This window comes from Peromyscus maniculatus, chromosome 4 (genome assembly GCF_049852395.1).
Source record: "Peromyscus maniculatus bairdii isolate BWxNUB_F1_BW_parent chromosome 4, HU_Pman_BW_mat_3.1, whole genome shotgun sequence".
Classification (NCBI taxonomy): Eukaryota; Metazoa; Chordata; class Mammalia; order Rodentia; family Cricetidae; genus Peromyscus; species Peromyscus maniculatus.
In genome coordinates, this window is record NC_134855.1 from 64,640,348 (window position 1) to 64,712,436 (window position 72,089).

General features: G+C 37.2%; 5 protein-coding genes and 1 pseudogene across 5 annotated transcripts; 1 reads left to right on the forward strand and 5 right to left on the reverse strand.

The window, feature by feature from the left end:
• The first annotated feature begins 521 nt into the window (after window positions 1–521).
• On the forward strand, window positions 522–1,469 carry LOC102915402 (olfactory receptor 5W2-like). Its single transcript, XM_006989749.3, has one exon. The coding sequence runs from the start codon at window positions 537–539 to the stop codon at window positions 1,467–1,469; it is 933 nt and encodes a 310-aa protein (XP_006989811.2). The 5' UTR covers window positions 522–536.
• Window positions 1,470–10,927: 9,458 nt separating this feature from the next.
• Window positions 10,928–11,860, reverse strand: LOC102915713 (olfactory receptor 5I1-like). The gene has a single exon (XM_006989750.3). The coding sequence runs from the start codon at window positions 11,858–11,860 to the stop codon at window positions 10,928–10,930; it is 933 nt and encodes a 310-aa protein (XP_006989812.2).
• A 14,375-nt stretch (window positions 11,861–26,235) lies between these two features.
• LOC102916023 (olfactory receptor 5D16-like) lies at window positions 26,236–27,180 on the reverse strand. The gene has a single exon (XM_006989751.2). The coding sequence runs from the start codon at window positions 27,178–27,180 to the stop codon at window positions 26,236–26,238; it is 945 nt and encodes a 314-aa protein (XP_006989813.2).
• An 8,002-nt stretch (window positions 27,181–35,182) lies between these two features.
• On the reverse strand, window positions 35,183–36,176 carry LOC102916348 (olfactory receptor 5L2-like). The gene has a single exon (XM_006989752.3). It carries the CDS (start codon window positions 36,140–36,142, stop codon window positions 35,183–35,185), a length of 960 nt encoding a protein of 319 aa, XP_006989814.2. The 5' UTR covers window positions 36,143–36,176.
• Window positions 36,177–44,581: 8,405 nt separating this feature from the next.
• On the reverse strand, window positions 44,582–45,517 carry LOC102916661 (olfactory receptor 5L1-like). The gene has a single exon (XM_006989753.2). It carries the CDS (start codon window positions 45,515–45,517, stop codon window positions 44,582–44,584), a length of 936 nt encoding a protein of 311 aa, XP_006989815.2.
• Window positions 45,518–50,933: 5,416 nt separating this feature from the next.
• On the reverse strand, window positions 50,934–53,240 carry LOC102916971 (RNA-binding protein EWS-like; annotated as a pseudogene).
• Window positions 53,241–72,089: the final 18,849 nt, after the last annotated feature.

Genomic DNA, 72,089 nt, shown 5'->3' on the forward strand with positions numbered 1-72,089 from the left:
TGCAGCCACAATAATAGTGTTAATAGTGTTAAACTCAAATATATTCCTTACAGCAATAAATGTGTTCTTTTTATCAAACAAATGAATTTTGCTGCCTTATATCTTCTGAGGTATCCTTCTTTGTTATATTTTATATCACTTTCAATATGGGGGCAATATGTAATTCATTCAAATATACTACCTAAGAATGGGTAAGAATCGTCAAGATAAATCACTTATCATAAACAGTGTATGAATGATCAACTTACAATAGACTTGTATAATAATTTCTATTTAAACATAATATTTGCCTGTGCTGTTTACTGAGGATAAAAAGAAACAATTTAAAGAAAAAATATCAAACTGTATAGTGGTGGTACACACCTTTAATCTCAGCACGCAGGAAGCAGAGGCAAGGGGATCTTTCTGAGTTTGAGACCAGCCTAGTCTACAGAGTGAATTCTAGGGAAAATATATATATATAATATTTTTGGACTTAAAACAATCCCTAACTTATCTTTTTGATTATTTGTAAACAGTTTACAAAACAAAGAAGAATGGAAGTTGGGAATTGCTCAAAAACTGAGTTTCTTCTTTTGGGAATTACCAATAACCCTGTAATCAAGGTGATTTTATTTACTACTTTTCTAATTGTTTATCTAATTATTCTCATTGAAAATCTTGGAATGATCACATTGATCAGAATGGACCCCCAGCTTCACACACCAATGTACTTTTTCCTCAGCCACCTCTCTTTCTCTGACCTCTGCTATTCAACTGCAGTTGGACCAAAGATGCTGGTAGACCTTGTGGCCAAGAGCAATTCAATTCCATTTGTTGGCTGTTCTCTGCAGTTCTTCATCTTCTGCATTTTTACAGATGCTGAGTGTGTGCTGCTGGCAGTGATGGCTTTTGATCGGTACAAGGCCATCAGCAACCCCTTGCTATATGCAGTAGACATGTCCAGAATGGTGTGCTATCAGCTCCTGGCTGTGGTTTATCTGGTTGGAATGGTAGACGCTTTGACACATACAACCTTGACATTTCGCTTGTGTTTCTGTGGGTCCAGTGAGATCAACCATTTCTTCTGTGATGTCCCTCCTCTCCTATTACTATCTTGCTCAGATACAGAGGTCAATGAACTTGTCATATTCACCTTATTTGGGTTTATTGAACTGAGCACCATCTCCGGAGTCCTTGTCTCCTACTGTTACATCATCGCATCAGTCTTGAAGATCCGCTCTGCTGAGGGGAGATTCAAAGCTTTCTCCACATGCACCTCCCATCTAACTGCTGTTGCAATTTTCCAGGGAACAATGCTCTTCATGTATTTCAGGCCAAGTTCTGCTTATTCCCTGGATCAAGACAAAATAACCTCATTGTTTTATACTCTTGTGATCCCCATGCTCAACCCACTGATTTACAGCATCAGGAACAAAGATGTAAAATCAAGTGCAAAAAAATACCTGAGAGGTAGAGTTTCAGTTTAATTAAATAGATAATTTTCTTATATGCGTATATATTTAATATAAACATGTAAGTTGATATTCTTTTTTCTTCAAATCAGGTGTAATATGAGATAAACCTCAAATAACTTTTTATTATAATATTTATTTTAGTAACTGCTGTGTACAAATCACTTGTAGTTTTAAAAAAATTCTGTATTTCACTATATCAAATATATGTGTGAGTTTTCTTTATAATTTTTTAATACTATGTTTTTGAAAGACAAGAAAAGTAAAGAAAAACTATATATATATATACTCAAGAAGAAAAGACTGAAATATGCACCATAAACTTTACTGAGAAGGAAATAGTAGAGAATTCTGGGTAGGATGATGGTCTTTAGATGCAGAAGCTGGATCCAGAGATGCTGAGTTGGTCAGATAAGTGAAGGTGTACAAGAGATGGGGAGAATAAGCAGCAAAGTGCCTGTAAGTTTCACTCCCTAGGACGTACTGATGCTGAATATTTATACCGTACTTCTGACAATTTTATGTCTTCTACTGAAAACATTTACTTATATATTTTATGTACTCTTTACTCATTTTTTGATTACTTTATGCTTAGTTTTTGTTTGTTCAATATAAAAGGTGAAATAAGCTTGACTTTGTAGTACGAATTTGTATGACTAGACTCAATTATACTATATTGTATAACTCAAAATAAGTAGACATGATTTCTAGCATTGTACCATACAGGAATGATAAATATTTTAGGTAATGAATGCAACAATTGTGATGACTTCATTGTTATATAATGTTCATGTGACTCCTGACATTACATTGTACCACATGAATTTGTATATTACAGAGTCAACTAAAAATAAAACAAGAAAACGATTAAAAAATAAAAAGAAAGGAGCACTGGTACTGTCCAATCTAAGCGAAAAGCTCTCTACTCTGCCACTTCACAGCTTGTCAGTCTCTTTTGCCTTTCCAGCCCTGTTTAAAAACCCATTAGCATAATAATTCTCTCTAAATGACATTGCTCTAATTACATTGTTCTATGTATTTTTAATCTTTCCGCGTCTGTGTAGATTGCCAGTCTCCCTGGCGCAAAAACAGATATGATGTTGATATTTTGAATATCACTTCATTACCTACATTATAGATGAGACATGAGTTAAAAAAAGAAAATAAGAAAATTGCATGATTTCATTGTAACTATAGTGTATCAAAAATTGACTGTTTTCACAGGGGAGAGGTGAGGAGAACAGGAGAATGGGAGGGAGGGAAACAGTGGTTGGTATGTGAAATAAAAAAAAAATTAAGCCAGGCGTGGTGGCACATGCCTTTAATCCCAGCACTCAGGAGGTAGAGGCAGGCAGATCTCTGTGAGTTCGAGGCCAGCCTGGGCTACCAAGTGAGTTCCAGAAAAGGTGCAAAGCTACACAGAAAAACCCTGTGTCAAAAAAACAAATAATAATAATAATAATAATAATAATAATAATAATAATAAAAGAAAATAAAATTTAATGATAACATGTACTTTCAATACGTACTTCGTGGTTTAAGGTCATACATGGAATGATTATAGATTGTAAGACAGTGAATATAAAGAGAATATATCTTAATTCCATAAAAGGTATTCATTTAGTGCCACTTTGGATAAGCCTTAGGAATATACATGATTTTAATGCTTTTGCTTGACCTAGTAATCACATCTAATAAGTGTGAACTGAGACAAGAAGATTTTATTAATAATACATATGGATATTAAGCTGAAATAGATGTCTAAAAATAGGAAATAAAATTGAAAAGACTTTCATGTCTCTGAATTTTAATAGCTAAAAGTTAAAAAAATCAAGTGTTAATATAACTTAGATTTATGATCTACACATAAATTTGATAGAGATACTAATGAACTTTTGATTTATTTTTCATTTTTTAAGAATTGCAATGGGAATATATATCACAAGGTTTTAGTCTACATGGATTGTTCTCTTCAATAACCAGCCTACTCTTTCATTCTATGATTCTCTGCTTTTCATACATGCCCAGGAGAACAAGTAATTGAAAGTAAAATTATATAAATATGATATCATCAGTGACTGTGTAATACATCAACACTATGTGTATGTTTCTACTCTCAATGTTTTTCCTTCAGCTTTGTCATTGAAAACATGAACACTATGTATTTGAAAGTTAAGTTTAGATACTTAGTTATAACAAATAATCACAGAGGCATATAATATTGGTATGTTGTATATCCAATAGCGCTAAATGTGTAAGTGGAAATCCTGTTTTCACATCAGAGGCAAATGCAGAGATTCCTTCCTCTGCAATTATTCTTTGAAGTAGGCATTCAATGTGCCCTAAGTGACTGTGGTATTCAGTCCACCGTTCTTCCTTATTGGATATTTTTTCCCTTCTGTTCAGTGGTGATCCATAGCAAATCACATATGTGGAATCTTCCAGCTGCCATATTTATTCTCAGTGTGTTATGGCTCCTACTATCATGTAATCCCATACTAATCATGGGAAGGTTTGGGAAAAAAAACTGTAGTTATAATAATGTAAAAGAGCTTCCTCTTTGAGCAAAGACTATGATAATTTAATCCTGATTTGGCCTCCAAAGAAACTGATAATGACCTCTTTGTGAGTCTGCTTCTGAAAAAGCCTCACCAGCTGTCCCTCCTATAACACTTAACCTTTGCCATATATCACAGAAGTTGAATAAGGTCAACAAAGTTAACATCTAAGAGCAGTTCTGTGATTCTTCCAAAAAAGAACTAAAGTGAAAAGAAATGACAAAGTTGATTTCAAGTGTTTATTGGGATGGATAGATTTGTTATATATGGCTCTCTATATTGTCATTTAGTAATGAAAGCTGGTATTCATTGGGAAACTATTTGGCAGAATTTGTTAAGATGAGCACATCCTTGTCTTAAGACCCCTCAAAAAATCACATTCCCTCTTTTACACCTCATATAACTAAGTTTATATGTACACCAAATGTATAGAAAATTGATAAGACTACCATTACTTGGGGTTAAATAAATAACATTTGATACAATTGTTATTATGATGCTATTCAATAAGGAAAATGAATGTACCATCAGCAAACATAATAACTTAGATGACAGGAATCTCACAGAACAAAAGGCTAAAAACCAATCATAGTAACTGCATATTGAATGATTCTACTCCATATCATTTTTTTTTAAAGTACACAGAATATCCTAACATAATGTAAACCATTGAAATGATTGCTATATTTTCCTTTCAATTGCGTTTTGGTTGCAGAAGTAGTTTTATTTACATCAATACACTTGTTAATTTATATATATATATATATATATATATATGAAACATAGAAGTTTTTGTTAATGTATAAAACTTGAAAATAATCGTATACATTTATATTTTTTTAATTCAAACACTGCTTGTTAGGATGTAGGATCTCACCTTGGAGTTTAATCTCCTTGAGTTTTGACAAAAATCAATATTGAAGTTATGCTTGTAAAGTTAGAGAAACAATGACTCATAGATACCCTTGGTTGATAGGATGACTAAGTGGGAAAAGGTGGCTGCTCCCAAGCCCTATGACCTGAAATGGGTCACTGGTGCTTTATGGTAGAAGAAGAAAACCAACAGGATGTCTTCTGACATAAACAGCACACCATAGCATGTACTTCTACAAACAGAGACCAATATATCTCAAAGTTCTCTCCAGTGTGGAGACTTGGGGGAGGGGCCCCTGATGCTCCATGTCTAGTGGGGGAGATGATGGAAACTGATGGCTGCTGTGAGTTTTTGAAGAAACCACTCATCTTTGGAATGGTAGCCATTGATAGGTGACCCATATCTCACTGAATAGCCCTTACACATAAATGTATGTTCAGCAAATTTTGATTAAGTGGGTTATTATAAAAAAATGACATAAAACTGTAAGGGAGATGGGACATATGTTACTGGGAATTAGGCAGCTGGAGAGAAGAATGGTGGATGGATGTGACCAAGATGCATTATACCTGTGTATGAGACTAAAAAAACAAAAAAATAAATAAAAATAAACCACTTCAAATATGCCAGGCAGTGAAGCTCTCATAGTATATTTATACTATTGAAACACACTGGTCTTCTCATAGATCAGAGTTGTTCCCAGGCTTCAGACAGAGGTTTTCTTGTGTTCATGTCTAGACATATTATTGACTCTGATTTTCTTTGGTACCAGCAGTATCTTTTGAACTCACTTGACGATAATCATTGACTCAGTGCCAGACAAATAATTTTCTGAAGCAAGGACTTTAAAAGTACATATACTTGATGACTAATATGCTTAGAAGTATAACTGCCTTTAGGAAATCCAATTTTATATAATAAATTTTTAATTTGTATCTACCTTATTTCTTTGTTTCTGATGTCTTAAAATTTTATCTTGTTTTCACCATAGGATTAAGAAGATACATTCTCTATTAAAATTCAAGTATCTCTCAGAAGTTACTTGAACTAATGAGTTCTTTTTTATTATTTTTATTTTATAATTTAATTTAATTTTACATATCAGCCATGGATTTCCCTGTCCCCCCTCATCCCTGACCCCCCCCATCCTCCCCCCAAACCACCCCCCATTTCCATCTCCTTCAGGGTAAGGACTCCCCTGGGGATTCAGCTCAGCCTGGTAGATTCAGTCAATGCAGGTCCAGTCCCCTTCTCCCTTCACCCAGGCTGAGCAAAGTGTCCCAGCATAGGCCCCAGGCTCCAAACAGCCAGCTCATGCATTAAGGACAGGTCCTGGTCCCACTGCCTGGGGGCCTCCCAAACAGTTCAAACTAATTGATGGTCTCACTTATCCAGAAGGCCTGATCCAGTTAGGGGCTCCTCAGCTGTTGGTTCATAGTACATGTATTTCCACTAGATTGGCTATTTGTCCCTGTACTTTTTCCAATCATGGTCTCAACAAATCTCCCTCATACAGTCCCTACTTTCTCACTGAGTGGGCTCCCAGAGCTCCACCAGGGGCCTGGCCATGGATCTCTGGATCTGCTTCTATCAGTCATTGCATGAGAGGTCTAGCACCACAGTTAGGGTGTTTGGCCATTCGATCACCAGAGTAGACCAGTTCAGGCTTTCACTTGACCATTGCCAGTAGTAGTCTATTATGGAGGTATCTTTGTGTATTTCTGGGGACCTCTCTAGCACTTTGCTTCTTCCTATTGCCATGAGGTCTTCATTTATCATGGTCTCTTATTCCTTGTTCTCCCTCTCTGTTCTTGACCCAGCTGGGTTCTTCCGCTGCCCTAAGCTCTCTTACCCTCAACATTTGCCCTTCATTACCCCCGTCACGTCCAGTTTGCTCATGTAGATACCATCCATTTCTCTGTCATTGGGCAATCCCTGTGTCTTTCTTAGGGTCCTCTTTACTAGGTAGCCTCCCTGGAGTTGTGAGTAGCAGTCTATATGGTGCTATATGGTGCTTTCTTAGAAAATTGGGAATCAATCTCCCCTCAAGACCCAGCTATACCACTCTTGGGCATATTCCCAAGGAATGGTCAATCATACCACAAGGGCACATGCTCAACTATGTTCATAGCAGCATTATTTGTAATAGCCAGAACCTGGAAACAACCTAGATACCCTTCAACTGAAGAATGAATAAATAAAATGTGGTGCATATACACAATGGAGTACTACTCAGTGGAGAAAAACAATGACATCATAAGGTTTGCAGGCAAATGGATGGAACTAGAAAGTCATCCCAAGTGAGGTAACCCTGACTCAGAAAGACAAACATGGTATGTACTCACTCATAAGTGGATACTACATGTAAAACTAATCAGTTACTAATCATGTGTTTTTTACCATGCTCGGGCTTAATACAGGCATGGAAGTGGCATGGCATTGCATGGTGAGGTGGCTCCCTAGGATGTTAAGCTTATATGCTGTCAGAGTAGGCTATAACCTGTGGAAGGATGTATCCCTAGAGAAAGGGAAGCATTGAAGAGACGTTTAATAAAATCAAAAGTGTCCCAGGATGACTCCAAACAATCTACACATGCATCAAACAATTAACAAAGCTCTAGGGCAACGTGCTTTAATTGATTAACATGGTTAGAAAATATAGGTAGTTATATCACTTTGAATCTTGCCTTATTATTTCCTAAAAGAATCCATTCAGTATTTTAGTGTCACAATCATCATGCCAAAATATAGTAGATATCATTAAAATTGTCATAGAAATCAATTGCAAGAATACACACAATCAGAGAATGTTGTATTATAAGCATGCTCTCCATTTGTGGAGCTAAAGGACAGCTTCACAACAGCAAAAACATAATAGCCAGAGTCCTAGCAGTGTTTCAGAAGAAACATGAAACTGCCTAGAGTATTATGGTACCTGAATTCTTATGTGCCTTGAACATCCTTTCTTTGACACACATCCTTCATACACAGAATTTATGGCAAATGACACATTAAGACTGACCAGGTGGAGTTAATATACATGATAACTAAGTAGTTTTTAAAACATAAATCAAAATAGACTTCTAATAGTAGTTTTTCATGTCTATTTTGTACCTATATAGTATGGCAATTTATTCATTTTGGCCCCATTTCCCAAACCTTCTTTTGCTGAATGCATTTTAGGAAGACCTTCTTTTTCATGCTTTCCTTTGTAAATATGTGGATATGCATCAGATTTTTATTTTATGCCATTAAAATGTATGCATTTTTCTGAAAATTTTACTCTTGTTAATTAGATATAACAATGGGAACCACTAGAAAAAACAGAGATAGAAATTTTCGTCTGTTGGTAATTAAAGCCATGATTTTGGCCATGTTAAACTGATGCCATAACACTGAGCTATACACCTGAACTAAAAACAATCAACTTTTCTAGAAAAAATAAGTTTTATTTGTTTGTCAAACATCCTACCAGTAGGAAATTCCAGATACTGAATCATATAGTTATAAAGATTTATCCCTGAAAGATTAGTGTATAAGATTCTAAGACTAGGCACAGAGTTGATGATAATCATCATGATTTAGTACAAGTTCTGGGACCTTAGGCAAACAGAACTTCTTCCACGAAGACAACAGTCTTTACATATTGTTAGGATTCACTTTTTTATTGTTAGTTTCATTTGTATTTCAATAAAATGTACATAAAGGAAAAGAACTTGTTTCTTGATACAGATATGGGTTCAAATCTGTATCTGATTATTTACATAGTAGTTTTGTGATCAACTCACATGGATATTAACTCTTAAACAGGGTGCTGATGTGAACACTGTAGAATATAATATGGGAAATTATTTAAGAGACTGTCTACTACCATACTAAGCCATATATGACGGAAGAAAAGATCACATTATTTATATCATCATGTTATGAAATGCAGACTTGAATCTCTAATTCTGTCCTCTTTAGAATATATTCCTCAAGTTGACCATAATCAACTTATGCCTTCTATCCTCAGGACCTGTGTGCAAAATCTAAGCAACATCCACCTATAGAGTAGTTTTCTTTTTGCCACCTTCAGTCCTGGGTAGAGCTGTGCATAGGATTCCATGCAAGCCATCTCCTATCCCTCCTTAGACCAGCTGCTTTAGCTACACTAACATCTAAGTCCTAGGCTCTATATTCCAAAGCACACTTGAGTAATGAAGCCTAAGGAAAAATATTTTACACTGTCCTACAATGTCCTTGCCTACAGGGAAATTTGGAATGCCACACTTACACTTACTTACAAAGAATCATGACTTATCAGGCACTTCAAAGAATATTTCCTCTTGGCTATTAAAGCTGAAATCTTTACTGAATTTAATATTAAGGTGCAAATCTTTCTTCACTTTTTAAAGCTTGTGTTGGTCAGATCTCTATTACATTACATACTTATGGGGAAATTATTGTTTATAAAATATTGCCTACTTCAGTGACTAGAACCCTGGCCTAGAATTAAAATTTAACATACATTTTTTAGTATCATAAGCCTTTCCATTTAATTCATCCCCTCAATTTAAACTCATGTTTGTCTTATTTGGTTTATGTTATTCCTGCAACATTTGCATTTGTCTTACAGAACAGGAAAACAAGCCATCATCTACCACTCATAGGTTTCATTTCCTATCTGTGCCCTCGTTACCACAGATCCCCTTGACAATTTTAAGACCATAATTAGAGATCAAGGGATTTAAAGACCACTCAATCATTGAGAAAATATTTTGCAACCACTGAAAAAATACATTTCAATCAAAAATGAAGTTATACAACATATATAATTTTCATACAACCTGTATGTTATTATTTAAGGAGCCAACTAATTCCATGATATCTTATAAAATACACTTATGTAGAAGTACCTGTAGTTGGAGTTATCTCCAGGCTTGCCTGGGCTGGCAGCCACTCAGACTCAAATAAACACACAGATGCTTATATTATTTAAACTGTTTGCCCTAATGGCTCAGGCTTCTTGTTATCTGGATCTTACACCTTAAATTACCCAATTTCTATAAATCTATACTTTGCCACATGGCTCGTGGCTTACCTGTATCTTTACATCTTACTTCTCATGGTGGTGGCAGCTGGCAGCGCCTCCTGACTCAGACTTCCACTTCCCAGAATTCCCCTCTCTCTTTGTCCTGCCTATACTTCCTGTCTGGCTACTGACTAATCAGCCTTTTATTTATCAAGCAATCATCCACAGCAAGTACCCACTCTTAGGAATTAAGGAAAAACATTACAAGAGAAAAAAATCATGTTTTTTTTAATATTAGAATTACACAAAGTAAACTAAAAGCAATTAATAGTAAACTGATATTTATTTCAATAAAAAAAGCACTTAGCTTGTACATGAAGGAAAACATAGTAATCAACATTGTGGGAATAATTAGTGAATAGGAATGAATAGCTATGGAAGTGGGACAGAACATAATACAACTACAAAGAAAGGTAGAAAAGATAAATTATATGAGTCATCAGAAAACAAATAAAATTACATCCATCATTTGATTGAGATTTAAAATAGAAATTGTCTTTTGGAATTAAAAGTGTATTCAGAAAAAAGTACAGCTTAATATTTGAGGAATTAAAAATTAGTTCTATTTGAACAAGTAAGCCACAAATAAGGTATATATTACTTATGAATCAAAATGACAAAAGAAAACATTTGAATCAAATTTATTTTATTTTATACCAAGGTTCAAAGAGCTAATTAAAGTTGTAGTGATTATTGAGAATTATGGAGATAAGTTAACATAAAAGTCAATGAAATTAAGTGAAAAGTCAAGCTTTCATAAAACAAATACTAAGCATAGCAACTTAAAAAATGATAAAGAAAGCAACAAGGAAGATCCTAGTTTCAACATTAGGCTCTGGACTTTTTTTTCTGATTGGTACCTCATTATTCATACAGTTGTGGAGTTAAAATATTCAACTGACTATTCCAAATGTTAGAATAAAAACTGAAATAAATTACTAAAGCTGTGAGATCTATTTTCACTTGTCTAAGAAAATAATTTTTTACTCATAATTTTTCTAAAGGCAATTTTGACATCTTTGTTTCTGAGACTATATATCAGGGGATTAAGCATGGGTATAATCAATGTATAGAACACAGAGGTCATTTTGTCAATATCCATTGAATGGCCTGTACTAGGACGCAAATAAATGAAAATCAGGGTACCATGATAAATAGTGACCACTGTCAGGTGAGAAGCACAAGTAGAGAAGCCTTTCCTTCTTCCCTCTGCAGAACCTGTTTTGAGGATAGCTGCTATAATACATACATATGAGAGGAGAACAGCAAGAAGACAGATAGCTTCCACCAAACTTGCAAAGACTACCAAAATGATGTCATGTGTGTAGGTATCAAAGCAGGACAGAGAGAAGAGTGGAGAGATATCACAAAAGAAATGGTTAATTTCTTTGGAGCAGAATGATAACTGGAAAGTATTAGTGGTGTGAATTATTGAACTCATAGTTCCACCCATGAATGCTCCAATTGCTAGCTGAGCACACACTCTCTTGGACATAATTACAGTATAAAGCAGGGGGTTACAGATTGCAATATACCTGTCATAAGCCATGGCAGCCAAGAGGAAAGATTCTGTATCAACCAGAGAGCAGAAAAAATATAACTGCGTAGCACAGCCATTGTAAGAAATGGTCTTCTTGTCAGAAACCAGATCCACAAGTAACTTGGGAGCAATGACAGAAGAGTAGCATGCATCTATGGATGACAGCATACAGAGGAAAAAGTACATGGGGATGTGTAAGTTAGAACTGACTGTGATCAATAAGATCATCCCAATATTTCCCATAAGAGTAACAGAGTAGATAGAGAAAAACATAGCAAAGAGAAGACTCTGGAGCTCTGGATGGTCACTGAATCCCAGGAGAAAGAATTCAGTCTTCACAGTGCTGTTCTCCAGTCTCATTATTTGTACGAATTTTGGGTTCTGTAGCCAAGACAGAATAGAAACCGAGAAAAGAAATAAATTTCAAAATCAGTAGCAAAGAGATTTGTAATCTACATCATACTCATAGAGTAAGAAAAATAGCATGTTAGTTAATAAATTTTCAACCTTGATGCCACATGTTGAATTTATAGTATGTCTTCTTCAAGTTTTCCGTACCTCATATTTACTGGCAAACTGGTTGTAGACTCTGAACACGGATGACACTTTACCTTTAATTTCCTTAGCACTCTATTGCCTTGGTCAAAGGGTTACTCTAATCAGTATGTGGTTTTACAACTAGGAATAAATTGGTCTGTTTTCCTGTATGTTTCCCCATTAATTGCTATAGTAGATAAAAGTGTATCAGTTCCAGAAGAAACTTTGCCAACAAAGGAGTAAGAAACTTTTTTACTTTGAGATATGGTTCCCAAGTGAGGAACAAAGGATGTCCTTAGCATTGTTCAGCTGCCATGAATAGCAAAAAAACAAAAACTAGGAATCATTCTTCAGCAAGTCCCAGCTCTATTTTTCATCAGCAAACAAATGTCCAGCAAGACAAACATCCACCATGTTTGAGGTTCATCATCTATAATCAGAATTAGAGCACATTTCTTAATATATACAAATAAATGGGTGTTTCCTTCCCCAACCTCATCATATTCTCAATGGCAAGAAAGTAATTCTGAATGATTTCACAAACTGTTTAAATATAGAATCAAAATGATAAAAACAATTGATCACATTTACAAATTTGTTGCATTCAGTCTTGGTCATAAAATATATCCAGGAGTGCTTTCATGTTCTTAGTATGTTTTTCAAAAACTGAAATATTTGTATTTACCTATCACTCTAATTCATTGACCTTTATATGGCTGTTGATCTATATAGACCATCATTATACACATAAAACCCATTAATGTGGATAGACAAAGTATTGTTCCCTCTCCTACTACATAAAAGAAAAGTTTGCATTTGGATTTAAATAACCAGATGGTTCTATTTCTGTGATTTGGAATATGTCATTTGTATACTGTAGTTTTATTTTCAGATGTGCATTTTTGACATTATAATAGCATTTATCTACAGAACTATGTGGACATGTAATTTCAAAATCACATTTTATGTCCCAAATATTTAGTAAGTATTCATTATCAACAAACTAAAAGTCAAAATAAGTTTGATCTCTTAAGATATCAATATTAACTTATTTCAACCCATGATCCAAATAAATATGTAAAAATTTCATGTATGGGATAAAAGGTTTTTTTAATTTTATAATTTAATTTAATTTTACATATCAGCCACAGATCCCCCTGTCCTCTCACCTCCCCACCTTCCCCCAGCCCACCCCCCATTCCCATCTCCTCCAGGGCAAAGACTCCCCTGGGGATTCAGTTCAACCTGGTTCAACCTAAATAATTTTACTTTAAAAATTAATAGTTGAAGTCAGCTGGAAAAATAAAATACCATTGGAATAGTAGCCAAATATTGTATATCTATAGTCTGAAAATATAAGTAAGTTTCTCACAGGAAATCCCAAATCTCATGGAATTGTAGTCCTTTCTTTCATAACTACACATACTAGACCTGACTAAAGCTGTCACAATGGTAATGGCTCAGAAAGCAAAGGAAAAGCAAAGTACATAGATCATCAAATTAGTGTCCTTCACCCAAGAACCTGCTTCTATGCAGCAGCTTCCTTTATGCTTATCATTTAAAGAACAACACACAAAAAAGGTCAGCATGATCTGCAAAATTAAATGCCATACCGGTCTGAATAGTAATGCAAAATTCTTTTCTTTGCCAATGGGACATTTTACCAGAGACCATCATATCTAATGACTGAATTACAGGTGACAAAAATTCCATTTAATAGGAAAGGATAACTGTGATAGTCTTTCAAGATTGGTGCATGTTTCAAGATGGAAAACATAATGAAGAATAAAAATTTAAACCTGAAACAAAATTGAATATAGGGAAGTAAATGACTCAACACTGTCAAAGTTCAAATGAGTCAGAAAAGAAGGCAAACAAACATGTTCTAGAAAATGGTTCGACAAGAAGAGGGCATTTCTGAAGGAGACCAAAAAAGTCTCCATCTAATTACCCGTATAAATTCTTACACTTCCATCACAGATTTTCTTTGAATGCAATAATCTCTTCTGCAGGATTGTTACATGCTTCTTTATAGGTAATGATATCATGAAGATAGCATAAGAGGAAATCAATGTCTTTTACAAATTACATTCACTTCAATTGCTATCTGAATCGGTTTTTTTTTTTTTTTTTTTTTTCATGTTCCTTTGTTACTTTTGTTTTGAGGCTGAGTCTCCCTATGTAGGCTTTCTTGGCTGAAGCTCACCTCTAGACCAGGCTGGCTTCACCGCTAACTCACAGAAATCCACCTTTGTCAGCCTCCCAAAGTACTAGAATTAAAGGTATGTTCCATTATGTGTGGCTCTATTTAATTTATTAACTAATACTTTACAGAAATAAATGTGTTCCTATTTAGATGTCACCTCAGAGTCTACTAATACAGAGTGATGTCTTAAGAATATCACACTTGAGTGTAGTGGGATTTATTGCTGACTTTTTGGTTGGAATCACCAAAAGTATAAAAGCTTGCAAGGACATGGTTTTGTTCAAAGTCAGTCATCAATCAGCTTTGTAGGTAGTGACTGTGGGAACTGAACCACTCCAATCCCAACCAGTGTCAATATCTGAGGACTGTGATTAGAACCCTTACCAGACAGATGCCTTTTCTTCCATTCACCTTCTCCTTCACTGTTGTGAGCCACAGTTCACTTTCATCCAGACCACATGTGTAACACTTAAACAAAAAATATAAATTGATAGTAGCATTTGTCTAAGTCCATTTTGTACACACCTTCAGTGTTCTTTGAAGAAACTATGCCTCCCTTAAGAAGGCTGTGCTTCCTCGGAAAAGGAGGACATTTTAAGTTTTGCTTTTAGGCCTTTAATCCCATGTGAGCTTCGAAGAGCCAAACACTGGTATCCAAATTCCCATAAGAAAAGAAGTGAGCAATTAAACAGTTTCACCAAGGAATTGATTAAGCACAAAATGGAGTGATGAAACAAATGATTGTCTTGACTTACCAATTTTTTTTTCCTTTTTGGTTTTTTGAGACAGGGTTTCTCTGTGTAGCTTTGTGCCTTTTCAGGATCTCACTCTGTAGACCAAGCTGGACTGGAACTCACAGAGATCCGCTGCCTCTGCCTCCCGAGTGCTGGGATTAAAGGCGTGTGCCACCACTGCCCGGCCCCCAAATTTTTGATTATACAGAAAATTTAATAGTATTTGTTAGCCTTGTGATTTAAATAACCCCAACAGTTTTTCAAATGACACAATATTATACGCAAAAAAAAAAAATAGTGGAATGAATTGGAATAGCATATCTATTTATAGATAAAATAAATACATTTAATGTAATTGTAATAAATAAAATGAATGTAAAGTTTCAAACTTTCCCTGGAGTTGCTACTGTTGTATTAAGACTTCAAAAGTTCAGAGTCTTAACAGTAATCAATGGAGTTCTGATAAGCTATTAATCTAGCTCTAGTAAACACTAACTACTCTTATCATAGTCACAAGCTTAAGATTTTTAAATTTTCTTTGGTTGTCTTCTAAGTGTAAACTTAAAAGTGCTTCTCAGTGTGCTAAAAACATGTCTAATTTATATACACCCAGTCTTCTGGATAGAGAAAGGAGTGTTAATACTTTGAACCCAGAATTAGTTTTGGGGTCCCAAGCTTTTACTATGACTCAAAGGCATTTACAATGTGGATTTCAGTACAGACTATAAACAGTGGTAATGTTAACATATCTAAAACATATCTCTCTTTGTAAACTTAAAAAAAAATCTTGTAAGCCTCGGAAATTGACTTGGATCCATCTTCCACAGGTCAAATTGACTCCAGATAAGTACTGTCAATCAACAGCTTGTTTTCCCACCTGCCTTTTCCTGACGGTGGGATCTCCACCACCTCTCCCTGGTCTTGGGACTCCCCTCCCACAATTACCAGAACCTAAAAAAATTTCCCCTAAACTCTTTAATATTACCTTCTGTCCCTAATATACATCTGTTTAAGCAAATTTCCAATCAATTAAAAACTGCACACTGTTCCAGCTGCTGCCTGCACATCCCTAGACCCAGATGGTCCTGCAGAGCATAGACAATGAGTGAAACAGCATGTTCTTCTTGGACTTGGCCAACATTCCACCTTTTTGGGTCCTCAAAGATGCCCCAATATCAACAGTAAGTAGTCATAGATAATCATGTCACCCTTAGCATTCATTGTTATCAACAAAAAGGTTGGGATGTTAAGTTTCACACTCAAGACAAACAGCTGAGGTGCCTACTTAATCAAAGCAAACCTGCCCACCTTGGAGACCAGGTTCTCCAAGCATCCCTCAGTCTCTACCTGATATAGGGTCTGGCTTGCATGCCCTTCCCCAAGAGGTACTTGTTTATATAATCCAGATATTTTGGTTGCCTTCTCTTTTTGGACCTTTGGCTTCCTAACTGCTGCCCCTTGTTCCCCTCTCCTCTTTCTCTTTTCTCTCTTCCCCTCCCCCTCTTACACATGGCCCAGTTTAGTCTGGTTATTACCAATTTGGACACTTCCAGATATCCCTGCATTTGATTATGCTCTCCCACACATTTACAATAAACTTTCTCTTCTACCATGCCTAGGAACAGTGATGTCCTTTCCTTCCTTTTATATTTTTTCTTTCATTCATTGAACATAGCTCAATTTTTTATAATTAGATTTTGAAAGTCAACCTGTTGATAGAAAGCAAACTATGAATGTAATATATTTATATCTATACTGAATTTAAATTCTAGCTACCCAAGATTACAGTATTTTCTAAAGTCTTCCTTTAGTAAAGTAACCAAAAGAGCTACTTTGTGGGTAAAAAGGGAAAGTTTATTCCACATTGCCACAGCTGTCTCTCAAGGAAGCAAAGAGAAGTGACAGGAAAGACTTCCAGGGTTAAATGGAGCCAGAGAAAAGGGGCTTATGAGCTGGGGTGGGGTGCTGAGGGAGCCCAGAGGATACCTTTCACCTTGACAAGTTAATAGCCACCATAATTATATGTTAATGGAAGAGCAACTGGTCCCTCTTGCCAGAGATAAGGAGAATGACTCCCATTTTTTTCAGAAAAAAAAAAAAGAACTTTCTAAAAGCCCCTGAGGGAATGGTGGCTTTTGTCTCAATGACTGACCTTGGGAAAAGGAATTTCTTGAGGGACTAGACATTCCAACTTTTTGTTGATGATAAATGGGTGATATCGTCTCTTTTTTAGTTACTTCCTGCTGAGAATAGGGCTTCTTCCTCATGGCCCAGGAAGGCTGGAATATTGGTCAAGAGGCAGGGAAGGTAGGTGTTCAGTTGGAACATTCAGCTCACTTCAGCATAGTCTGAGAAGCCCTATTCCTGTCTCTCCAAACCCCACCTGCTCAGAAAGTCTCCAAAGAGAGGAAAGGCACCAAACATCCCAGTTCTACATTCTTGGCAGCTACTGCTGTTTCCTCCCCTGAAGTTGCCCCCCTTCAAATCCTCACCAAAGCACTCAGTTTTTACCATACAAGGTCACAAACAAACCCAGCTTGTGGTGGAAACATCATCACCCCTTGCCACAACTTATATAATCTCCCTGCTCTAGTTTGGGCATGTGGATTCTCTGGCCTGGATCTCTGGGACTGGAGAACCTTATGACATAGTACACCAGGACCCTGAGGGTATCCCACGAGTGCAGGAAAATATGCTGGCACACTGGGTAGATGCAGTGGCAGGCTAGCAGGCAACCCACTCCAGGTGGACGTGGCGGCAGGTAGACATTCACAACCCAGATGCTACATCTGCATGGAAATGTTTTATTATAATAGAGAGATAGAGAGAAGATAGGAAAGTGGGAGAGAAGAGAGAGAGAGAAAAGAAAGAGAGGTTGAGGGATATAAACCTCATGGGAGTGGAGAGAGGGAGAGGGAGAGAGAGAGACAGAGACAGAGAGACGAGAGAGACAGAGACAGAGACGAATGGGCAGGATTTTTCCCTAAGAAGAGGCTTCTATGTCAAAATGCAGGGTAGCCCCAAGGGGTGGGATTTCAAGAGGGCATGTCAGAATATTAACATTCCTCCATTTTGATTATTTTTTTTTAAAGGTGAGTTATGGAAGCAAGTGGAAAACAAGGGTGCTGAGTTCTTGAGGCTTCTTCAAACTGACAAGGGGCAAAGTGGGGAGGGGGGACCTGGGTGTCATGCAAGGCAAAAGATCTCAGGAACATTCCTTGAGGGAGCTGAGAAAGTGACAGAGCTGGGTAGAAAGAGGAAGGTGATGTAGCTGGGCGGAGAGAGGAAGTAAGATGGCGGGCACAGATGGATATATAAGGCATGAGTATACAAGAAGTTGCTCTCTCTTGGGCTAAGGATTTCCTAGCGGTAAGAACTTGTGGCTTGCTTGTTCTATTCCTCTGATCTTTCAGCACTCACCCCAATATCTAGCTCTGGGTGTTTTATTAAAAAAAGCTTTTAAGATTCATGTTACCACCTGAGAACAAAGGAAAGGCAACAAAAAGCCAAGTTCTGCATTTTTGGCAGCTACTGCAACATTATTCCCTGAAGTTGTCAGCTGCTCAAGGGCCTGCCTAAGTGCTCAGCTTTTGACTCTACTTTGGTACAAACCCAGCCTGGGTCAAACATTGTCAGTCCCTGCTGGGGGATGTCTTTCTGTACACTATGAATATATGTTGTTCCCATTGGTTAATAAATAAGCTGCTTTGGCCTATGGCAAGGCAGCTTAGAGGAAGGCAGGAAATCCAAGGAAAGAGACAGGGAAAGAAGAAAGACAGAGGCAGAGAGACATGAGCCTGCTACTGAAGGAGCAATAACATTTCAGCAGACAGGTAACACCATGGCCATGTGGCACCATATAAATTTACAGAAATGGATTAATTTCAGATAAAAGAGCTAGCTGGCAAGTAGGTAAAGCCATGGGCCATACAGCTTGTAAACAATATAAGCTTCTGTGTGTTTACTTAGGTCTGAGTGGCTGCAGGACCATGGGTGAGAGAAATTTGTCTGGACCACGGGGGGGTTGGGTGGGACCCAAGCAACTTCTGGCTATGAGTCATCCCTTGTGTACAACCTAAAAATTCTCCCTGCCTTCTTTTGGTGGTGCAACTCCTCAGTCCAAAATCTCTGTGATTCAAAGACCCAAACGAACATTGCATTTTTCAAATATACCTGTTGTTCTACTTCTTCCGTTTGGCTTGATCTGGCTTACTGTGTCAGTAGAGAAACTTACTATTGTGGTGGGGGCAGAAAATCTGTTAGTTTCACTTTGGAGGAAACTGTGGTACAACACATAGTATTGATGATGTTTGACTTAATCTTTGTAGATTAACTATAGTCAACTTTTAAAAAACATATATCCTTCTTCATTAAAATGCCCTGAACAAATTCAAAAAACTCAGGAAGCAAAAGATAAATTAATTTTTTGAACTTTAAACTTTTTATTAAGAAAATTTTTATTCATTCCACATACCAACCATAGATATCTACTCATCCCTCATCCCACTCTCCCCAAGCCTTCCCCCAGCCCACCCTCCTAACCCCTCCTCTATAAAGATATGGCCTCCCAAGGGGATTCAGCAATGCCCACACATTCATCTGAGGCAGGTACAAGGCCCTCCCCCTGAATTAAGGCTGTGCAAGGTATCCCACCATAGTCAATGGGCTCCAAAAAGCCAGTTCATGCACCAGGGATAGATCTTATTCCCACTGTCAGGTGCCCCTCAAATAGACCAAGTGTCTTGCACATGCAGAGGGCCCAGTCCAGTCCCATGCAGGCTCCACAGCTGTTGGTCCAAAGTTCATGAGTTCCCATTAGCTTGGTTTGGTTGTATCTGTAAGTTTCTCCATTATGGTCTTGATGCCCCTTGCTCATAGAATCACTCTTCCCTCTCTTCAACTGGACTTCTGGATCTCATGCTTGGCCATGGCTCTCTGCATCTGTTTCCATCCGTTAGTGGATGAAGGCTCTATGATGACAGTTAGGGCATTTACCAATCTGATCACTGGGGTAAGCCAGTTCAGGCAGCACCTCCACCACTACTAGTATTCTAAGCTGGAGACATCCTGGAAATTTCCCTCACACCAGGTTTCTCGTTTTCTCCATGATGTCTCCCTCTATCAAGGTATCTCCCTCATTGCTCTCCCACTCCTCCCCTGTTCCAGCTCTACCATCCCATTCCCTATACTCCCATCCCCCATCCCCTACCCTCTATCCCCCCCTTCACCCCCAGTTTACTCAGGAGATCTCATCTATTTCCCCTTTCCAGAGTGATCCATGCATCCCTCTTAGGATCCTCCTTGTTACCTAGCTTCTCTGGAGCTGTGGATTATAGTCTGGTTATCCTTTGTTTTACATCTAGTCTCCACTTATGAGTGAGTACATATCAGGTTTGTCTTTCTGAGTCTGGGTTACCTCACTCATGATGATATTTTCTAGTTCCATCCATTTGCTTGCAAATTTCATGATGTCATTGTTTTTTACTGCTGAGTAGTGCTCTATTGTGTATATGTGCCACATTTTCTTAATCTCTTCTTTGGTTGAGAGGCATCTAGGTTGTTTCCAGGTACTAGCTATTACAAATAATGCTACTATGAATATAGTTGAGCTTGTGTACTTGTGGTATGATTGAGCATCCCTTGGGTATATGTCCAAGAGTGGTATAGTTAGGTCTTGAGGTAGATTGATTTCCAATTTTCTGAGAAACTGCCATTCTTATTTTCAAAGTGGCTGTATAAGTTTGCATTCCCACCAACAGTGGAGTGTTCTTCTTGCTCCATATCCTCTCCAACATAAGAGGTCACCAATGTTTTTGATCTCAGCCATTCTGACAGGAGTAAGATGGTATCTCAGTGTCATTTTGATTTGCATTTCCCTGATGACTAAGGATATTGAGCAATTTCTTAAATGTCTTTCAACCATTTGAGATGCCTCTGTCGATAATTCTTTTTGATTCTGTAGCCCATTTTTTAATTGGATTGTTTGGTATTTTGATGTCTAATTTCTTGAGTTCTTCATATATTTGGAGATCAGCCCTCTGTCACATGTGGGGTTGGTGAAGATCTTTTCCCATTCTGTAGGCTGTCATTTTGCCTTATTTACTATATCCTTTGCCTTATAGAAACTTCTAAGTTTCAGGAGGTCCCATTTATTAATTCTTGCTCTCAATGTCTGTGCTACTGGTGTTATATTTAAGAAGTAGTCTTCGGTGCCAGTGCATTCAAGGCTACTTCCTGCTTTCTCTTCTATCACATTCAGTGCAATTAGATTTTTTTTTTTTTTTTTTTTTTTTTTTTTTTTTTTTTTTTGGTTTTTCGAGACAGGGTTTCTCTGTGTAGCTTTGCGCCTTTCCTGGAACTCACTTGGTAGCCCAGGCTGGCCTCGAACTCACAAAGATCCGCCTGCCTCTGCCTCCCGAGTGCTGGGATTAAAGGCGTGCGCCACCAACGCCCGGCCTCAGTGCAATTAGATTTATGTTGAGGTCTTTGATCCACTTGGACTTGGGTTTTGTGCGTGTAAATAGATATGGATTTTTTATAATCTTCTACATGTTGACATCCAGTTATACCAGCACCATTTGTTGACAATATTTTTTTTCCATTGTATGATCTTGAATTCTTTGTCAAAAATTAGGTATTCATTGGTGTGCAGATTAACGTCAGGGTCTTCAATTTGATTCCATTGGTCCACATGTCAGATTTTCTGTCAATATCAAGCTGTTTTTACTATAGCTCTATAGTAGAGCTTGAGGTCAGGGATCATGATACCTCCAGAGGTTGCTTTATTGTATATGATTGTTTTTGGCTATCCTGAGTTTTTTGTTTTTCCCCATGAAGTTTACTATTGTTCTTTCAAGGTCTGTGAAGAATTGTGTTGGAATTTTCATGGGCCTCAGTTTGATCACTATAAATGTGTATGTGTGCCATATTTCAAAAAACAATTATCAACTTTCCTTCATTACTGATGTCAGGGACAAGGACAGAATCTCTAGTTAGTGGAAAAATACAGACCCCCATAAGACGGGGAACTAGATCATTTTACAGTCAGGTTGCCTAGCAACAGGACATTGAGTCAGAGCCCTTGACCCTTTCACCCTGTAAACATCCTATACAAACATCCTGTTAGCTTGCCCCACCTTATGCAGATGACAGTTTCTTGCTCCTCCCTACCCTGCGGAACTATATAAACCTTTGTGGAAGAGAAATAAAGTGGCACCTTGATCAGAATCCAGACTTGGTGTCTTTTCCTTTGTATCTCCTGTCCCTACATTCCCTCCTTAGGGTGGTCAAGAACCCGATGAAGCCCTGCAGGCGGGGCAACTGAAATAAAGATAAGCTTTTGGAGAACCTGCATGACTCCATTTTGAAAGCAGGAGCCATTATGCTGTATTTTTACCAATAAGTTTCTATTTACTATGAGAGTTGAGCTGCTCTCTGTTTTCTGGAACCTGAAGTTCCCCAATGATGACCTTGGTTTGTTTTTGAGAATACCAAAACCCTCCCTGACCCTTTCTGATCCCTCCCTAGTCACATTGTCACCTCATGATTTTTTTGAAGTTGTTTTGTATTTCCTTTTTGTCCCATTGTCTCCTTTCTGTAAAAATCAAGCTTGTTTCAAATTTGACTCAAATTGTGGTAGCAGTCTTATTCTCACCATTGAGATTAACCCTTTAACACTGGGAATTCTAATTTCTCTAAATTGAGTATTTGTTTCCTCCCTTTGGTTTTGTTGGTCACTTGATACATAACACAACATGAGGTTTAAGATTAGTTAGTACATATTCATGGCAAATAATTTACATTGGAGAGTAATTTTATTGAATTGTCAGAGACACTCAGCATCATAACTAATTTTCTAGTTCATGAATGTAGAACTCTCCATTTTATGAGGCTGCCCTCCTCCCTGGAGGCTCTTCCCTATATAATCCAGCCAGTTTGGTTATACATCCCTTTTGTACCTTTGCCCTCTTGGCTACTGCACCTGGATCCCCTCTCTTCATACTCCAGTCTCATCCTATCTCTGTTCACATGGCTCAGGGACATGACGACTGTAGACTCTCTCAGATGTTTCTACCTCTGGCAATGTTCTCCCTTTTATCTACAAAAAAACTTTCTCCTCAACCAAACCTAGGAGCAGTGTTGTCTTTTCCTTTCCTTTTAAACCTCATGGTGGATCCTCATGGCTGTGGTTGGAGGTGGGGGAATCTGGGAAGGAAAAGTACAGTATCCCATTAAAATAATAATTATTCTTCCTATTGCTTTAATATGCTTTATGGTGAGCATGGCACGTTCATCTCCTACTCCCTCTGAGTTCTCCTCCAACTCCTGACTCTGCCCTTCTCCTTCCCATCATCTTACTTTGGTCTCCTTGCCTATACTTCCTGCCTGGCTGCTTGCCAATCAACATTTTATTAAACCAATTCAAGTGACAATCTTTAAAGAATAGAAGAGGATTATTCCGCAGCAACTAATAAAATGGCACCTTAATAGATACAATTAGGGAATACATTTCAAGATATATATTTATGAGTTTTTAATACTTAACAAAATATTTAATAGAAACAATTCAAAGGACTAGAGTATATTTGATTTCTGAGGCCACATGAGGAAATTAAAGATAGAAAGAGACCAGAGCCTGATCTCAACAGACTGGACTGTTTATTTAAGTTGTGAAGGATGGACATTATTTCACAGGAAAAGGGTTGCCTGTGAAGGAGAAAAGCTGGTTGTGGCTCCTTATGGGGTTGGGGTAATGGAATTGCTTTTATCCACAAGGGGCTAAGGCAGTTCCACAGTTTCTTTTTCCTTGGGTTTAGGATGTAGCCATCGGCTGCCAGGGCAGTTCTGCATTCTTTCCTTGAATTTTCTGCTATAAAGGAGACAGCTGTCTCTGCAAACATTCCTTCTGGGCTGACCAACTGACTGAGCAAGATCATTTTTCAGAATCCTGTCTTCTGACCAATGTATTCTATAAAGGCAATCATGGTTGGATTAGTTATTCTTGTAAGTAGAAATAAGTAAACATCAATTTCCATACAATTTAAGTTTCACAAAAGATATTCAGAGGTTTAACAAAAGAAATAAGCATAGAATTTAAGTATAATTTAAGTGTGAGTCATAGGCAGGAGAAATGTCATGAAATCTCACATCAATTCATTTCAGTTTAATCATGTTGGGCATGAAATTTTTGTGACATAAACTGAAAATTTTGTCTATTTTCAATTTATTTAAGATTTGTTTATTTTTATATTATGTGTATGAGTGTTTGTACTTACACAACATGCATGTTTAGTGCCAGAGGTCTTGAGAAGAGAGCATTGGATACCTTAGTGATGGAGATACAGATGGTTGTGAGTCACCATGTGGGTCCTGAGAATCAAACCAAATTATCTGCAAGACCATTAAGTGCTCTTAACCATTGAGATATCTCTCCAGTTCCATATTGATTCAATTTAAATGTATAAAAATATGAAATAAAAATATAAAACAAACATGTTCACACTTGAAACTGTTTTTAGTATTTTTTCAAATGTAAATATTTTAAGCATCATAGGAATGAAAATTGAATTCACAAGAATAAATCAAGTTCTATATGTTAGCTATTTGCCCTGTCACAGGTTCCTTAAAATTGAAGGTCACAGAATGAAAATATCATTATTTTCATTAAGTGTTTACTAAACATATTTATTTATATAGGCCAATTTCTAAATTGTTATCTTGATTTCAGAAGCTCAAAAATTAAATTATTATTTTAAAAACATTATTTATCAGAGTAAAAGGTTACTTGGCACTATCCTTTTTTAAAGAAAACACAGTCACTATTCATATGGGAAGAAACAACAATTCATTAGTTGAAAGTGGTAATTCATTATTTTATTGATTTTAAGAAAAAATAACATAAAAACCTTCTACTATTTTCTACTCTTGTGGTAGGTAATCAATCAATTGAAAAAGTGAAAAAGCCAGGCATAAAGGCATACACTTTTAATCCCAGAGGCAGGCAGATCTCTGAGCTGCAGGCCAACCTGGTATACAGAACGAGAGAGAGAGAGAGAGAGAGAGAGAGAGAGAGAGAGAGAGAGAGAGAGAGAGAGAAGAAAAGAACTCTCTCAATACTTCTGTGATCCAGACATAGGGAATGTGGACTATGAGACCATTATATTCTATGCAATCCAGCAGAAATGTAGGGCAATCTAATAAAAGATAAATATAAAATTCCAAATCTAACATTTTCTCTTTGAGATTTTTAATGAAAAATGTTGCAATAATTATAGGAATATCAACCTTTTCTACCATGAACAATATTCTTGGTCTTCTTTTCTCTGTTTAGGCTAAAATTGGAAGTGAGAATTTAAGTTGGGCAGAGTGGCACATACCTTTAATCACAGTACTTGGGAGGATACAGAGTCAGGTGGATCTCTTGAGTTTGAGGCCAGCCTAGTCTATAGAGTGAGTCCAGGAGACTGGGCTGGCCTACAAAGAGAAACCCTAACTTGAAAAAAAATAAAAACAAAAAAATTAAATAAACTCAGAAAAATAAGTGAGAATTTAGTATTAATTTTATGTACAACCAAGGCAATTAGATCTAAATGCTTATAGCAGCTACACTGAACCACTGAATGGCAGCTATCAAAAAAGTCATGATGCAGAGAATGTTCAAGTGTCCCCATTAAACTCTACCTTTGGATATTTTCTCTGATAAGCAGGATTAAAAATCATATACATGCATACACATACAATAGATAGATGATAGATAGATAGATAGATAGATAGATAGATAGATAGATAGATAGATAGATAGATAGACATTTAACACCTCTGGATTTGGAGGTCCTGTAAAGACGAAACCATCTTTTCCTTTCTACTATTTATTTCACTAAATCCACAGTCTGGAAATGAAAATCATTTAGCACTCCAGCATCATTTGTCATAAAGACTAAATGTTTGACAGTGTGAGATGGTGCCAAATGCATATATCTCATATGTCTGGTACATTTTCATTTGTTACACAAAATCATTCAGTAAAATAAACTACACTAAACATTAAAAACAAACACTAAAGCCAAGGTCAACCAAATTGGTAGGGTAAATTTAGGCAAAGCATATTATCAGCTGTTCAGCTGTTCACTGTAAATGTTATGTCTGTTTTAAAAAAAATCTAAAGAAATTTTAAAATGAATGGTTAATACACAGTTCACTCATTTGAAAACCAAACAGATTTTTCAGTAACACAATTAATTGTATGTTAAAGCTTAGAGTCACTGAGAAAGATACCTTACATTCATTACTTTGCTGACTGTGTCTTTGACATCCTTATTTCTCAGACTGTAGATCAGGGGGTTTAGCATGGGGATCACCACTGTGTAAAACACAGAGGCTACTTTGACAGTGTGCCTGGAGTTCTTGGAGTTGGGCACACAGTAGAGGAAGAGGATGGTACCGTGGAAGATGGTGATGGCTGTCATGTGGGAAGCACAGGTGGAGAAGACTTTGCGGTGGCCGCTAGCTGAATGCATTTTCAGGGCAGTGACGATAATGAACAAATACGATGTAAGGATGATGAGCAGTGTGCTTATCTCGTTGAACGTGGCGACTGTGAACAGAAGTAACTGGCTGAGATGAGAGTCAGAGCAAGAGAGGGCTATCAGGGAGGACAGTTCACAGAAGAAGTGGTTGATTGTGTTGAAACCCCGGAAGTATAATTTTAAAGCAGAACAGGTGAGTGTCAAGGAGCACAACACACCCCATGCATACGACCCAAGCACTAGTAGGGCGCAGAGCCTCTGGGACATGACAACTGTGTAAAGCAGGGGGTTGCAGACAGCAACAAAGCGGTCATAGGCCATCACAGCAAACAGAATTAGTTCAGTGACGACAAATGTACAGAAGAAAAAGAATTGCATTATGCACCCTAAAAATGAAATGCTTCTGTCTTCTACAACAAGGTCCACCAGCATCTTGGGAGCAATGATGGAAGAATAGCAGAGATCCGCAAAGGAGAGGTGGCTGAGGAAGAAGTACATGGGGGTGTGCAGTTTGGGGTTGATCCTGATGATCATAATCATTCCCAGGTTCCCCACCACACTGAAGCTGTAGACTGCCAGAAACAGCAAGAAGAGGGGAACCCGCAGTTCTGGGTAATCTGAGAAGCCCAAGAGGGTGAACGTGGCCTCAGATGTTAGATTTATGTCTGTCAGGAACATGATTCCTCCTGGTGAGATCTGAAAATCAATCTTGGAAATAAAACAGGAGAATAAGTTCACACATAAAGCATGCCTAATGAACTGTCTGCATGCCTAAAGGTGAAACAAAATATATCCCTTTTGTGATTTTGAGATGTTGAAATATCAAGACAGAATAAATAGAGATTCAGAAATTAAATTATTAATATATGATGAATGATTGGATGATTCTAATTTCATATTTAAATCTAAATATGATTTAAAATCATTATTGCACAATATAGTAGTTAAGAAACTTTGATAAAAATGTGATCAAATGTGCAGCATTCAAACCTTACTGATTTCTTAAGGTCTTTCTCCTAAAGGTTAGCCAAATGAAATCATTTATTTTAATGGTTCTGAATTTCTTAATGAAACAAGGAAGTATAGAAAGTACCACCAATAACAACTACTTTGTAGTAATAATTTTGGATGCTGTGGTATCTAAACATCGCCGATGTCACTTGCAATCACAGTAAAATTAATATTATTTGTATGGACTAGGTGTCATGCCTAGCAAACTCAGTGATTACTTTTGCTTTTAATGTAAAGTAAGTTACCTTTCATGCTGCCTCTTATTGTTGTAAAGTGAAGCTTACAAAAACTTTTCAATAGAAAAAAAATGTAAGAGTCTGTTAAGGTTTTTCACTGTCAGTTAAATGGTCATTTGCCTTACAGGAAGCTTTCAGCATATGAAATGATTAAATCCAGTTCTCACAATCAATTTTCTTACTTGTTTTAATTATCTTTTAGATTATCTCTACTTGTTATATTCAACAAGTCAAAAACTATGGAAATTAGTCTACTGAGTATGATGATGGCTTCAAAACTATTCTGAATATCTACACTGAGCTAACTACACAGATTGGAAGGAAGGAAATTCTCTCATCTAGGAATAAAGCTCGCTAACAGTGACAATAGCATGTCTTTCTAATGCATTTCTTTCTTCTCCCTATAAATCACCTAGAATATTCATTCAATCCCTTCATTGCTGTGAAGAAAATGTAAGAGTCTATTGAAGTCTTTCTTCATTTTGTATTCTCGGAATGTGTACTTTATTTGTTTTGATGCAACAATTTAAATGTCTATCTGAACTACAATTTATTTTAAATCATCACATATGTAAGGAGATACACATTCCTGAAAACACTTATGGCATATCTTCTCCAAAAATGCACCTAACTTAACAAGGTATTTTCAATAGAACTTTTAAGAGTACACTTCTGGTCCTTGGATGTCCAGATGCAAATGCCTTTAGTGGCTCAAAATTTCTCCTAAGTCATATTTATTATAAAGTAGTGATAAAAAGCCATCTTGTGTTCTACATAGCTCACATGAAAAATACTACCGCTATTTTCTAAGACCTGCAGACAAACCTGTTGGTTGTAGGTGCAGTCCCTTCCTGCCTCTGTAGAGAGAGCTTATTTGAGGGAGATATTAACTCTTATTATCTCTACTACCAATTCCCCTGGCATTATAGTCAACAAATAATTAGCTGTGGTATTCTCTTGTGACTTCAGAACAAGCAATTAAAGTTAAATATTGTTTTATGATGTAATTGTTGTTTCATGGAACACTGAAGCATCTCTGAAAGTGTTTACTATGATTATTTGCATTGGTAATGCCATCTGCAATTCTATTTTCAGTTTCATAGTTCTCAATAACTATAGGCAATTAATGATTGCTGAGGGAGGGGCAGTTAGTCTCTTCCAGGAATGAGCCCTGTCTTAATTAAGTTTTTATTTCTATAAAGAGATTAAAAATACACCATGACCACAATTCTTACAAGGAAAACATTTAACTGAGGTGGCTTGCTTACAGTTTCAGAGGTTCAGTCCATTAACATCATGATGGGAAGCATGGTGGTGTGTGGGCAGATATGGTGCTAGAGCTGAGAGTACTACATCTTGCAGGCAATAGGAAGCCCACTGACTGCCACACTGAGGGAAGCTTGAGCAAAAGAAACCTCAAAGTTTGTGCCCACAGTGATACACTTTCTCCAACAAGTATACACCTTCTAATAGGGCTACTCCCTTTGAGAGGCCATTTTCTTTCAAACTACCCCATTCAACTTCCTGGCCCCCAAAAGCTTATATCCATATCATAATGCAAAAATGCATTTAGTTCAACCTCAAAATCCCCACAGTCTATTACAGTCTCAAACTTGTTTCAAAGTCCAAAGTCTGTTCTGAGATGCATGGCAATCTCTTAACTTTAATTCCCTTTAAAAGCTACATAAAAAGTCAGATCACATACTTCCAACATATAATGGCACAGGATATACATAGCCATTTCAAAATGCATAGAAGGGAGCACAGTGAGATCAAAATTAAGCTGGCAAACTCCAAACTCTGCATCAAAATGATGTTCTGCTCTTCAAACCCTTTTAACTTCATTGACTTCAACATACTTTTTTCTCTTGTGCTGGTTCTACTGACAACTAGCATCTCTCCTTGGAAGATATCCCACAACTTTGGCATCTCTAACACCTTGGTTTCTCCAAGACACAGGCTTCAACTTCACAGTTTCATGAAATGGCCTCTCTACTAGGCCACCTTTCACAGACACCCCTGACATGTTTGGCCTCAAAGGCTTTATTTCATAACTCCTTCCTTCTATCCTTAACTCCAAAGCTAGAACCACTTGGTCAAAGTTACCAAGTTCTGCAGCTTGCCTGGGGCTGAAACATGACCCCCTTATTCAGTTACATCTTTACCAGCATTATGTCTTTCAATGCCTAAGCTTGGTTGTTCTGAAACTTTCTCTGTAGACTAGGCTGGCCTCAAACTCAGAGATTTCCTGACCTCTGCCTTCCCAGTGCTGGGTTTAAAGGTGTGCTCCACCACACCTATCTCTAAGCTTTTCTACAGTTCTTTTTCACAAGTAGGAAACTTAGCTAGGTGGAATCTTACCCTGATGTCACCACTTCCTTCATTCAATGTCTTAATCTGTTTATCTCCTTGAACAAAGGATTTAGCTCCATTCTTCTTCCTGGTAATCTTTTTCTCCTCATATATTTTTACTTGCTCAGCTTGGGCCTTTTCATTATATATCATCATTAGAGTCACCATAATATCCATATGAAAGCGTTTATATGAGGCTGTTTTGAGAATTCTTCTGCCATCAGAATTCATCCAAAACTATTCATTTTAACCTCAGGCAGACTCCTTGGACAAGGACAAAAGGCAGCCACTTCCTTCACCAAAAATATCACAGAAATGATTTCTGGGCAACATACTAAAATTCTTATCTGAAACCTCTTGAGGCATTTGCTGACATTTCAAATAATTATCAGCACCATTGTCTTCCATGCTCCTACTAGTATGCCCCATTAAGAGTGTTTAAAGCACTCCACTGCTTTCCTAACCCAAAGTACCAAAGTCCATATTACTCCAAACAAAAGCATGGCCAGGCCTGTCACGGCAATACCCTATTCCTGGTACCAACTTCTGTCTTAGTTAGTTTTTTATTGCTGTGAAGGGACACAATGACCACAATAGATATAGATATAGATGTCAAAGAAAAAGAAGCCACCGATTCAAGTAAGAGTCAGGAGCATGGAAAGTGTTGAATGAAAGAAAGGGAAGAAGTTAGTTGATGTAATTATACTGCAATTAAAGTAAAGGATGTGTACTTATATATTACATGTAATTTTAAGTAAATATAAAATGTTTCTCTATTTTTAATATATTATTGGTCACACAATGGCCTTTCATTTGCATAATTGATGATCCATCCCAGATTCACTGAGCCACAATGACTCTTTACATTCCACATAACATCTCTACTAAATTCAAAATTCTTTACTAATTTTATAACATTGTTGATGTATAAACAAAGTTACAATAAATATGTGAATGCTATAATGAGAAATTATTCCCAATTTGTAAGTCCAAGTAACTTCATGTTGTTTATATAAACATGTTCAAGTTCTTAAAAGTAGTCCATAATGTTTTCTCCATGATAATTAGCTCCATTCACTTTCACTGTATATGTTTCTGCCATCTTCTGTCTATATATCCTTCTATGATGCATCTTTCAAGTTTTCCATGTATGCATACTTACAGAACATCTCATCAAACTATGTATCTTACTATTTTTTCTTATTCAAATACAAAAATTCTGTTCAGATGTGACTTTCATTTGAGATATTTCTAACTCTAAAACAAGTTCATTTTATGTGCTATTTGTATTTTTTGTGAATTGGCTATTATTTAATTATTATCCTGCAAAAAGTTTGAGGAATTTATCTGTGAATATAGTCTCATAGCTTTCTCTCCAAGTAAAATGTATATTCCATACCACTGTGAATTTCTCATATCACATATATTATTAATAATAATATCAGTATTATTAACCAGGACACATGCCTTTGTTTGCTGCATATGAAATATGTGTTGTTATTCTCAATATCAGCATAATTCTATTAGGATATTAATATATTAGGAGAAAGAATATACTCAGCAGAATAATTTCCTTAATAATGTTTATATTCGACACTATCACCCATCATGTTTTCTATGTTCCCAGGTTTTGTTTGCACAGTACAAAGCAGAAAACCTAGGGCTTTGGAGTGGGATGAAATAGTAATGAACAGAAAAATCTTATTTCAGGTATAAAAATCCAGGGCAAAATATATAAAAAGATGGAAGCAAGTGTTGTTTCCCGGCCTGATTTTTGAAATAAGCATTAACACTTTTTAAAATTCACTTATTTATTTTACATCCTGACCATAATTTTCCCTCCCATCTCTTCCTATTCCCCTTTTCCCTTTCACCATCAATCCCCTCCTTCTCTGTTTCTGTTCAGAAGGAGGCAGGCCCCCATGAGTATCAACAAAGCATGGCTTATCAACTTTTCTTAAGAACCTCCCCTTTTATTTAGGCTGAGCAAAGCAACCCAGTATGAGGAGGAGCTTCTCAGTATCTAGCCAAAGCATTAGGGATAACCCCTGTCCCCATTGTTAGGAGTCCCATAAGTAGACCAAGCTATACAACTGTCAGACATATGTCAAGGGCTTAGGTCAGTCCTATGCAGGCTCCCTGGTTTTTGTGTCAAACTCTGTGAGTTCCTATGAGCCAGATTAGTTGTTCCCATGGTTTTTCTTGTAGTGTACTTGACCACTTTGGCTCCTACAATCCTTCCTCCCTCTCATGAGTAGGAATTACCCAAGTTTGGCTCTAATATTTGGCAGTGAGTTCTGCATCCATTTCCATCAGTTATTGGAAGAAGGTTCTTTGATGACAATTGGTGTAGCCACCAATCTGATTACAGGAGATGGATAGTTCAGGCTATGTATTCTCTATTGCTAAGAATCTTAGCTGGAGTCATCTTTGTAGATTTGTGGGAGTTTCCCTGCCTTCAGGTTTCTACCTGATGGAATCAAAGATATGGACATAAATCCATAAACCTATAGATACCTGATTTTTTGTCAAAGAAGCCAATGGATAAAAGAAAGCATCTTCAACAAATGCTGCTGGCATAATTTAGTGTTGGCACATAGAAGAATATAAATAGATAGGTATCTATCACCCTACACAACACTGAAGTCCAAGGAGATGAAGTACCTCAACATAAAATCAGTTACACTCAACCTGATACAAGAGAAACTAGGTAATAGCCTTGAACCCATTGGCACAGGAGACATCTTCCTGAATAGATACCAGTAGCATAGACACTAAGATTGACAACTAATTAATGGAAGCATGTAAAACTGAAAACCTTCTGCAAGGCAAAGGACAATATGTCATTTTGATCTACTGTCAATAAGACAAAATGGCAGCCTAAAGAATGGGAAAAGATCTTCACCAAGCCCAGATCTGATAGAGGACTGATTTTCAAAATATATGAACAATTCAAGAAACTAGACATAAAAAAAACCAAATAATCCAATTAAAAACTAAGATACAGACCTAAACAGAGAATAATCAACAGAAGAATCTCAAATAGCAGAGAAACACTTAAAGAAATGTTCAACATCGTTATCCCTCAGGGAAAAGCAAATCAAAATGACTCTGAGAGTCTATCTTACACCTGGCAAAATGGCTAAGATAAAAAACACAAATGACAACTTATGCTGAAGAGAATGTGGTACAAGGGGAACTCTTTCATTGCTCATGGGAGTACAAACTTGCACAATCACATTGGAAATCAACATGGCAGTTTCTCAGAAAATTGGGAATTAGTCTACCTCAAGATGCAGTGACACCATTCTTGAGCATATACCCAAGGGATGTTCATTCATACCACAAGGACATATGCTCAACTCTGTTCATAGCAGCTTTATTTGTAATATCCAGAATCTGGAAACAATCTAGATGTCTCTAAATTGAAGAATGGATAAAGAAAATGTGGTACATTTACATAATGGAGTATTACTCAGCTGATATACACAATGACATCAGGAAATTTGAAGGCAAATGGATGGAACTAGAAAAAAAAATAATTCAGAGTAAGGTAACCCGGACCCAGACAGACAAACATGGTGCATACACACTCATAAGTGGATATTAAAAATAAATTAAAGAATAATAATGCCACATCCACAGCCCCAGAAGGCTTGGTAACAAGGAGGGCCCAATGAGGGATTCAGCTGTCTCTGTGGGAAGGGAAAGCATTGACATTTAAATCCCAAATTTAATCTATCCTAAGACATATGTTCATCAATTGTACCAGCCAATAACTATATTTATAGAAAATATTCATGCATATCTTCTAAAATTTACTACATCATACTTTAAGGGTAAAATTTATTTTTGTATCTGAATACAAATGTCCATGAGTATACATTATCTATCCATAGCACAGGTAGTGATATTTCAGGAAGCCAACGCCACTCTGTCTTACATGTGGTAGTCTTTGTTCTTTTCCTAAAAGAATGAGGTGGCCACAAAACCTCTCAATGGAGGTTCCTGCCCATCCCTGAAGAACCATGAAGATAACAGAAGTAACCAATGTTAACACAGAGAACACTAAGGACTGAAGAAATCAATTGCTTACAAAGTTAAAAGTCAAGGTCAAAATACCAAATTTTACTCTCTTAAACTTAATCCAACTTTTATTCTGACATTTTATAGATACTAGGATAAACATTTTACTTGAACAGATAAACATGAGGTGGAAATTTATAAAATCATCCTATATAGTAGACATGAATCATGAGTCACTGCCTGAAGGTATGTTGGTTAGGTAGTTATAAAGAGTGACATAGGAATATTTTTTAAGGTCAAGTACATATGCAAAGCACTAACAGAGATTGGAGATGCACTTAGAGGTGAAGTACATGCTTCACTTTCACTTGAATGAAGATACAGTATGAAGTCAGTGATAAGCCATAAATGCAGACATGGATAAGCCAATCCAATGATGGTAAAACTTAATACAGAGAAACACAAAGACAAATAATACAACGATTATAAACAAAAAGGAGCCCAAAGCACCATGAGTTATAATATGTAATTAATATGTCCTGTATTCTTATGAATAAATATTATTCTTGCACTTGTTTTTCTTAAGCGGATACTAAGGGAAGTTCTAAAAATAATTTAGTAATACAAATAAAAAAGATTAAATGAAATTTCAAAAAGCCTAATGTATACATGATATGTACCAGTGTATAAACTCCAGATACTTGTGTATAAACTGCTTGACAAAGTGTTGTTATTCATTATAAAGTATCAGGAAGTCAATTTTTAGATAGATCATATATTCTATAATTATGTTATAAAAAAGGTTTACAAAAATGAAAAAAATGGTGCTTGTACCACATTATAACTCATATCAGCTTAAAATACTCCAAAATAAAGAACAACATATAAATACAGCCTTTGAAAATCCTCATTTCTACCTTTGCAAATAGAGAACACACAAAGATATATGAATAATAAGAGTCATTAATAAATATCTTAGTGTAATAGCTTTTTTTTTTCTATGCTTCATATTCAGTTCATATATTTGTCAATATATGGGTGATCACTATAGATCCTTAAATCTTATGAAAAAAATCTAGGAAAGAATTCTTTTTAGACTCTAACACTTTCCTGAGAGCCTCTTTCACATCCTTATTCCTCAGACTATAGATCAGGGGGTTCAGCATGGGAATGACCACAGTATAGAAAACTGTAGTTACTTTATCAATATCTAGACTATTTCCAGAGTTGGGCTGACAGTAAATAAAAAGAATTGTTCCATGGAAGACAATGATGACCGTGAGATGGGAGGCACAGGTGGAAAAGGCTTTACGTCTCCCCTCGGCAGAGCGCATCTTCAGGATGGTGACAAGAATAAACAAATAGGAGGTGAAGATGATTACAATGGTGAGAATCTCATTGAAATTGACAATTATGAACAGGAATAATTCATTCTTGGTAACATCAGAGCAAGCAAGACTTAAGAGAGGAGGCAGATCACAAAAGAAGTGGTTGATCACATTCGACTTAAACGATGGGATGGCAAGGGCTAACCACAGGTGAATCAGAGAACATACTGATGCATAGAGGTAACAGCCAGACACCAGTACCATGCGGAGCTTTGGGGACATGATGACCATGTACAGAAGTGGGTTACAAATGGCCACAAAGCGGTCATAGGCCATCAAAGCCAATAGAAAGACCTCAGTGACTGCAAACGCACAAAATAAATAAAATTGTACCATGCATCCCAGGTAAGAAATAACTTTTTCCTGGTTAATGATGTTAGTGAATACCTTTGGCACAATGATGGAAGAGTAGCAGAAATCCACAAAGGACAGGTGGCTGAGAAAAAAGTACATGGGTGTGTGAAGTTGAGAGCTGACCTGAATCAGCACAGTCATGCCCAGGTTTGCAGTGACTGTCACTCCATAAATGAAAAGAAATACCAGGAAAAGAAGGAAAGCCAGCTCAGGGACATCAGAAAAGCCAACAAGAATGAACTCTGTTACAGAGGTACAGTTTTCCTCACCCATGACTGCTACATGGCAGTTTAGGAAAAGTCACGTGCTGCTTCTGGGAAGAGAAAAAGAAAAAACAAGGGATTTATGTTAACTGCAGAAAAAAAAATAGAGCATTAATGTCAAGAACATATGTTTGGAGTACAAGCAAAACAGAATTACAAAAATTTCAAAATATTATGTAGTTCAGATTCATACAAAAACTACATATCTCAGCACACCCCTTTCATACATGTTGTTATAAGCCATGGCCATCTAAAATACAATTTAGTAGGTATCTGAGGGTTGTGGTGTGATTTTGTAGGAAATAATTCAGTGCTATAATATGACATATCATGGTATTTGATCTAATCACTAAAGACTTTATTAAAGATCTGACATTGTCATTTGTGGAATATTTTAGCTATGTCATATACAATAGTTATACTACTGTCAATCTAATAGTGTGAGATTTGAAGCAAAATTACCTTCAATTACACTTTGTGACACTATAAAATTTCATCTGAAATTAATGCTTTGGAAAGATTCTGAAGTGTTAAAAAATTAAAAGTAAAATTTAAAAACTATATGATAAATCGAAAATAATTTTATTTTCAATTAAAACTACTTGATTCACTACAATCAAGCTCTACAATGACTCAGACATATGAGACAAATGTTTTTGAGAAAATAAGAAAAATGTAGTCAAAATATTATTATGACAACAGATAAAATCGAAAAGCTAAATTATTCTAAACTAAAGATTTTAATCTCAGTGTTTCACAAAATATAATCATGTTAAAATTAATTAAAACAATTTACCAAATTATATTAGTGTATTTATAAGATATTAATACAAAAAACACGTCAAAAGGAAGAATTGTTATATTAAGGTTCACATTACATATAAGTTGGAAAATTAGCATGAACTTTTCAAATTATATCTTAGACATGATTAATTCTAAAATAGTTATAGCATGCAAGGGCATACATGTATATGTTACATATAATAATATGATATATAATATGTCACATATATGTCATAAATTACAATTACCTAAATTAAGAAAGAAGTAAATAACAACTTCTCTAGATTTCTTAAGTAACTTGTGAGTCAAAGTGGGTGACTTAAGACAGTGAGAACATATAGCAGTAAAAACACAATCCCATCATGGAGGATATTTTATTCTCTGACTTTCTGAAATAAAAGAATTGAGGATGATGCCTAATATTTTCAATAGTACAAAGAAAACAGGAAATTCAAACAAAAAAACAAAACAAAACAAAAGCCTGGCATTTTCTTACATCATAAACAAACTTAAAGGAAGTAGAAACCAATAATTAAAATCATGTAGTCTTGATTTCTTCTTCAACTGAAAAAGGGGAGAGAGAGAGAGAGAGAGAGAGAGAGAGAGAGAGAGAGAGAGAGAGAGAGAGAGAGAATATGAATGAATCCTGGTGTGGTGTTGTACTCCTTTAATCTGAGCACTTGGGAGGAAGAGGCAGGTGGATCTCTGAGTTTGAGGCCAGCCTGGTCTACAAAGCAAGGACCAGGACAGAGAAACCTTGTCTCAAAAAAAAGAAAGAAAGATGAAAGAAAGAAAGAAAGAAAGAGAGAGAGAGAGAGAGAGAGAGAGAGAGAGAGAGAGAGGGGGAGGGAGGGAGGGAGGGAGGGAGGGAGGGAGGGAGGGAGGGAGGGAGGAAAAAAGAAAGAAAGAAAGAAGGAAAGAAAGAAAGAGAGAGAGAGAGAGAGAGAGAGAGAGAGAGAAAGAAAGAAAGAAAGAAAGAAAGAAAGAAAGAAAGAAAGAAAGAAAGAAAGAAAGAAAGAAAGAAAGAAAGAAAGAGAAAGTTGGAAAGACATGAACATGAAGAAAGGAGGGAATGAAGGAAGAAAGAAAGGAAAGACACCAACAAACATATTATAGTGAACATGAAAAAGCCTAAAAGGCCTCCTCTTGGTACAATGTATTGTACCTAATGTATAGGCAACAGATTAAAGCTGAAAGCAGGAAAGGGCTCCTGCCCAGGGAAGAGCTCATCAATTGGCTTTATAGTGCTAAACTATCAGTCCTGAAAACATACATACATATAACTCCATATGGACTGAACAGGCTATATTGAACAGGCTACATTGAATATTTCAGAATATATATATTCAATAACAAATAGTGAAAATAGAGGCCATGGAAGGAGAGCCAACGGAAGTATATAAAGTATATGGGAGGGTTTGGAGGGATAAATGTAATTAAATTATAATCTCACAAACAAAAGGAAAAATGATTTTTAAAAAGTTCATTAAATATGTTTCTAGGTCACAAAAAAGAAGAAAAACAATAGGAAAGAAAGAGCAATGAAAAATGCTAGGAAAATTTTCTTGGTAACATTGGCAAATCTTGGAAATCTTTGCAATGAATTCTGCTGATAACATGCAGCTATTTTATGATAAATTCAAATTAAATTGAACACAAAATACTTATTTTTGTTTTCAAGCAAACAAAGTATGCATGACCTAAACTCATGGCTATTTTATGAAGACAATTTAGAAACTCATCCTCTGCCATCAGTTATAGATGTCATGAAGTAAGTTGGTAGAAGCAAGAAAAAGAGTAACACACATACACACACACACACACACACACACACACACACACACACACACACACACACAGAGGGAGAGGTGAGGGGAGAGAGAGTGATTAAGAAAGAGAAACACAGAGAGAAAGACAGACAGAAAGAGAAAGATATCTTACATTTCTGTTGTCTGAAATTTTTCAGGCTCAAAATGCTTGATATTAGAAGAATCTATTCTCATTTATCATCAACTGTCTTTTCATAAAATACCAAGCAACTTTTTCCTGGAAATTTTAAAGTTGAAGACTTTTCATATGTAATCTGCTTTAGAAGACAGAAAAGTTAGATACATTTTAACATGACTTTACTCAATAAAATGCGTCCATTTCCAAATTCAGGTAACTAGAGCCCTGTGCTTTTGAGTAAACGTGAGACATTTTTCTCCCCAGCACTGGAGATTTAAACATTTCTCATAAGCAAAAGTTTATTCTGTAAATTAAGCTCCTGGGAAAATGATCTCTTATGTAAAACAAAGACTAATTTCTGTGCCATAACAGAGTTAATAAAGTTGAACTAAAGATATGTCCTGGAAGACTCAAAATTATTCTCTGTGGAACATCATCAGAAATCTGTTTATAAACCACCCAGGTTTAGGGAGCTATTGCACAGAAATGGCAATAAAGTTTAAACAATATACTATACATACTATAATGGCAAAATTCAGTCCAAATACATCATTTGGACTGAATTTTGCCATTATAGAGATTAAATAACATTCCTTTAAGCAGAGATATTTTAAAATAAAGGGTTAAAATAATAATAAGATGTTCCTGTGTCTAAATCTATTAAACCTGCAAATAGGCCCCTCACTTGTTTCCTAGACCTAGAAAATTTCTGGAGATCTCATAAACAAAACTACACTTTTCATAGTGAAAAAAAAATCTCTAATCTTCTGAACAACCTAAGTGACCTACAGATTTACCCTATAAACAGTAAACTTATTCAGTGAATATTATGCCTAACAATATAATCAAATCTAAGTTTCCATAGGGAGGATTTTAGATACAATTCCAGAAGCCACAAAAATCCTATAAATATAAAAAACTGAAGCACTGTCTTGAGAAATAACCACAGTTAAGTGTGGTCTATCCATTGCCTGAGTACCTCTCTCTATCAAGATTTTCTGTAAATCTGTGCTGAAACTTTTATGTAATAAATTCCAACTCTGCTTCATACTGACACATTAGACAAATTTTTTCAGCAGGGTCAAGCAAGACTCCCAGCTTGATCTGAAAGATGACCTGTAAAAGGACGCCGTAGACAGATACAGCTACCTTGGGTTCTGCCCCACTGCTGTAGCTAAGAATCAAATAATCTCAGTGTTCTCCCTATAAAAAGAAATTTGTATTGCATGCTGAATAGGAGAATTTCTCTGACTTGATAATTAAATAATGCATGCATGCAATCAAAATATCAGAATTTCCCCCTCATATGTATAATTATTATACGTATACCAAAAAAGATGCAGCTCCCACGTAATAGCATAAACTATCCCATGGGATCAATGCTGGACAATGTAAATAAAAGCAACTTTAAATGGACTCAGTAGGTAATACATATATATGTGTACACACACACATGCAACACACAAATAATTAAAAGAAGAAAGCATGGAATTAGAAATGACCATAAAGAAGATTGTGTATATAGAGGTGTGGAAGTGATAAAGTTGCAGTTCTCATATGTGAGGTTTTTCAAAATACAAATGTGTTTAAAAATGCCAACACCCTAATTTGGGAAATTACCATGTAAAACCAAACAAATTTGCTGATGGATGGTTCATTGGTTACAAGCACCAGCAAATTGTTTTCAACAACCTGAGCTTGATCCAAGATTCCCACAAAGTTCAAGTGCAAATAAACTCTCAGAGTTTTCTTTTAATGTTTGCTTATGAACAATGATACACACACATATACACTTTCATACAAACGTACAAACACACAGAGAGAGAGAGAGAGAGAGAGAAAGAGAGAGAGAAAGAGAGAGAGAGAGAGAGAGAGAGAGAGAGAGAGAGAGAGAGAGAGAGAGAGGAGAGAAATTCCTATATGTGTGAACACGTACACAAATAAATAATGGAAAACAATTTGAAAATCAAAACACACTGTATATCAGACTTTATGGGTGATTCTGCATGTTGACATTCTTGTATCAAGAGTGTAAAATATAATTCAGATTGCATGGGATTTCTCATAAAGCCTTCTTTTATTGTGTTGCTAGGAAATATTTTAAATCAAAGCCAGGACCACGTTCTAATGAGTAGACCTGGTAAGTAAAAATACATACTTAGATTCTTCTAAAAATTATACAAATATTACCTCATTTAAACTGCATCATAGTCAACCAAAATACAATATGGTCTTTGTGTTAGTCTTGCAAAAGAAAAATGGTGACAAATCAGGGGGGAAATCAAAATAAGTTGCTAGAAAAGGCAAAATGCTGGCTTTGCGCCTCCCCATCTGCTTGACTCTGGACAAAGGCACAAACTCATAAAGATGTGAGCACTGTGTTCTGCCTTCTAGACAGAGCGCTATATAGCCATGCCCATCATCTGCTCTACCTGGCTGTCCTTCTGGCTTTAAAATGTCAATCTAGGACTTTATGTAGTACTTTTCTGTGTATTACTAGATGGATGTAATGCCTTCTCAAAAATTCCATGTATAAATACCATGTCAAGCAAAGTTATTTTTAACACAGAAGTATTGCTAAAACACATCGTTAAGAGACTTTTGGAAGTCAGCCAAAGTGCTATAACAATGAATTCTGTCCCGGTACAAACGCTACGAGTTAGAACAAAGAATGGCTTCAGTGTCATCATTGTTGTTCTCAGGAATGTTTTAAATGTCAAACTCAATAAATAATGCATGGATCCTACTATTTGTCTTGGAAATGTTCACTTGATGATCATGTCATAAATATCAAGTTAAAATTTATAAGAAAAGCCAAAAACAAAATCATTTAAATTTCTGTGCAAAAAACATACAAATTTGTTAAGAAAATTAAATGGAACAATAATGATTGGTGTCTCTGTATTTCTCGAAGTTTTCAGATATTCAGAAATATGTATATAATACATTTTAACAGCATGCAATATACATAAATTTAAAAAGCATTGCCATATTATATATTTTTCATCTTATTCATAGGGTGAATAATTTTAAGTCATATTCAAAATTATTATGGAAATCATTATCATCCTGTGAAAACAGGATCATAGTGCTTGCATAGCACCTTACTAAAATTAAAAGAAATTATCGATGAAATTAAAAGTTTCCATTTAATTCTTTTAAAATTTCTTCCATTTCCTAAATCTTGGGTTAATACAGGAGTAACTATCATCTCGTATTAGTCAGGATAAGGTGATTTTTATTGCCTGGAATGGTATTATAGAAAAAAAATGTTTCTTTATAGTTTTCCTGGCCAATTTACATCTATGAGTGCACCATTTTAGGCCAACACAGAAAATATAAATATAAACATAAATGTCCAGTCTGAAACTTTACAGTTGAGTTTTTTTATGCCTTCCTTCCATTTGCTCCCAGGTTCTAAGTCATATTTTATTTTCTGTGAGCTCACCAGGATTATTTGCCTCATGGAGTCTCATTTTGGTTAATACAAGTCAGGAAAATATGAGCCTAATTAATTTATGGAATTGTGGAAAATGCAGAAGCTTTATCATATAATTTCCTATATAGACTTACTTCCTCTGTATCATTAAGAGACTTAAGCATCTCATCACACATGATTTATGTCTGTAATCCAACAAAGGGTAAACTTAGAGCAATGTTAGAGAAATAACTTTTATTGTGCATGGCTCAGTCACAATGAAAAGAACAATGCACTCTTGTTGGGTTGCAAACAGGTAAATGTCTCCTGAAGTCTACATTGAAGCCACTAAGATGCTGACTGGGTTTCATTTGGTTTGCTGAGAAAGTCTTCAATTCATTGAACTGGCATAGTGGTTGCATAGGCCTATAAAGAACATTCCCCATGAGCTTTCCACCACACCAGGGAAAATTAAATTAATGACAGTTTTTAAAGTCAATAGTTGTTGTAGCACTATTCACAATAGGTAAAATATGGAGCCAGCTTAGGTGTCCAGCAGCAGAGGAATGGATAAAGATGATGTGTTTTATACAGTGGAATTCTTGCAAAAATTGGGCCATTTGTAAGAAAATATGATTTTGTAAGAAAATGTGATTACATTAAGAGAATAAAGTCAGTCTCAGAAAGATAAACAGTGTATGCTTTCTGTCATGTGTGGTTCCCAGGGCTTATAGAGGTAATTGTACAAAACTTCAAAAGCAAATGAATAAAAATTAAAAGCAAAGAAAAATTAGAGTCAAGAAACCAACCTGGCTTCCTGAACTCCAGCCCATTGCTTTTATAACATCATAGACTCAAGAAGAGAGGCTTCTATCAACAATTGAATGCACTTTACAAATTGGAGTAAATATTAAGGTGTAATACAAAAGTGTTAACAGTGTAGATAGAACTGAAAATGAACAGGGCTGAGAAACATGGAAATTTGGGAAATGTTGGGACATTGCATCATGATGGAAGATGTGTGAGTTGAACTATGGGCTTTGGATGGAGCATGGAGGAGGAAAAGATACTGTCTTCAGTTTCAAACCTACTGATGAGGAATCATGTTCTAGTGGATAGTCTCAAATCCAAGATCACATAGATGGCCCTGAGTGAACTTTATGAGTCACAAAAAAGAGGAAAAGAATCATGAACATGGGAAAGAGACACTCAATGAGAGGGAGTATGAGGGCCGAGGGATTCACAGAGATTGGGTTGAAAGTAATGAGAAAGTAAAATATGCATGTGTGAAATCCTCAAAGTACAATTTTAATGAAATAAAATCTATAAGTGTGTATATAAGCATAGAATGTGAAGAGAGGTGACTTGAAGTATTTTATCAGTAGCAATGTTAGCAATGAGCACATAATTAGATATAAAACATGGGAAGAGACATTATACTAGTCTATCTGCAATGAGAGTTCTCTGTAGATACAATTAAAAAAAAGTCTGGAAGCTTTTATTTCCTAAAAATTCAAAATTTCTTATGCATGCTTTATGCTTTGTAATAGGGCAGATAGGCTCAGCATTTATGATGTCTTTTTGTGTTTTCAGATGTCCTGAGTATACTGATCTGAGGACAAATATCAGGTGTTTCAGAAGACCCCAAGACTCTTGTCCTCTGTGGACACAGCACTCATATGCACAGATTATACACAGACTCAAATATCAATATACTTAAAAAACAAAATTTGCATTATTCAATAGTATTAAAATATTTTTAAAGGAATGCATATTATCCAATAGTCCAAAAGCAACAAGCCGTGTAGCAGCATTACAAGAGGGAAAATGAAATAAGCAATGAGCCTACAATAGCAAACTAAATAAAATCTTCAGCAAATATGCATGGTCTTCCATGGCCTTCTCAATCTGTGCATTCGGGTTTATTAGTTTAATGATTTTCATATATTACATTCTATTTTAAATGAATCATAATGTCCATTATGGATACAGAAATAAAATTATAAACTTTGCAAAATCCTTCTTTTTAGATTGGGGAAGATCTTGCCCAAAATGAAATATGTTTCACTTGCTAGGGCATAACTCATAACCAATTGATTTAAATCAAGCAAAGAAATCAACTTTAAATTTTGGAAACTTTAAATGCTATGCTTGTAAATTTGAGTCACAAAACTGGAAAAAAATGAGTCACTATGAATGGCCCTGCTCCTTCCTTCTCTTTCTAGCTCAACTTTGTGGTATCTATTAATCCATCTGCCAGTGTCTACCCAAGAATTCTATACACTGACAATATAATGTTCATTAGGCATATATCTTAGAGTTCACCAATTTCCTGAGAGCACCCTTTACATCCTTGTTTCTGAGACTGTAGATCAAGGGGTTCAGCATGGGAATCACTACAGTGTAGAACACCGTGGCCACTTTGTCAGCATCTCCAGTATTTTCTGATGTGGAAGAACAATAAATGGAAAGAATGGTTCCATGGAAGACAGTGATGGCAGTGAGATGGGAGGCACAGGTAGAAAAGGCTTTACGTCTCCCCTCTGCAGAGCGCATTCTCAGGATGGTGATGAGGATAAACAAGTAGGAGGTGAAGATGATCACAATACTCAAACTCTCATTGAAAGTGGCTACAACAAATAGCACCACCTTATTAATGGTGACATCACTGCAGGCAAGACTTAAGAGAGGAGGTATATCACAGAAGAAGTGGTTGACCACATTTGACTTAAATGATGGGATCTCAAGGGCTAAGCACAAGTGAATCAGAGAACACACTGATGCACAGAGGTAGCAGCCAGACACCAGTACCATGCGGAGCTTTGGGGACATGATGACCATGTACAGTAGTGGGTTACAAATGGCCACAAAGCGGTCATAGGCCATCACAGCCAGCAGAAAGACTTCAGTGACTACACAGGTACAAAACAAATAGAATTGGACCATACACGCCAGGAATGATATGGCTTTGTTGTTATTGAAGATGTTAGCCAACATTTTAGGTACAATAATGGAAGAGTAGCAGAAATCTACAAAGGACAGATGACTGAGGAAAAAGTACATGGGTGTGTGAAGTTGAGAACTGACCCGAATCAGGGCAGTCATGCCCAGGTTGGCCAAGACAGTGACCCCATAAATAAGGAGAAACACCAAAGAGAGAAGAACGCTCAACTCAGGGACATCTGAAAACCCCACGAGAATGAAGTGTGTCACAGCAGTGCAATTTCCTTCAACCATGTGTCCCATTGAAAATTTGATGGAGAAAATAACTACATTATTCTTTATTGCATGATTTAAAGTGTAATTTCACCTCTTTCTTAAAAATAGATTCTGGATGCAAAGTTGTAGTAAATATCTGTAAGGATATAAGCAAATGTTCATCTGAATTTAGCAATAATTAAGGCTTTGATAATAGAAGTGCAGAAAATCCACAGTTTAATTCAGAAATCACAGTAAAATTAAAATACATTCATTGTACATAATGGTTTTATCATAGCCTTTAAATCAAAAATAAGCATTAGGTATTACTTATTGGGTTAACTCCTTGATCTCTAAAATTCATATTCTATTCCTCTAGAACCCTTATCAGTCAGTCTTCTAAATATTAAATATTTAAATGTGTAAAAATAACTTCTGAGTTTGGAGATCACCTCCACTATCTCCAGAGAAACTTAAATGGCTGATGTGAGGGGTTATTTGCTCCCCTAAGGTGTTTTAAAATGGAAGATTGGAATTAACTTCTATATTGCCATTTATCTGTGTGAAATAATCACATGGAGAAAATAACTACATTATTCTTTATTGCATGATTTAAAGTGTAGTTTCAACTCTTTCTTAAAAATAGATGCTGGATTCAGGGGCATAGTAAATCTCTGTAAGACATAATCAAATGTTCATCTGAATTTAGCATTAACTAAGGCTTTAATAATTGAAGTGCTTAAAATCCACAATTTAATTCAAAAATCACAGCAAAATTAAAATACATTCATTGTACATAGTCATTTTATCATAATTGTAAACATGTCCTTAAATTAAAAAGAAGTATTAAGTATTACTTATTTGGTTAAGTCATGATCTCTGAAATTTTATATTCTATTTACCCAGAAGCCTCATGAATCTTCTAAATATTAAGACCCTAGGAAATGACTTCTATGTTTGGAGATAACCTACAATATCTCCAGAGAAACTTAAATGGTTGATGTTCTGAGTTATTTGCTCCCCCAAGGTGTTTTAAAGTGGAAAAATTGGATTACTTTCTATATCACCATTTACCTCTGTGAAATAATCACATTGATTTAGTTAATTTTAGGATTTAATTCCAGCTATGGTTCAGAGAATAAGTACTCTTGAGTGCTACCTTCCACTATGTATGCATGGCTCTTCAGCTAAATATATATTACATATAAATATATATAGTATATGTACATAATGTATATGTATATATATTTAAAACTACTTTAAAATATATACTTTGAATTTCTTGGGAAATTCAAAGATATAGACAGAATTTCTAATGAAAGATGTAGAAAGAACATCACTAAGACTATTGCCTACTATTAATTGTGAATTATTTATTGTGTTAATATGTATAAATCAGGTGGGCAGCGGTGATTCATACCTTTATTTTCAGCACTCAGGAGGCAGAGACATGCAGTTATCTGTGAGTTTGAAGCTAGCCTTGCCTACAAAATGAATTCTCATATAGCCAGGGTGGTTACACAGAGAAATCCTGTTTCACAAAATCAAAAAGCAAAAGAAAACAAAAAAGTTTATAAATCAAGTGGAAAATTGAGTTGATTGGAACTATGATTAATAGATATAAAAATACATCAATTGATTTGATAATTGTGTGTATTTGATCACTTAAAATCCAAGAGGATGTCACTGGAAGTTCAAAACATGATAGATATAGGGTGAATATTGTACACACCAGCTGCATGCTTTGCTTTCCCATTCAACATAATTATTTTTGTCCTTAATTATATCTTAATAAAGAACTTATAGCATAACCAGATTCTAAAGCAAGTTCACAGGCTATAATTGTGAAGAAGTTGGGATGTTTTAGGAATTTGAATTAAAATGTAAAGAGCCCCTTAATTCCCCATTTGCCCTAACCTTATATAGAAACATTCTTGGAGCAGCACTCAGACATTTATGGAGGAATGAATATTGAGAACACCACAATCTTTTCTCAATTTATCACCTGATTTAAAAGACTTGAGCATATATTTATTATTATGTCTCATTTTGAACACTTGCCAATGTTCTGCTTTGAAGGTGTTCATTCTTCAAATGTACATGAAAAGTATTTTTTCTTTCTCTGAGTTCAAAGGAAAACATAAATTTAAAAGTGCTTTACCATTACCATGATTAATGATGAAAAAAATTCTTATTGATTGCCTCTCAAGCACTGCTTCTTTACTAGTAAGGAGTGTGAGGCAAGAGGGTAGGTGTCAGATACCATGGACAGTTTCTGCTGTCACAAGAGGAAGGAAGTCTGGTGACACCTAATAGAAAAGGCTGCTGATCTCCCCATTGCACTTTTCATTTCACACTAAATACACTACACAAATAAAGTAGGAGTTAGAGTAAGAGGTCCCTGGATGTACAGCTGGGAAAGCTGCATAAGAGGGACATATCAGACTCCTTATCTCAAAACTGAAATAAATATTTTCTCTTCTGTTTCATATGGTTCATATGTCTATGTTCTTACATGAACAGTACTGAGTGTTACTTACTCCTACTCCCAGTCTTGGGGTGACTGTGAGCCCAATCTCGCCACAGCCTTTGCCAGATGGAATGGATGAAGCTAGCATGAGGGAGAAAGAAATTAAATTACAAAGAAGCAATATTCACTTCTGTTTGTTCACAGTTTCCCTCTCAGACCAGTAGCTCTTCCATGTCTTTATGCAGATTAAACTGATGAGATTTCCTGGAATATTATACCTTGCCAAGGAAGGAGTACATTTTCCTACTTGCTTTCTCCTAGCATGGTATCTGCTAATGTACACTCTAGAATCAGACATAAAACACAAAATAACAAAGGTTTATACTTTTGTAGTCTCTATTTACAAAATTTTCTTTATATATGAGTAGAATAATATTATCCCATAGAGAAACATACAAATTTTGAACTCTGGGAAACCATTATTTTAGTGTATTCCACCATAAAATAATGTATTTATGCAGATCCAACCAAAGAACCTGTGAAACAAACATTACATGCCTCTCTCTGCTCCTGGTGATGTCACTACAGAAAATGCTACAGCCTTTATGTGTGAGTCTGCATCCCCAAAGCCTATGATCCTAAGCTTCTGAAAACAAGCACCAATCTCTATGGGATATCATTGTGACAGCAAGAAAATTACTCCCTCTTGAGATTCAATTATTAGTACAATGAGATATAAAATGTGGAAATTAATCAGTGTGAATCAGTGTATCATAAGATAACACAATTTAATTCAAGTTTCTTGTTGAACAATGTATGCTACTACTGAGCATTATCTTTGTGTAAAATGTGAATAGTTGGCATAAGACATGTTTGTCTTATTTCAATAGTCTACTACAGACACAATAACGGGTGTGAAATCACCACAGTTTCCCCAAAGAACAGAGGGAAGTGAGTGAATGTTGCTGAGCCCTACCTACACCACAAGTAATACACTTAGAATATCTATTGTTATAATTTCTATAATATTGTCAGCATTTCTGTTACCTTTATAGATGAGGTGACTAAAACTCAGGCAGATGAATCCCACCCTCAGATAAAAATGTGATCTCTGTTAGAAGAAACTGGATTTGTCTTCTCGGTTTGTAAAACCATCTGGCATTGGGAAGAACACAGCTGCTGAAGTGATACTGGGAGAGCGGGCTCCATGTGCTTTGATGGAGACCATGACACTGACTCTCCTCTCTTTCCACACCCGGTCTTTTCCTAAGTATACAAGGTGGACTTCAAAAATGTGTGTTTAAGCAGTTTGTGTGACAATAAATGAACCAATGTGTCCAAAATTGTGTGAGTGTAATAAGAATCAAATAATGTTTCTAATTCTCAATAATCTGTATATAATTGCCTAAAATTATTGTGGGTACTTCTTAAGTTTGAAGCAATGTTCAAACATTCCTTTTATACTCCATATCATGATATATCATTTCTCTAATTCTTTAAGCACACAGGATTTCCTTTATTTACATCTGTATTAACCACTCCAATGGGAAAATTAAGAATACATGCTTAAAGCCTAAAGCATGAGAATTATTTGAGGTTTTACTCATGAAGGCTAACTCTTTTTTATCAAAATAATTCAAATCTGTAGGTTTATTCTTTCTTTCTAGTATTTGTCCAATAATGTTATATAAAATAATTATATTTTATGCATATTTTAGTTTGTGGAGCAATATGCTAAAATCAGATGTAATATAATCATTGGACATATAGAACCTTCACATTTGTTTTTAGCTAACATTAGAAATGATATTACCTTATATGTGTCTCTCAAAGGACAAAGTTCCATAGTGGCAAAATAGAAAGAGCATCTAGGGAGGGTAGCCCTGGGAGCTATGATGTATAGCATCCTAGCAGATGCCTCACATAAAAGGTTTTTGATGTCTCCAATTACCTTATATCTAAAGATAATACAAATATTATAGGACATGGCTTAATTTTTTAAAAATACTTAGTATTTCCATTACTCATAAACTTAATGTAAACATGACATTTTATTATATTTTTGCTATAGGTTTTCTTTTTGATAGTATTTATTATTTAGAATAGATATGGACTTAATATATAATGAGGACTAAATATTTTAGACCTGTTCTTCCTACCTCTTCTATCTTCTGCATTACTAATTCTTTATATTGTTGGTGTATATTTTGGCCACTAGTAATGCACTAATTTTGATGCATTGTTAACTGTATTCCAGAGTATAGCCCTGTATTCATATTTCTTGGCATTTTTTATTTAATCTTCTTGTTTTTAACTCTTGGTTTTACTCTAATATGCTAGGCTAAATTTATTGTCATGTCTTTTTATTGTCTCTTTGCCTGTATCTATTTCATAGGCTATTTTTATCTTTTATATTACAGCCTGTTAATGAGCATACATGGTAGTTGGTTTTGTTATGTTATTTTTTTTCATAAATATGTTTTCTTTACTGATTTTATTCTTTTAACCTTCTTTTGTCTACTACGGTCTAAACACACTGGTTCCTTCCTTCTCTGTAATCCCCCGACTTCCACTTTAGAATAGTGGTATTCTAATAGATAATGGAATAGTATGCATTCTATTATCCTTATTTGATTCTGGTCCTGCATAATTAAGATTGTTTTATCCCATCATATTACCTCTTTATAGATTCATGAAATATGAGTGAATATATATGCACAAATATAAATGATGGAATTTACAACTTGCATTTGAGAGAAAACATCCAATGTTCTTTTTTATAACTGATTTATTTCATTACACGATTTTCTTTTTTCTTTCTTCTTTTTTTTAACCATTTAACTTGTTTTAATGTTTCTTCACAAATCGTGAAAATACTAAAGTACAGACAAGGAATAATCATAATGTTGTGGCCAACATTATAAATATGGAATTATAAATTTAAAACATTTTCTGGTTTAAAAAATAAATGTGGTCGTCAATGCAGCTCTGCGAGTCTCTCTAGTAGGGCCGGTCTCTACGTTCCTATGGTGCTCGCCTTTATCTATTTTCCCAGGTCCTCCTCGTCTGCTTACTTGCTCCCATCTGTTCCATCAATGGTCCAGGAGGAACCCAGCACTACCTCATCTTCATCCACCAAAGCCACCAAGGTCCATGCCATGGCCACCTCGGAAGCCACCTCTGTCTCCACCTCGGCCACTTCTGAACATTCCTCCAGGACTGCCATGGTCCATAAGTCCACCTCTTCCTCCCCGCATGCCACCAAGGCCACCTTAGCCACGATCCCCGGTGGGGAGGGTGGAGAGAGGAAGCCCTCGGGCTTAGGGGCCTTACACTGGTTGCATTCTGTTCTCCAGGTGAAGTTCTGGTTTCCACAGCCTGGATTGGGACACTGCCAGTCTCCAGCTCGGTGCTGGACATTTCCTCCTCCAGAGGGGTTCCCTCGGGAGCCTCGGGGGCCCCCTTGAGGGGAAGCCTCCTCTGTCTCCTCCACGGCCTCCCATTCGACCCATGGGTCCTCCAGGACCTCCTGGGCCACCAGGACCTCCACGAAGTGGTGGTGGCATTCCTCTGCCCTCATGAGATAGCATGCTACCCCGCATGTTGTTCATTGGAGGCTTCTTTCAGCAAGAGAAACTTTAAGTTTACTCCCTTGAAAATCTTTTCCATCAAACCACTCCACGGCAACCTTGGCATTTGGCGGGTCTTCATAGGACACTGTGGCGTCACCTTTAGGCTTTCCTGTCTCCTCATCCAGGTAGATGTGGATCATGGGCTGCCCAGTTCTCTTGTTCATCTTGACAACCCCACACTGCTTAAAGAAGTCTGCCAGATCATCCAGAGTCACATTGTCATTTAAACCTTGCACATAAATTGCACTGTTGTCAGAGTCTTCATCGGGATCTATAGGAAGGCCTAGATCAAGATCTGGTCCTTCATCCATGGGTCCACCAGGGTTATTGAAGCCGCCTCGCTCTCCAGCGCTGCCCATTCCATCGCGTCCTCCTCCCTCCTCACCTCTGCTCATGCCTCCACGATCAAATCCCCCTCTTCCCCTGACCCGGTTATCAGGGTCACTCATGCTCCGGTTCTCTCCTCTTCCGGAAAATCCTCCAGACTCTTGCCCATAAACACCCATGCTCCTGGTGTGGTCCTGTCGGAATGAACTCTGCTGCCTGTAGCTGCTGCTCTGTTGGCTAGATTGACTTGGAGCCTGGTTGATCCAGTCTGAGGGGGGTAACTAGTAGGAGGCTGCTGCCCATAGCTGCTTTGTTGGCCATAGCTACTCTGCTGTCCATAGCTGCTCGGCTGTCCATAGGTGTTCTGCTGAGAGTAACTGCTCTGATTGTAACTAGTAGGCTGTGAGGAGGAGGAGCTGGTAGGAGGACAGGATGGAGGTGTGGTGACTGGCTGCATGGGGTAGCTCCCAGGTACCTGGGGATAACTGTAGTTACTCTGTTCATATCCTAGGCTGGGCTGGTTATAATTCCCTGTGCTAGATTGAGGTTGACTAGTCTTAGCGGGCTTGTTCCCATCCTGTGGTCTTGTTCGTGCGGTGGCTGCTAGCTGCTGGCCATAGGCTGGGTAGGCAAGCTGGGTGCCATATGTAGACTGAGCTGCATAAGAGGCCTGAGTTGTGGTGACTGTAGCAGCGGTGGTGTCATAAGCACCAGTGCCATGTCCTTGGACAGGCTGGCTGTATGCCTGGGGGAGTGGGGTGCAGTTGGAGTGGTATAACCAGTGGGAGGCTGTCCACAAGAAGTCGCATATGCAGTCTGCCCGTAGGTGGCGGTGGTCTGAGCCTGGGTATAGCTGACATCAATAGGCTGTCTATTGGGGAAAATTATAAAGGCTACTCCATGTAGTTAAAAGGAAGATTTATTTAGTGGATGACTTACAAATGAAAGAATGGATAGGTCGCGGGAGTCTGGGGAAGGCGTATAGCAATCCAGCGGTGTTCTCTGGAGCTCTGCACAATCAATCTCCACCATCCAGGGTCCAGGCGCAGAGAGCGCACCCAGAGCGAGCGCTTGCCCATCCAGCTCCTAGGTTTCCAGCACCTCCCCTCGCCCCGCCTCAAAGGCGTGACAGTTGCCAGAGTCTCAATGGGGGTTGGAGCTTCCAGATCCAAGCTGGAATGGCTACCCACTACAGCTGTCCATAGGTTCCATAGCTTTGTTGCCCATATGCCTGGGTGGTCTGTGCATATCCTTGAGTTGGCTGGACAGTGTAAGCACTATAGCCCTGCTGGGCTGCAGCTTGGCTGTGGGTACTATAATCTGTGGATGCCATTTTCTCTCCTTCCTCCTCCTCCTCTCAACGTCTGTCCCATTACATGATTTTCATTTCTATCTATCTTCCTACAGAGGACATAATTTCATTCTTTACTTTAAATTAAAAAAAAAAAAAACTGAGAAATAATGTGGGTCGCCTTCTTCCTCTGAGATCACTAGCCACCAGCCCAGGAAATGGAGCAGAAATGTAGCTGGAGTTTTGCTGTGTCCAACCAGCTCCTACAGTTACTCAGACCCAAGTAAACACACAAAGACTTATATTCATTATAAAAATGTATGGCCGTGGCAGGCTTCTTGTTATCTAGTTCCCATATCTTAAATCAACCCATTTCTATAAATCTATACCTTGCCATGTGGCTCGTGGTTTACCTGGGTATCTTTCCATCTTACTTTCATGGTGCTGGTGGCTGGCAGCATCTCCTGACTCAACCTTCCATTTCCCAGCATTCTCCTCTCTCCTTATCCCACCTATACTATACCTCCTGCCTGACTACTGGCCAATCAGTGTTTTATTTATCAATCATTCAGAGCAACACATTCACAGCATACGGAAAGACATCCACAGCACAGAAAAGGGGAGCAAGGTTCAGATATCTGTGAATATGACATAAAGAACCTCTAGATGTCATCTTCAGTGAGACAGCTCAGTTTATTAAAGTCCAGAGGCTGATTTATATGGCACAGGTCAGTGGGAGAGGACTGATAGACTAACAAAGGAAGGAATGTACCTAATTTACATTTGCAGATCTGATTTAAGACTGATGAGCAATAATGATAAAGCCATTCAAATACCAGAGCCTGGGAAAAAGGAAGGGAGCTTGTGTACTGAGTCATACCACATTTGGAGGGAGCTTTTTGTGCAAGGTCATCCTCTAAAATAAGGTCAGGCACCCAGCCCTAGAGACACCATCCAAACAAAGTAGACACAGAGTCCTGCTGCAAAGGGAGTCTTCCATATTATACCAAGTTCAGAGAGCTATCTGGACATGGTGAACTTTAAATGCATGGTACTCCAAAAATAATAAATCCTTAATTTTTATTCTCAATTAAAATTACTTGACTGACTACAATCAAGCTCTACAATGAGTAAAAATATGAGACAAATTTATTTTATTTATTATTATTATTATTATTATTATTATTATTAATATCCCTACTGCAGTTTCCTTTCTTTCCTCTCTGCCTAGTTTCTACCCTGATCTACCCTCTGCCCCCGTCATCCACTCCTCTTTTTCTCTCCAGAAGAGGCTGGGCCTCCCATGGATATCAACCAAACATGACATATCAAGTTGCACTAAGACTAGGCACCTCCCCAGAATTAAGGCTGGAAAAGACAACCCTATATGAGGAAAATTGTCTCCATATCAGGCTAAAGAATCAGAGACAGCCCCTGTTCCCACTGTAAGGATCCTACAAGAAGATCAAGCTACACAACTGTAGCATATATATGGAGGGCCTAAGTCAGTCCCAGACAGGCTCCCTGGTTGTCAGTTCAGACTCTGTGGGCTCCTATGAGCACAGGCTAGTTGAATTTGTTGGATTTCTTACGATGTCCTTGAACCCTCTGCCTCTTACAATCTTTCCGGAATCTCCTTCAACGGGATTCCATGAGCTCTGCCTAATGTTTGGCTGTGGGTCTCTGCATCTATTTCCTTCCGTTGTTGAATAAAGCCTCTCTGATAACAATTGGGATAGGCAACAATCTATGAGTATTTCAGAATATCATTAGGAATCATTTCATTGATTCTTTTTGCCAGTCATATTTGGTTCTATCTTAGGTCTCTGGGTTATCTAGTCTCTGGGTCCTGGCATTCCAGACAGTGTCATGAGTGGGCTCTCATGGCATGGGTCTCTAGCTGGAATAGTCATTGCTTGGGCACTCCCACAATTTCTGTGACCCCTTTACCCCAACACATCTTGTAGTTAGGAAAAATTGTAGATCAAAGGTTTTGTGGCTGGATTAGTATTCCAATTACTCCACTGGAAGTTTGCTTTGTTCCAGGAGATGGCCAGTTCAGGCTGCATATCCCCCATTGATAGGAGTCTTAGCTAGGGTCACCCTTATAGATTCCTGGAAGTTTCCATTGCACTAGGTTTCTAGTATGTCCCCAAGATGCCTCCCAATTCCAGTCATCTCTCCCAGTACTCTTTCCTTCTATCCTGCCTGTACCTGATTCCTCCCATTCCCATTCCCCCACCCACCTACCCAAAATGTCTATTCTATTTTCCCTTCCCGGAGAGATTCATATGTTCCCCACGTGAGTCCTTCTTGTTATTTAGTTTCTCTGGGTCTGTGGATTAGAGCATGGTTACCCTTTACTTTACAGCTAATAGTAACTTTAAGTGACTACATATCATGTTTTTCATTTTGAGTCTGGGTAACTTCACTAAGGATGATTTTTTTTTCTAGTTTTATTTGTCTGTCTGCAAATTTCATGATATATATTTTTAACATCCGAGTAATACTTCGTTGTTGTAAATGTACCACATTTTCTTTATCTATTCTTCAGTTGAGGGACATCTAGGTTGTTCCTACTTTCTGGCTATTATGAATAAAGTTGCTATGGATATAGTTGATTAAGTGTCCTTATGACAGGATAGCGTGTCTTTTGGGTATATGCCTAAGAGTCATGTCCCCGGATCTTGAGGTAGATTGATTCTCAGTTTTCTGAAGAATATCTGTGTTGATTTCCATAATGGCTTTACAAGCTTGCATTCCCACCAGTCATGGAGGAGTGTTTTCCCTGTTCTATAGCCTCACCAGCATGAGCTGTTACAAGTGTTTTAGATCTTATCCATTCTGACAGGTATAAGGTGGAATATCAAAATGGTTTTTATTTGGTTTTCCCTGATGCTTAAGGATGTTAGCTGTGGGATGTTCTGTATGTTAAGTGTGTTGATTTGATTGGTTAATAAATAAACCCTGATTGGCCAGTAGCCAGGCAGGAAGTATAGGCAGACAAGGAGAGAAGAGAATTCTGGGAAGTGGAAGGTACTGTCAGCCACCACCATGAAAAGTGAGATGTAAGGTACCAGTAAGCCACGAGCCACATGGCAACTTATAGACTAATATAAATGGGTTGATCTAAGATATAAGAACAGTTAGCAAGAAGCCTGCCACGGCCATACAGTTTATAAGTTATATAAGTCTCCGTGTGTTTACTTGGTTGGGTCTGAGCAGCTGCGGGACTGGCGGTGAGAGAGATTTGTCCTGATTGTGGGCCAGGCAGAACCAAGAAAATTCTAGCTACAGATGTTGAACATTTGTTTAAGCATCTCTCAGCCACTTTAGAATTCTCCTTTTAGATCTGTACCCAATTTTTTATTTGGATTATTTAATTTTTTAAGTCTAGTTTCTTTAGTTGTTTGCATATTTTTGAAATCAGCCCTCTGTTGGATGAGTGGTTAGTAAAATCTATTCCTGTTCTGTAGGTTGCCATTTTATCTTGCTGACAGAGGCTTTGCCTTACAGAAGCTTTTCAGTTTCATGAAATCCCATTTATTAATTGTTGATCTTAATACCTGCACTATTGGTGTTCTGTTCAGGAAGTTGTCTCCTCTGTCGAAGTGTTCAAGGCTATTCCTTACTTTCTCTTCTATTAAGTTCAGTGTATGTGGTTTTCTGTTAAGATCTGATCCCCTGGGACTTGATTTTCATGCAGGATGATAAATATGCATCTATTTGTAGTCTTCTACATGCCAACATTCATTTAGACCAGCACTATCTGTTGAAGATGCTTTTTTTTCCCTTTGTATATTTCTGACTTTGTCAAAATCAGGTGTCCATAGATATGTGAATTTATGTCTGAGTCTTCTATTTAATACTATTGAACTACCTGTCTGTTTTTAATGCTAATACCCCATGGCTGTTATTAACATAGTTCTGTAGCACAACTTGAAATCCTGGATGGTTATACCTCTGGAAGTTCTTTTATTGTAAAGGATTGTTTTAAGTACCCTGTGCTTTTTGTTTTTCCATAAGAAGTTGAGTATTGTTCTTTCAAGGTCTATAATGACTTTTGTTGGAATTTTGATGGTGATTTCATTGAATCTTTATATTGCTTTTGATAAAATGGACATTTTTTTACTATGTTAATACTACTTATCCATGAGCATGGGAGGTCTTTTGATCTTTTGATATCTTCTCCAATTTATTTTCAAAGAATGGATGTTCTTGTCATACAAGTCTGAAGTGGTTTGAAAAAAAATGGCCTCCAAAGAAAGTGGCACTTATTAGGAGGTGTGACCTAGTTGTGTTCTAGTTGGAAGAAGTGTGTCACCCTTGGGGTGAACTTTGAAGTCTCTTTTGTTCAAGCTTTACTCAGTGTCCTGAGAAAGGACCTAAAGTTGTCTGTCAGTTCAACAGATAAATCAGTTCTCAAAAAGGCAGTGTGTTTATGCTTTGTCAGATGTGAAACAGGATGCTATTAACTGTAGGAGGGAAAGACAGAAAAATAATTCTATGGGATCATGATCTGAACCCTGAGAGAGAAATCGAGGTTCCTGATCAGTATGGCACAATTAGGGCTGTTGCCAAAGGAAAGGCAGAAAAAAAATTTTAGTAGGTACACCATGAAACTTTATTCTATGGAGAACATTTAACGATGGCTTCCAAATAGAATTGCAGGGTCATACAGGTAAACTCTGGGGCCTTACAACACATCCCTTCAACGACTCTTGATGTGTGCTCAAGAGGCTACTGTAGGTGATGCCTTCCCTGAGTTATAAGGAGGAGCAGCCCTCATTTTCTGTGGATAGATACTTTATCTTAGAAGCAAGCATTGGTTTATTGAAGATCTTTTCATGTATATTAAACCATGATTCTGAGAGATGGTGGGGTCTCCAAGGAATCCTTCTTTGGTCTAAACATTCTCTAATGTTTGGCATTCAAGAGAATCGGGAAAACAAACAAACAAACAACAAACAAAAAACTGCATGCCTTTAAAAGATGAACTGTAGTGATGATCTGCTAACCTTTCCCAACCTTTGGCACTCTGTTCTCTCAGTAGAAGTATAAACACAGTGGTCTAAATGGTTGAATTGGAGCTTGAAATTCAGTTCTCATTTTTATACACACTTATTACACTGACGGATATCTTTTTTACAGAAGTGTAATAGTCGGAGTACTGCTTAACAGATTGCACACTTTGCAGATGTGCCATCTATGGGCATGTCTTCCTCCTGTGAGCCTTGTAGCCCTTTTGTGTTAGCTTTGGTTTGGGCAGTGCATGTGTTGGTATACACGGCAAAAGCTATTTTTCTTAAGTATGTTTCCTACTTAAATGACTGACAAATGTGCATTTCCTATGTTTGTTTATACTTTGATTACAAAACTTTATTTTTTCAACTTGCTACATTGTTTTCATACTTTTTTTTGTTGGATTATCTTTAGAAACTTCCTAAATTCAGAAGTCTTAAGCATTCAGATGTTTATGTGATTGCGCCATTCCAAAGTACATCAGAACTGTCATTCCTTTCTGTGTCTTCTCAGGAGTAACACATATCAGGTATCCATCATTTGGAAATAGGAACGCCCCAGGGAACTCCCTAGGACACTCATATTTGCATGCTGTATGGAAGAAGGGGTACAAGTGGAGACCTGTGTATCTGTACATTAGGTGCACACATCAAAATATCCACAGTGTAAATCTCTGTCTAGGTATATGTCCACGTAGCTTTCTTTCTCCTTTTGTTTACAATGTTTTTTTTTTTAATTAAGGGAAAAAAGAAAACACCTCAAAGTAGCTCTCCTCCAAAGAAGAGATTCTAAACCACCTGACTTTCACTTCAGTCTGTACCCAGTTATGCACAGCTTCAGGTATCTATGTCCTCCAGTTAGCAGTGATGATGAAATCAGGTCCTTGCCAAAAGGACACAGGAGATGAAAGCACATTTCTTTCAGTGCCTGGAGGATGTGGCTCTACCTCTCTACAAACAAGGAATTTATTTGGGAACATCTGTCACCTTTGGGGTTGCCATGTACATTGAGATTTATAATTATAATACTCTTCGGTGGTAGTTTCCAAAGACACTACGCATGTGCAGAAAATCATGCCAGCCCCTCATGCTGGTGTCTACTGTTTCATGCCAGTCAGATTTGTGATAATGGCTGGAAGAATGTGGGATTATGAAATTGTAAACTTTTTTTAGAAAAATTTGAGAATGAAAATGAACCCAAGTGTTTCATGTGAAGATGAGCCATTTCTATCATGCATTCCAATGTCATGGCAGAAAATTTTGAAGATTAAAAATAAGATAATCAAAAAGAGAATTATTGAATCTACTGTGAAAATAAGATATAGAAATAATAGGATAAAGGGTAGATTATTAAATCTACTCTGAAAAGAAAATAGAGAATATGGATATAATATATATTAAAAGGTAGACCATTGAATCTACTTTTAGAAAGCAACTACTAGTTTTAAGTATTCTGCACTGGGTTGGATTTTTGTATATTGTACACAAATTTATATATATAGAGATAGATAGATAGATAGATAGATAGATAGATAGATAGATAGATAGATACAAATTTAAGATTGATTTTTTTTAAATGCTGTACATATATTGCTAATCTTTTTCAGGATATTGTACCGATACAGTTCATTTAACAATGTAATGTGCCCATCCGGCGGCCCAGAGGTGAGTGACTCTGTTCATACCCAGGGAGGCCTGCCCCTAGGACCCATTCCTGGGCCCCAGCCTTTCCCAAGGAACAGCTGCCCATCTTGGTCCCAGTTGCTGGACAGCTTGTAGGACTTCTGCAGGAAGGCTCTCCTTCTCCAAGACCCCCAGCAGACCCTGCAATCTACGGGCCCTGCCCCCATACCCATCTGCACAAGACCCCTGCCACTTTCTGAGGCTTGGAAACTAACCCCCAGATCTCATCTGGCCCAGAGAGAGAGCTCTCATTGGGCCTAGAGAGAGCTCTCATTGGACAAAGAGCCGTCATTGGGCCAAGAGTACACTCAGGAGACAGGGAATCTGTCAGCCCTCATTAAACCAAGAGTGGCTTCTGAGAAGTAGAATCTGCCACCTCTAACTGGACCAAGAGAGGCTCCCTGAAACACAGAATCTGTCAGCTCTGACTGAACCAAGAGCCATGATAAGACCAAGAACGAATCTGTGAGTCACAGAATCAAGTAGCTTTGGTTGACCCAAGAGTAGCTCTCTGTGACACAGAAGCTGCCTGCTCCAGTTAGACCAGGAGGTAAGATTAGACCCAGAAGGGCCCCCTGAGACACAGACACAACAGGCACAGAGTGGATCAACAGCAACTCACTCAGACACAGGCACCTCTTATAACTAGTAGATGAGGAGATGGGCAGATGTCAAGGCAGAAGCACATACAACAACATAAATAGCAATACAACATCACCAGAACTAGCCTTCCTCCAGCAGCAAGACCTGAACATCACAAGGTGGAAGAAGCAGAAGAAGGCAACCTTAAGAATAGCATCATGAAAATGCATGAGGCCTTTAAGGAAAAAAGGAAAAATGAGATTGAAGAAAAGATGAACAAAAAAGTGGAGGAAATCAATAAAAACAATTGAGGAAAAGTCAAACAAAAATGGGAAAAAATCTATAAAGAAATAGAGGAAAATACAAATAAAAATTGAAGAAAGCAATAAGTCCCTTTTTTTAAAAAAAAAAACATGAAAAAGCAATGAAACAGATGAGGGAAACAGTTCAAGACATGAAAAGGGAAAGAGAAAAAATGAAGAAGACACAAACAGAGGGAATGCTGGAAATAGAAAATCTGAGTAAATGAACAGGAAACACAGATGCAAGCATAACCAACAGAATACAAGAGATGGAGGAGTGGATCTCTGGTGTAGAGAATACAATGGAGGAAATAGATTCATCAGTCAAAGAAAACAGCAAAGCCAAAAAACTCATAACACAAAATGTTCAAGAAATCTGGGATACCATGAAAAGACCAAACCTAAGAATAATAGGAATAGAGGAAGGAGAAGAATACCAAGTCAAAGGCACAGAAACTATATTCAACAAGATCATAGAAGAAAACTTTCCCAACTTAAAGAAGGAAATGTCTATGAAGATACAAGAAGCCTATAGAACACCAAACAGACTTGACCCCCCCCCAAAAGTCCCCCAGTCACATAATAATTAAACAACTAAATGTACAGAATAAAGAAAGAATACTAGGAACAACAAAGGAAAAAGGCCAAGTGACTTATAAAGGCAAACCCATCAAAATAACAACACCTGATTTCTCAATGGAGACTTTGAAAGCCAGAAGGACCTGGACAGATGTAATGCAGACACTAAGAGACCATGAATACCAGCCTAGACTAATATACCCAGCAAAGCTTTCGATCATCATAGATGGAGGGCACAAGACATTCCAAGACAAAGCCAGATTTAAACAATACTTATCCACTAACCCAGCCCTACAGAAAGCACTAGATGGAAAATTCCAACCTAAGGAAGTCAGATACATCCATGAAAACACAGGCAAACAGATAACCCCACAGCAGTAAACCCCAAAGAAGAGAAGTACACACACACTAACACAAAAAGATAAGATGAATGAACAATCACTGGTCATTAACATCATTTAATATCAATGGACTTAACTCACCTATAAAAAGACACAGTTTAAGAGAATGGATACGAAAGCAGGACCCATCTTTCTATTGCATACAAGAAACACACATTAAAAGATAGACACTACCTAAAAATAAAAGGCTGGGAAAAGTCTTTCCAATCAAAAGGTCTTAAGAAGCAAGCGGGTGTAACCATCCTAATATCCCGCAAAATAGACTTCAAATTAAAATCAATCAAAAGATATCAAGAAGGACATTGCATACTCATCACAGGAAAAATCCACCAAGATGAAGTTGCAAGTCTGAACATTTATGCTCCAAACACAAGGACACTCACATATGTAAAAGAAATATTACTAAAGCTTAAATCACATATAAAAACCCGCACATTAATAGTGGGAAACTTCAACACTCCACTCTCACCACTGGACAGATCTGCCAAATTGAAACTTAACAGAGAAATAAAGGACTTAACTGATGTTATGACTCAAATGGACTTAATCGATATCTACAGAACATTCTATCCTAACAAAATAGAATACACCTTCTTCCCAGCACCTCATGGAACCTTCTCCAAAACTGACCACATACTTGGCCACAAAGAAAACTTAACAGATAGAAAAAAATTGGAATAACCTCCTGTGTTCTATCAGACCACCATGGTTTAAAGTTAGACGTCAACAACAACAAAAATTACAGAAAGCCTACAATCTCATGGAAACTTAATAATGTCCAACTGGATCAACAATGGGTCAAGGAAGAAATAAAGAAATAAATTAAAGACTTCCTAGAGATCAATTAAAATGAATACACCACATACCCAAACTTATGGGACTCTATGAAAGCAGTGCTAAGAGGAAAATTCATAGCACTAAATGCTCACATAAAGAAGTTGGAAAAATCTCACATTAGTGACTTAACAGCACACCTGAAAGCTCTAGAGTAAGAAGAATCAAAGTCACACAGGAGGAATGGACACCAGGAAATAATCAAATTGAGAGCTGAAATCAATAAAATAGAAACAAAGAGAACAATACAAAGAATCAATGAAACAAAGAGTTGGTTCTTTGAGAAAATCAACAAGATAGACAAGCCCTTACCCAAACTAACCAAAAGGCAGAGAGAGAGCACCAAAATTAGCAAAATCAGAAATAAAAAGGGAGATATAACAACTAACACTGAGGAAATCCAAAGAATCATCAGGTCCTACTTCAAAAACCTCTACTGCACAAAACCAGAAAGTCTGAAAGAGATGGATAATTTTTCTGGATAGGTACCACATACCTAAGTTAAATAAAGACCAGACAAACTATTTAAATAGACCAATAACCCCTAAGGAAATAGAAACAGTCATTAAAGGTATCCCAACCAAAAAGAAAAAGAAAAAAACCCAGGACCAGATGGATTCAATGGAAAATTCTACCAGATCTTCAAAGAAGAGATAATACCAATACTCTTCAAAATGTTCCACACAATAGAAACAGAAGGAACATCACCAAACTCCTTCTATAAGGCTATAATTATCCTGATTCCCAATCCAAACAAAGATATAACAAAGAAAGAGAACTACAGACCAATCTCCCTCACGAACATTGATACAAAAATACTCAATAAAATACTGGCAAACAGACTCCAAGAACACATCAAAACAATTATCTACCATGATCAAGTAGGCTTCATCCCAGGGATGCAAGGGTGGTTCAACATGTGAAAGTCTGTCAATGTAATACACCATACAAACAAACTGAAAGAAAAAAAACCACACACATGATCATCTCACTAGATGCTCAAAAGGCCTTTGGAAAAATCCAACACCCCTTCATGATAAAGGTCTTGGAGAGATCAGGAATACATGGAACATACCTGAACATAATAAAGGCAATTTACAGCAAGCCAACAGCCAACATCAAAGTAAATGAAGAGAAACTCAAAGCGATTCCACTAAAATCAGGAACAAGGCAAGGCTATCTACTCCCCCCATACTTATTTAATATAGTACTTGAAGTTCTAGCCAGAGCAATAAGACAACATAAGGAGATCAAGGGGATACAAATTGGAAAGGAAGAAGTCAAGATTTCACTATTTGCAGATGACATGATAGTATACATAAATGAAGCAAAAAATTTGACCAAGGAACTCATACAGCTTATAAACACCTTCAGCAATATAGCAGGATACAAGATTAATCAAAAAAATTAGTAACCTTCCTATATACAAATGACAAACAGGCTGAGAAGGAAATCAGAGACACATCAACTTTTACTGTAGCCACAAACAATATAAAATACATTGGGGTAACACTAACTAAGCAAGCGAAGGACCTGTATGACAAGCACTTCAAGTCCTTGAAGAAAGAAATCGAAGATGTCAGAAAATGGAAAGATCTCCCATGCTCATGGATAGGTAGGATTAACATAGTAAAAATGGCAATCTTACCAAAAGCAATCTACAGATGCAATCCCCATCAAAATCCCAACACAATTCTTCACAGACTTGGAAAGAACAATACTCAACTTCATATAGAAAAACAAAAAACCCAGGATAGCCAAAAGGATCCTGTAAAATAAAACAGCCTCTGGAGGCATCATGATCCCTGACTTCAAGGTCTACTATAGAGCTACACTAATAAACAAAAAAAAAAAAACAGCTTGGTACTGGCATAAAAACTGACATGTGGACCAAAGGAACCGATCTTAACACCCTGACAGTAATCTGCACATCTATGGACGTGTAATTTACGACAAAGAAGCCAAAACTGTACAATGAAAAAAAGAAAGCATCTTCAACAAACAGTGCTGGCATAACTGGATGTCAACATGTAGAAGACTGCAAATAGATCCATATCTGTCACCTGCCAGAAACTTAAATCCAAGAAGATCAAAGACCTCAACATAAATCCAGTTACACTGAACCTGATTGAAGAGAAAGTAAGAAGTAATCTTGAATGCATTGGCACCAGAGATCACTTCCTAAATATGACACCAGTAACACAGACACTGAGAGAAACAATTAATAAATGGGACCTCTTCAAACTGAGAAGCTTTTGTAGAACAAAGGATACAGTCAACAAGGCAAAGTGACAGCCTACAGAATGGGAAAAGATCTTCACCAACCCCACATCTGACAGAGGGCTGATATCCAGAATAAAGAACCCAAGAAATTAGACATCAAAATAACCAATAGTCCATTTAAAAAAATTGGGCTATAAAGCTAAACAGAGAATTCTCAACAGAAGAAGCTCAAATGGCTGAAAGACATTTAAGGATTTACTCAACATCCTTAATCATCAGGGAAATGAAAGTGAAAATGACTCTGAGATACTATCTTACACCATTTGGAATGGCTTTGATCAAAAACACTGAAGACAGCATATGCTGGAGACGATGTGGAGCAAGGGGAACTCTCCTACATTGTTGGTGGGAATGCAAGCTTGTATAGTCACTTTGTAAGTCCATGTGGCCTTTCTCAGAAAATTGGGAATCAATTTCCCTGAAGACCCAGCTACACCACTCTTGGGCATATACCCAAGAAATGCTCAAACATACCATAAGGACACAACCTCAACTATGTTCATAGCAGCATTATTTGTAATAACCAGAACCTGGAAACAACCTAGATGCCCTTCAACTGAAGAATGAATAAATAAAATGTGGTACATATACACAATGGAGTACTACTCAGCAGAGAAAAACAATGACATCATGAGGTTTGCAGGCAAATGGATGGAACTAGAAAATATCATCCTGAGTGAGGTAACCCAGACTCAGAAAGACAAATATGGCATGTACTCACTCATAAGTAGATACTAGATGTAAAGCAAAGGATAATCAGACTGCAACTCACAATTCCATGAAGGCTACCTAGTAAAGAGGACCCTAAGAAAGACACAGGGATCACCCAACGACAGAGAAATGGATGAGATCTACATGAGTAAAATAGAGGTGGAGGGGTAATGGAGGGCAAGTGTCAGGGGAAAGAGAGCTTATGGGAGTGGAAGGTCCCGGCTGCATCAGGAACAGAGTGGGAGAAGAAGGAAAGAGATATCATGATAAATAAAGACCCCATGGGAACAGGAAGAAGCAAAGTGCTAGAGAGGTCGCCAGAAATCCACAAAGATACCTCCACAATAGACTACTGACAATGGTTAAAAGAAAGCCCAAACTGACCTACTCTGGTGATCGGATGGCCAAACACCCTAACTGTCATGATAGAATCCTCATCCAGTGTCTGATAGAAGCAGATGAAGAGATCCATGGCCAAGCCCTTTTGAGGTGGAGCTCCAGGAGTCCAAGAGGTGAGAGAGAGGAGGGATTAAATGAGCAAGAGATATTGAGACTATGATTGGAAAAAGCACAGGGACAAATAGCCGAACTAGTGGAAACACATGAACTGTGAACCAATAGCCGAGGAACACCCATGGAACTGGATCAGGCCCTCTGGATAAGTGAGACAGTTGATTAGCTTGAACTATTTAGGAGGCCTCCAGGCAGTGGGACCAGACTTGTCCTTAGTGCATGAGCTGGCTTTCTCGAACCTAGGGCCTATGCTGAGATATTTTGCTCACCTTTGATGTAGGGAGGAGGGGACTGGACCTGCCTCAACCAAAACTACCAGGCTGAGCTGAATTCCCAGGTGAGACCTTGCCTTGGAAGAGGTGGAAATGGGGGGATGATTAGGGAGGAGGGCTGAGGGGTGGGAGGAGGGAGGACAAGGGAATCTGTGGCTGGTATGTAAAATTAAATTAATTACAAAATTAAAAAAACAGTGTAATGCAATTTGCTAATCCTTGAAAGTTATTATTACCAACTAACTATTAGTATAAAAATAAATGAAAGTTAGTAGTTAGACATTACAATCGAACTTGTAGTCATATTAGTTATGTTTTCAAGGTCAAGCAGATATATTTTAGATAGACAGGTCATCTTCAAACCCTTCAAAGACCTACAGAATATGGCATTTAAAATGTTTTAGGAACTTTGACTTTCTGGACATTGAGACATGTCTGATCTTGGCAGAACCAATTTACTTCAGAGAAGATAATGGGCATTGAAGAAACTCATTATGGATTTTGCTTTCTTTGTAGCAAAAGTTAGCCACTGGGCAAAAACGTGCCCTTGTGTTAACTGATTGACAGTATGTTGTATAAACTGGACATGCAGGACCCATAGGAAGGTGGTCACTGAACTTTGCAAGGAGAGATGGTCCTTCAGGTTCCTGCTTCATAGAAGAAACTGCCAGACATTCTACAGGACACAGAAAAAAGTGACTGAGAGATTCTAAGCCTATAGGCTGAAGAAGGATGCTCCAATGTTGCAGAGAAATTTTGGGTAACTATTCAGGTAGCTGGTTGTCTCTGTCATTCTAGATTTTTGGAAGTTGCTTACAATGTTCGCTCTGTTTACTTAGGTAATATTATATACTTCTGGTGTCTTTGATATAGTTGAAGAACAGATAATTACTATTATAATTTTCCTTAGTTATGATAAAATATAAATTAGATGTGAGACTTTAGATTCATAAATGTAGAAGAGATAGAATATTTTCTTTAATTTTGCCAAATACAAATGGACTTTTGGGATCACTTATGTATACTATCATATAGTCTGCAAATAGTGAAAGTTTGACTTCTTCCTTTCCAGTTTGTATCCCCTTGATCTCCTTCTGTTGTCTTTTTACTCTAGCTAGAACTTCAAGTACTATGTTGAATAAGTATGGGGAGAATAGACAGTCTTGTCTTGTTCCTGATTTTAGTGGAATTGCTTTGAGTTTCTCTTCATTTACTTTGATGTTGGCTGTTGGTTTGCTGTAAATTGCCTTTATTATGTTTAGGTATGTTCCTTGTATTTCTGATCTCTCTAGAACCTTTATTATGAAGGGGTGTTGGATTTTGCCAGGATGATCCCACCTTAGAGTGCAGGCAGTGGTCTAGAGAGTGCCTGGACTGGTCTACTCTGGTGACCAGTCTAGTGAATTCCCTAACCGTCTTCATAGAGCCTTTGTTCAGTGACTGATTGAGGCTGATGCAGCAGATCCATGGCCAGGCACCAGGCTGAGCTCCAGGAATCCAATCACTGAGAGAGAGAAGGGATTCTGCAAGTGGGAAACTTTGAGATCATGATGGGAAGATGCACAGAGATGACTGGTCACACTAGTGGAAGCCCATGAACTGTAGACTAGTGGCTGTGGAGCCCTCATGTGACTGGACTAGGCTATCTGGATATGGAAGAAGGTTGTTTGGCTTGAACTATTTGGGAGGCACCTAAGCAGGGTGATTGGGATCTCTCCCTGGTACATGGGCAGGCTTTAGAGAGTCCAGTGCCTATGATGTGATATCTTACACAGTTTTAATGCAGTGGGGAGGGTCTTGGACCTGCCTGGGCTTACTGTGACAGGCTCTGCTGACTCCCCATGGGAGACCTTGATTTGGGGGATGTGGGGATGTCAGGATGTCAGGTGGCTTGAGAGGGAGGACTGGAGAGTGGGAGGAAGGAGGATCTGTGGGTGGTATGTAGAGTGAGTAGAAAATTTCTTAATAAAGAAAAATTAAAAAAATAAACAAAATAAATAGACTAGATATTATAACTATAATTATTGCTTGATAACTGTTCTATTACATGTGATTTTACTATATTAAAGTTAAAACCTTCCTTTTTGATTAGACAGAAAAATGGAAATGCTGTGGGATAGTGCTTTTGTACACTGGTTTAATAAAATGTTGATTGGCCAGTAGCCAGGCAGAGAGTACAGGCAAGGAGAGCAGATAAGGAGAATGCTGGGAAGAGGAAGAACAGAGTCAGGAGTCCTCAGCCAGACACAGAGGAGGCAAGATGACAAGACAGAACTGAGCCATGTGTACCAAGCCACATGGCTAAACATAGATAAAGATTTTAGGTTAATTTAAGTGTAAAAGCTAGTAAGTAATAAGTTTGAGCTAATGGCCTAGCAGGTTATAATTAATATAAACTTCTGTGTGTTTATTTGGGTCTGAGTGGCTGCAGACTAGGTTGGACACAAGAAAACTTTCAGCTACAGGGGTGGCCTTGGTTGCTCAGTGGGTTTCCACCCTACTTGGGGATTGGAGATTTGGCAGTCAGAGTGACCTTGGTCTAGTCTTGGGTCCTCTAGAGTTCTGGGTACTAGTGTGCTTTCTAGGGACCTGGGTGCTAGAATGGCCTCTGATGGAGCAAGGGCCTTCTTTTGGAGGTCCAATATTTTTCTTTAGAAAATGAAAGGAAGAAATGTTTTCAAATCTTATGACAATAGATAACCAAAAGCTAAATAATTCTAAATTAAAAATTGTAATTTAAGTGTTTCATAAAAATCTAATCTGAAAATTAATGAAAACCATTTATAAAATTCTATGAGTATTTATTATGATATTAATACAAAACAAGTATACAAAGGAAGAATCATTAAATTATGATTCATCATTGTGTATAAGTTGGAAAATTAGCATGTTCTTTTCAAATTATGTCTTAGAAATGATTAATTTCTAAGAAGTTAGAGTGTACAAGAACATAAATGAAGGTACATATTTATAATATAAATTATATATAATATATGTCATTACAATTTACCTAAAATAAGAAAGAAGCAAATGCAAATATCTACAGATTTCTTGATCAATTTGTTGGCAAAGTGTCTGACTTAAAATATGAAGACAAGAAAAACACAATCCCATAATTAAGGTGTTTTATTCTCTGACTTTATGAAATAAAAAGAATGGGGAAGACATATAATTGTATCAATACTTTAGAGAAAGCTGAGGGAAACTAGAATAAAAACTAAAACAGCCTAGCATTTTTCCCCATCTTGAACTAACTTAAAAAATAGAGACCAATTAAGGTCTTACAGTCTTGGTTTGTTCATCAACTGACAAAGGTGAAAGAGAGGAGAGAGAGAAAGAGAGTGAGAAGAGGAAAGGGAGGGAAGGGGAGGGGAGGGGAGGGGAAGGGAGAGGAGAGGAGAGGAGAAGAAGAGACCAATAAACATATCAAAATGAACACAGATCCATCCATGAGGCCTCAACCCTATACTATGAGCTGTAGACAACTGAGTAAAGTTGGAAGCAGGAGAGGTGCCTCTGGAAAGAGCTTTCCAATTAGTCGCCTGGTGCTAAATAGTCAGCCCTGAATACATATATCCATATAGCAGTATACAGACTGAACAAGTTATATTTAGGCATATATAAAGGCATATATATATATGCAATAACAGTGAAAATAAAGAGTACATGGAAGAAGATATGGGATGGGTGTATGGGATGATTTGGAGGGAGAAAAAGAGAAGGGAGAAATCTAATTAAATTATAATTCCCCCTAGGATACTGAACTAGTGTTGGGCATGGGCTCCACCCTGTGGTTCGGGCCTCAGGTTAGATCAGTCATTGTTTGGCCACACCCACAAGCTCAGAAGTACCATTGTCCCGGCATATCTTGCAGGCAGGACAGATTGTGAGTAGTAGATTATCTCAGTTCACCCACTGGAGGCCTATCGTGGTTACAGGAGATGACCTGCTCATGATCCATATCCTCCATTGATAGAATTCCTTGCTAGGGTCAACCTCATAGGTTCTAGGAAGTTTCCACTGCACTAAGTTTTGATATTGCTCCCTAAACACCCACTTATTTCAGTCATCTCTTCCCTTACTCTCTCCCTTGGTCCCACATTCCTCCATCTCATCCCTCATAGTTCCATCCCCAGTCTCCCCCAGTTTACCCATAAAATTTATCCTATTTTCTCCTCCCAGAAAGATCTAAATGTGCCCCCATACCTCTCTTTTTTATCTAACTGCTCTGGGTCTGTGGATTGTAGTGTGATTACCCTTTACCTAACATTAAATATACACTTCGTAGTGAGTAGATATCATGCTTGTTTTTCTGGATCTGGGTTGTTTCTCTGAAGATGACTTTTTTCTATTTACACCTATTTTCCTGAAAATTTCATGTTGTTGTTTTTTTAACAGCTTTTTTTTCTTACTTCAATGTATAAATACATTACATTTTCCTTATCATTTTTTTTTTTTTTTGGTTGAGGGACATCTACGTTGTTTCTAGTTTCTGGATATTCTGATTAAAGCTGCTATGAACATAGCTGAGCAAGTGTCCTTGTGGTAGGATGGAGTTTCTTAGTAAGATATCAAGGTAGATCAATTCTCAATTCTCAATTTTCAGAGTAACCACCATAAAAACACTATACATACACACACAAAAAAATAAACATAAAAAACCCACCAAAAGTCCATTAAATGATTCCTAATGATATTCTGCTATACTCATAAAAATGTTGCCTAGCCAGATCATCATCAAAGAGGTTTCCTCCAGCAGATGACAGGAGCAGATTTGGAGAACTACAGCCAAATATTAGACAGAGCATGTGGAACCCAGTAGAAGAGGGAGAGGAAGAATTGTAGGAGCCAGAGGGGTCAAGGACACCAGTAGAACACAGCCTACTAAGCAGGGCTCATAGGGGCTCACAGAGACTGAAGCATCAACCAAGGGTCTGAACCAGACCCTCTGCATACATGTTGTGGTTGTTTAGCTTAAGTTTTTGTTGGACTCCTGACAGTGGGAGTGGGGTGTCTCTGACTCTTGCCTGCTTGTAGGACTTTTTTCCTCCTACTGAGTTGCCTCATCCAGCCTTGATGTGGGGGTAAATGCCTTGTTTTATTGCATCTCGTTTTGCAATGCTCAGTTGATATCACTAAGAGGACTGCTCTTATCTGAAAGGAAATGAACAAACAGTAGATCAGGGGGAGAGGGAAGGGAAGGTGGTCGGAAGAAGGGGAAGAAGAGGAGGCAGGAGAGGCTCTTGTCAGGATATATTGTATGAGAGAAGAATACATTTTAAAAAATAAAAAGCATTATAATCTCCCAAACAAAAGCAAAAATAATAAAAAGTTCAATAAATCATTTTCTTAGCCATATGCTGGAAAAAATAAGAAAGGAGCAATGAAAATAAAATGTTAGGATAGTTTCCTTGATAACAGACAAATCTTGGAAATCAGGTTTGAAAAGTTTTCTACTTTTGAAGCTACTTTATGATATATTCAAGTCAAGTTGAACATAAAATACTTATCTCTGTTCTCAAGTAAATGCAGTTTACATGACCTAACCACATTAATTGTTCATAGAGATAATTCAAGAATCTGATTTGTCTTAACTGTGGTGGTAGGAAGCTCATCCTCTGCCATAAGTTATAGATTTTGTGACGAAAGTTGATAGAAAAAAGGAGAGAGAAAGAAAAAAAGCACAACACACAAAAATGAAAGAGAGAGA

What these genes read in the sequence shown, in the direction of transcription:
- LOC102915402 (XM_006989749.3), top strand. Translation starts at nt 537, where the DNA reads ATGGAAGTTGGGAATTGCTCAAAAACTGAGTTTCTTCTTTTGGGAATT.
- LOC102915713 (XM_006989750.3), bottom strand. Translation starts at nt 11,860, where the DNA reads ATGAGACTGGAGAACAGCACTGTGAAGACTGAATTCTTTCTCCTGGGA.
- LOC102916023 (XM_006989751.2), bottom strand. Translation starts at nt 27,180, where the DNA reads ATGTTCCTGACAGACATAAATCTAACATCTGAGGCCACGTTCACCCTC.
- LOC102916348 (XM_006989752.3), bottom strand. Translation starts at nt 36,142, where the DNA reads ATGGGTGAGGAAAACTGTACCTCTGTAACAGAGTTCATTCTTGTTGGC.
- LOC102916661 (XM_006989753.2), bottom strand. Translation starts at nt 45,517, where the DNA reads ATGGTTGAAGGAAATTGCACTGCTGTGACACACTTCATTCTCGTGGGG.